We start from the raw sequence: 72089 nt of genomic DNA, 5'->3' as shown, positions 1-72089 counted from the left end.
GAGCTCTGGACATAAGAATGCCAATAAATCACCAGCGGCGAGGAGAAGGGTTGAATCGCTCACTTTAACCAGGCTGTAAAAATCTCCCTCCAATGCCCGGTGCTAAGGAATGTTTCATCCGGGGGCGGCTAATACCTTTATGTCTCTGTGGGCCTCTTCGGGCCAAGGACAAACATCAAGGGTTTTATAACTATCTGATCATTTGGGCTGGAGAAGGAGAGGTGGATTTGCCAGGAGATAACAAAGGTGTTATCTCACCAGGAATGATGGGAAGGGTATTGGGGAGATAGCATCTAATTGAAGAGTCTATTTTCCCACCTTGTCAAATTGTTTTGATGGCTAATTGATTTACATAAACTCAAATTCGTTTATTGAGCAAGAGCTGAGAAGAAAGAACACTGGGCTTAGAGAACGAACACCTGAGTCCAAATCCCTGCTCTGCCTCAGTAAGATCATGTACAAGTCATTTTCCTTCCTGAAGTCTCAGTTTCCCTATCTGTTAAATGGGGATAATAATATTTGTATGATCTAACTCAGGGGACTGTTGGGAAGAGAGTACAAGACAGTGCCAGACAACAAAAAAAGCGATTTAGGGTTTGTCATCAGCTGGATGCTGATGTAGGCGGGAAGGTCACAGAATACACAGCTCCTGCTTGAATGTCGATCAAGCAACTAGCATTTATTAAGTATCTACTAGGTGCCAGGGGCCTGTGCCAAGCGCTAAAAATGGAAAGAAAATGCTAAACAATTCCTGCCTTCTGGGAGTTTATACCCTAATGGGAAGACAACCCAGGCCTAAATAGGTACATGTCAGCAAAAGGTACAAAATAAATCAAATTCATAATCTAGTAGTAGTGGTGGTGGTGGTGGTAGCAGGGGAGGGGGGGTTGAAGGGAGAAGGAGGGGGAGGAGGAAGAAGAGGAGGAGCAGGAGGAAGAGGAAGAGGAGGAGGAGAGGTAGAAGAAGAAGAAGAAGAAGAAGAAGAAGAAGAAGAAGAAGAAATATATAATCACTAATGCTTATATAGTGCTTTAAGGTTTACCAAGTATTTTACAAATATTAATTCATTTCATCCTCACACTGACAGCTCTGGTCCCCCTAAGTGTCTGAGGCAAGATTCAAGCTCAATTCTTCTTGACTCCAAGCTCTGCACCACCCAGCTGCTTCATCAGCATTAGCACTAACTATTGCAATCTGTAAATAGGGTTATTGTTGGTCATCATTGTTGTGGTGGTGGTGGTAGTGGTTACTGTTATTGGGGGGAGACAGTGTGGAGGAGGTCAGTCATCCCTCAGCTCCTGGCTTTTCAAAATGTTCTGACATAGGGGGGTAAAATCCAAAGAACAAAAGGTCCCTTCCAGCTTTAAAAGTATAATCCTATGATACTAGAGTCAATCTGGTAGTAAATTTCCGTGGACTTAGCTAACCTGGTCCTTGAACAGCAGAGGCAGAAGCAGTTGCTGGTCCCACCCTTGAAGTCTTCCCATCTTTGACTGGGAACAACAAAAACTTATGCTTCATGGACATGGACACTGAGAACTTTCAGTCACCTCCTTACCACCATGTAGCACTAGAGGAGTACTCTAGAGATAGCATAACCCAACCCAGAATGCCTCACTTAAAGCAGAACTTGCCTCACTTAAAAGCCATATCTATAGCAGCATCCATCTCTATGGCATTTTGCAGTTTATAAAGCCTTTACTTCATAATACCCCTATGAGGTCTTATGTCCATTTCAGAGATGAGGAAACTGAGGCAAACAGCTGTTAAGTGACTTTCCAAGGATCACACAGCTTGTAGGTGTCTGAGGTGGATTTGAATTCAGGTCTTCCTAACTCCAGTCCCACCCAATATTCACTATACCACACTATGAAATAAAACTGGAAAGGTTGGAGCCATACTAAATAGGGTTATAAAAACCAAGATGAGTACTTTATATTTTTATCCTGGAGTCAATGGGAAGGCACTGAAGATTTCTGAAGGGGGGGAGGGTGATGGGTCATGGTCAGATCCTCATTGTGTGTAACAATGTTGATTCTCTAGAGCAGAGAGGACACTATGGTGTTACCAAGAACCTTGAACTTGAAACCAGAAGCCCTGCACTCTGCTTTTAATGGGGCCTCTAACTTCTTGTCCAGCCTCAGGCTAGTCCTTTCTCTCTATACATCAATTTTCTTTCCTACAATGTAAAGTAATAGATACTGGAGCTGCCTGCAGAGGCAAATCAGATACTGGAGGAGAAGGCATTTTGTAAACTCTAGAATGCTAACAAAACGTTAGGCATCACTACTGTAGTGCAATGGATAGAACACTTGTCCCAGTGTCAAAAAGACCTGAGTTCATATCTTGCTTTGGACAGCCTGTCTACTAGCTGAGTGACCCTGGGCAAGTCACTTAGCCTCCAGCTGCATCAGGTTCCTCATCTACAAATAAGGATAATAATAGCACCTGTCTCTCAGGGGTGTTGTAAGGACCAAAGAAGATAACAATTATAAATTGAAAATGAAAATCTTCCAAGTGCCTTATAAAAACTAGCTACTACTCGTATTATTATCATGACTCCAAGGAGAACATTCCTGAAAAGAATCTATGCTGGAAAACCCTCTCACTCAGTCCAAGGTGACTTGAATAGTCCTACCCAATTATCTCAAAGAGATCTGGGAGAAATGTGGAATATTTTTTGGCTCCTAAGCAAGTGAGGTGTGCTCCCTCAAAAGGAGAATACCTTTCTCAGGGTGCCGAGGGGGAAGAGATGACAAGATTTGCTATCAGACTCTGAATCTGTAATTGATGCCTGCGACCCCATTGAAAATGGATAATGTCAGGGTCTTGCTCCCTGGTCAAGCTTTTAGGAAGCCAGAGGTCAGCAAAAGAAGAAACAGAGGAGAAATTAAGTGTCCCCTCACCTGGCACTAAATCACTTTGGCTATGATGTGAAATCTTGAGTCTTCCCTCATGCCAGGAGAAGACTGAACCCAACCCCTGATGATGTAGGAAGATTGACTAGGGAGGACTTTGGCCAAGCCCAAAAGCAAGGCTCATGCCATCTGCTGGTATCTCTTTGAAACTACAAGAGAAGCCCTACCAGAGAGCAATGACCAACACCAAAGAGGAATAAGGACAGCTGGAGCAGCAGGAATGGGACCCACCTATGAGATCAAGTGACCAAGGACTCTTTATGTATCTTTCATTAACTGTTGCTTATTCAATGGTGTCTTTATTTTCCAAGAATTCTGTTGTGCATCCTCTGTCTTTGGTTTTCAATTTCCAATCTTTTAATAAAACCTCATTCTCAAACTGTAAGCTATGTCAGTCTCACTGTACTTGGGTAAGGTGGAGAGTGAGGTTACCATGCATACATTTTGCCAAGTTTTCTTTTTTGATGAGCCAAGAGAGTGAAGAAATCCCCCAGGATACTTCTTGTCAACAAGGGAACTTCTGACACATGGGTCACACAATAGTGTAATAATAATAATTGCTAAAATATGAAGGTTAGACTGTTGTTGTCCAGTCATGTCTGACTCTTCATGACCCCAATTGGCATTTACTTTGGCAAAGATCCTGGGGTAGTTTTCCATTTCCTTCTCCAGCTCATTTTACAGATGAGGAAACTGAGGCAAACAGAGTGAAGTGACTTGCCCAGGGTCACCCAGCCAGTAAGTATCCAAAGCCAGATTTGAATTCAGGAAGATGAGTCTTCCTGACTCCAGGCCCATCATTCTATCCACTTCACCACATGGGTGCCCTAAGTTTAGACTAAATTATCAATAAGGTACCTCAGGCTCTCAGATGCTAAGATGATGTGATACGGGTGCTCAGGGGATGGAGGAAACAAGGATGGGCATGGCAATATATGAAAAGGTCCAGCCATTATCTTTGGAAGGCCACTCCCACAGTCCCTCCACCTATCTAAATTTTACCAGTCCTTCAAAGCCCAGCCCAGCTTTCATCTAGGAAATCCCACCCCTGACCTCCCTAAGCTATAGCAGTCTCTCCATTCTCCAAGTACCTATAAAATGGGTATAAAATCCCAGAGCCGGAAAGGACTACCAAGGGCATCTGATCCATCTATACCTGAGAAGAAACCCCCTTCACAATATCCCTGACAAGTGGTCATCTAGCCTCTGTTTGAATACTTTTAGTGACAGGCAACTCATCCCCTATTTAGGTAGACTCTGACACCACTGGACAACTCTGATTGTTAGAAAAATCTTTCTGCTGAACTAGAATTTGTCTTCCTGTAGTTTCTTCCAATTGCTCTGGTTCTTCTCTCTAGTGCCACAATCCAACACTTATCATACTAAGACGCTAAATATCATTTAAAACTGGATTCCGTTTTGTGTTGAGGTTGGGGGGTGGTGGCAGGGTGTTTCACTCATTGTTCCCTGACACCATTGCCGGGGCGGTTGTGGAAGGGAATCCAGCTCAGGATATTAAATGTTTAACAACCAGCTCTTGGTCGGGGGGAGAGTATACAGGACATACTTTTAAGCTTACTCTGCATTATTAACATTTTCTACATCACTTTTTAAATTCTTGACAATCAATAAAACAAAGACTAAAGCCCTGTTTCATAGCATTTACCAGTTTCTGGGGTGTAAATGTTCACACTGAAAATTCAACAATCAGCTCTCAAGAGCTGGCTCCAACACACTACTGACTAGACACGGCCTGAGACTTCTTCCTATGCAGAGACTCTAGGATTCTTCGAGGATGAGTCACAAATCCCCTCAGACAGTAAACTCCCCACGGACAGACCCTGAATCTTCTCATTCTCAGCATCCCCTTCGAATATATCTGAATTCACAGGTGGAAGCTCTAAGCCTTTGGAGAATTAATCGCGCATCATGGTGGGAACATCAGGCAGGCCACCTGGGAGAGTATGGCTAAGGCTACAAACATCCCCTGAGTACCTGCTAGGTATGGAGAGGGGGAGATGGGGTGGGGGAGAGGGGGTGGGAGGAGATAGACTGGGACGTAGCCCTACCCCCTACACACATACACACACACACACACACCCTGGAGCCCAGCATAGCAGAAGAGACAAAACACAAAACAATACCAAGTTGTTTATAGGTGGCACCAGTTATTTGTACCATCTGCAGAAGCTTGGCAAGTCACAAGATTATGGGATTTCATTGACTCGAGCTGGAAGGGGTCTTAGAGGTCATATAATCCAGCTGCCTTATTTCACATAGGCATCTACACCCCCACCACCCACCCCAGCAGGAGCAAAACAAAAGGGGGCAAGACAACTGACAATGCATCCTCCAAGCAGAATTGGATTGGACGGCCGACAGGTTTGCAGGGGGTCTGTAATATAGGTCCCGGATCCCCACCATGGAGAAGAAGAGAAGCATTTTTATGTACCCGCAGCATGCCAGGCTCCTTTCTCAGTGCTTTTCAGTATGATCGATCCCATTTGATCCTTATAACACCCCTGGGAGGTAGGTGTACATTTTACAGTTAAACAAACTGAGGCAGAGATGAAGGGACTTGTGCAGGATCACACAGATAATAAATGGCTGAGGCTGGATTTGAACCTAGTGAAAGGCCGGCACACACCCAAATGAGATGGGATCCTGAGGGGTCTGCACCACCCACCCACCCCCATCCTAGTCTTCCCAGAAGCTGCCTAATAGTGCACTAGGGTCCCTGGCTGCCTCCTTGAGTCAGTGCCCCGGGATGTTTCCTTCTACTTCGTTTTGTTCACGCCTTCCTCGATTCTTGTCCCACCCCATGCTTGCCCAGGGCATCAGAACTGCTATGTGTAGCTCTCAAGAAAAATATTCTGAGGGCTGGGAATCATGAGGACATGAGTTCATCTGAAAAACCCTAGGCTGCCCAGTAAAAAAAAAAAATCACAGGGGAACCCCTATGAAGGACAAGATACAGTCCCATTCATGACCTAACAGATCTTCTTCTCTTTCTTCCTCTTCCTCTCCATCCTCTCCCACACCTCCCCCCCCCCCAACAAAAACTAATCTGGACCAATTGAGTCCTCCCTTGCACTGCCAGTGGCAACAAGGGCCTTTAAATCACTCCTCCCTTGGCATGTGCAAATGAATGCATGCTTGAAAGACCACATTGGATGCTGGGTGATTCTAGTGGCCACTTCTCCCCACCAGCATCCCAGCCTGGCTAGGGCATTGACATGGGTCCCTCCTCCCTCTGCCACTTGGTCTTCCCTGAGGGCTCCTTATACCACTAGGGGGTCTCACTTACTTTTTTTCTATGGAAAATTGAGCTTATCCCTCCAGGAGAAGGTGCCCAGGGCTCATTTGCCTTAGGAAAGACCCCCCCCCAAGTATTCCTCCCTTCCCTTAACGCTCCTCATCTCTTTTCCCTTTAGGAGAACACTGCTGTATAATTAGACTAAGGCTTTTAAAATTCACCTTTAAGGGGGGAAAATACTGTTGAATTGATATGACTTCATTGATTTTAATAAAGCCTCAGAAGATGGGAGAACAAAGAGGTGTATTGGTTCCTTAATTAGGAAAGGATTTATTCAATAAGTTATTGGACAAGTTAATTTACGGGACTTAATTTTGCTATTGAAAGGTTTGCTGGGCTTCCCTCCGAAATCGGGCCGGCCCGGTCCGATACTGCAGAGGTGATGACCTTGAGATAACCTGAGGGCTCCATCAGTCAGTAGGTGTCCTCGGGAGCACCCGCCCGGACCCCTCCCCCTGACGCCCCCCTCCCATCAGTGCCAGGCTCCAGCACACAGAGGCAGCTCATCTGTATTCAAATTACCCTCGGTGAAACAGCAGGCCCAGTCCGGGTAATAACTCACCAGCAGGGAGAGGTGGAGGGAGAGGCGCCCAGACCCTTCATGCAGATTGGACATTATCATACATTTCGGAGGTGTCGGACAGGGCTGCTGGAGAGGGCCGTTAATGAAAATATCAATCAAAGACTTCTCCTGACTTAATGGTCAATTTAAATTAATTAATTGGAAAGGGGAAGAGAGAGGGAAAAAAAAAGTTGAGAGGGGCGGGTGCTGATAGGTGCACTTAAAAGGAGTTGGCAGGCGAGGAGGAGGTGCCCAAGAGTATGCTGCATACCTTCCCCCCCCCTCCAGCAGGGGTAACAGGATCATTCCAGAGTGGGGACTTCAGGGAGAGAGAAGGGGCTTCCCTTCCACTGTGCAGAATCAACCAGGCTTCACTATAAGCCCTCATGTCTCTTGGGGCCAGGATTTTTCATGCTAAGAATAATGCATAATCTTAAGGCTTCTGAAGGACTTTCCCCCAAACTGTGTAAGTTAGGGACTATTAATAACCCCATTTTATATGGGAAATAAATAAACATCAGAGAGAAGAGATGACCTATCCAGGAACATTTTCTGTTGTTGAGTCGTTTCAGTCGTATCTGACTCTCCATGACCCCATTTGGGGTTTTCTTGGCAGAGATACTGGAGGGGTTTGCTACTTCTTTCTTGAGCTCATTTTACAGATGAGGAAACTGAGGCAAACAGGGTTCAGTGACTTGCTCAGAGTCACACAGCTAGGAAATGTCTGAGGCCAGATTTGAACTCATGAAGATGAGTCTTCCTGATTCCAAGTCCAGTGCTCTGTCCATTGTGCCACTAGCTAGTAAATGTCAGAGCTATGACTCAAACCCAGGTCTTCTGGCTTCTGTCAGTCAATGAGCATTTATTAAGCACCTGCTATGTACCAGGCACTATGTTAAGTGCTCAGGATGCCAAAAAAAGGGAAAAGACAGCCCCTACCCTCAAGGAGCTCACTATCTAATAATGAGGGAGACAATGTGCAAGCCATTGTGGAGAAACAAGATATAGTCAGGATAAATAGGAAATGATCAACAGAAGGAAGGCACTAGAATTGAGAGGGATTGGCAAAGGCTGCCTGTGGACTACCTGGGACTTGAAGGAAGCCAAGAGGCAGAGATGAGGGGGGAAGGCGTTTCAATGAGATGGAGTGTCGGGTTCATACAATAAACCCAAGGCCAGTGTCACTGAGCCAAAGCCTGAGTGATGGAGACTAAAGGATTAAGAAGGCTGCGAAGGTGAGAGGGGGACTAGGTCATGAAGGGCCTTGAATGCCAAACAGAAGCATCTGTATTTGACCCTGAAAGTGATAGGGAGCCACAGCAGTTACTGAGTAGGGGAGAGGGGGGTGAGAGGCTCTCAGGGGACAGTGATGTGGTCAGACCTGCCCTTTTGGAAAATCACTTGGAGGATGGAGTGGAGTAGAGAGAGACTTGTGGCAGGCAGATCCACCGGCACTATCCTTGGTAAAGAGACAGGTCAGGGCTTTATGCCTCCATCTTAGATGTGAGGAAACTGGAATTCAGAGGGAGGAAGGGACTTTGCCAAAGGTTGTCCAGTGAGTTAGTGTCTGTCAGAAGCAGGATAAAAACCCTGACATCCTAACTCTCAGTGCATGGCTCTTGATACCAGCTCACTTCCTTTGTCTGAGGCTCAGAGAGGTAAAACCACTTTCCCAGTGTCACACAGCTGAGTAAGTTTCAAAGCCAGGAACTGAACCCAGGTCTTCTCTTTTACTAAGCTATGTTATCTTTCTGAAGTCTCAGGTTTTTCTTCCCCCACCCCAAATTAAGGATAATGATTTTTGTACTACTATTCAGGACAGCTAGGTGGTACAGTGGATGGAGCACTGGGCTTGGAAACAGGAAGATTCATCTTCATGAGTTCAAATCCAAGCTCAGACACTTCCTAGCTGTGTGACCCTGGGCAAGTCACTTTAACCCCATTTGCCTCAATTTCCTCATCTGTCAAATGAGCTGGAGAAAGAAATGGCAAACTACTCCAGTATCTTTGCCAAGAAGATCCCAAATGGAATCACAAAGACTCAGACAGGACTGAAACAACTGGACAACAACAAAATTCAGACAGAATCACAGCATGCTACATCTGGTGCTAGCTAGAAGGAATCTCAAAGGCCAGCTAGTCCAATCACTTCTTTTCACAGTTAAGGAAACTTTGGTCCAGGGTGACTTGCCCAACATTACCCAGGGAATAAGCTTTTGGACATGGGGATTGAACCTAGGCCTCTTCTTTCCATTATAGCATGCCACCTCTCAGGAACCTCAGTTTCCTTCTCTGTAAAGTGGGGGCAATAATCTTTATATCATCATCACCTATCTCACAGGGCTGTTACTGTACAGGAAATATTTTGTAAGCTTCACAAGTTCTATGAAAACTGGGGGCTTTTTAGCTGTCACAGTCAAATGATACAGGGTTTAGAGCTCCAATCTCCCAATGCATAGAAGAGAAAATTAAGTCCCAAATGGGGAAATTACTTGTCCAGTCTCCCATAGGTGGGAGATAACCGAGCAAAGACTGACCCAGCTCTCCTGGCTTTGAGTCTTTGTCTGAAAGTACTTTGGAAACACGAACTGCTATCAAAATTATTGTTATTATCATCATTCTTCCCCTGAACACAAAACCAAGAGTGTAAGTAAGCACACTGAATTGGGGCTGCCAGGACAGTTTCAAATCCCAATTTGTGTTGCTTCCTCCTTTTGTGACCTTGGACTAGTCCATTTCCTTCTCTGGGTCTCAGTTTTTCCATCTGCAAAATGAGCAGGTTGAAATAGATGATGTCTTAGAGCCCTTCCAGTTCTGAATCCTGGGATCCTCTGTCCGAGTGTGCTAAGTCCAGTAGGCTATGTTGTCCCAGAGTCACTCTGAAGCATCTTGGGTTACCTTGCTTGATGAAGAATCAATCTTCCACAAAGATCAGTACCTTCCTGATGTGCCCCAGTCCCTGCTCTATGTGACCACAGGACATCCAAGGCAACAAAAATGACAGTTAAACACGTGCACCATTGATACAATGAACAACAGAATAATTATGTCAAGAGAAGTGACTAAAATCTCTAGTTTTCTGCAAAACAGGAAAGTGGTGAGGTAAGATAAAATCCATAATTCTTGGCTCAAATACTTCACAGTGAATGCCACATGCATCGCTAGCAAACCACTTTGCCAGCTTCTTCTCAGATGTAAGCCTGATACTTCCTTTCTTAACTGAAAGCATCACACATCTACTACCAAAAGATGAAAAAACAATGGCCCCATTAATTGAAATTGATTGTATCTTTGTGTATTTTATACAAAGCATTCACAGCTTGTATCATTAAAAATAAAATCAATAAACGCAAAATAGTATAGTGACTGAGAAGTACAAAAGGGTGTGCCAACAACTCCCAGGGATAGAAAGAACAACAAGTTATAGATTTAGTCATTGTTGAAAAGGCTGCCCCAAAGTGCCATAATACTTACGACTGTATTGGGCATTGCAAAGCCTTTGATTCAATTCTGCACTCATAGCTTATTCGTGTACTGCCAATATATGAAATAGAGTGAGAAGGAACATAAGTATAAGACAGCCATGTGGAAAATTGTTTTCTGTTTAAAACATGCCACTAACCCAAAAAATGTCAAAGCCAATTGATGTAAAATGTGGTTTTGTCCAGGGAAATAGTTTGATCTGCACCTTTAAATCCATCATCATCGTCTCTTCTAAACAGAATTAAGCCTGGTTTCCATATTAAAGAAGGAATCAAAACAAAATATCTTATCAACCACTTGGTGTATTCGGATGACACTAAACAATATGACTACCACAAAGCACATTGGACAGTTCCTTCATCTCATGAAACCTATCTCACATGGACATCATTTGGACTTAATAGTTTAATAGTTGATGAGTATAAAATTATTTTTTAAATTTTTTTAAATTTAGAATTTTTATTTTCCCAAATTACATGTAAAAGCAAATTTTGACATCAATTTTTAAAAACTTCTTGTTCCAAAAAATTTTTTAATTAAAAATAAATTCTTGTTCCAAATTCTTCCTCCCTCCCTCCCCACCCTCCCCCCAAGAACTCAATCAATTCAATATAAGTTATATGTGAGTAGTCATGCAAAACATTTCCACATTTGTCAGATTGTGAAAGAAAACAGACAAAAAAAACTTCAGATAAAGGAACTAACAAAAAATTCTACTTTGATCTGTATTCAGATACCATCAGTTCTTTCTCTATAGATGGATTGCATTTTTCATAAGTCATTCAGAGTTGTCTTGGACCATTGCATTGCTGAAAATAGAGTGTAAAATTCTTCTTATTTTTTTTTGCAGGGCAATGAGGGTTAAGTGACTTGCCCAAGGTCACACAGCTAGTAAGTGTCAAGTGTCTGAATCCGGGTTTGAACTCAGGTCCTCCTGAATCCAGGGCCGGTGCTTTATCCACTGTGCCACCTAGCTGCCCCCAAATAGAGTGTAAAATTCTTAACATATAACAAGGAAAGATATACCTTTGAGCCTGAAATGGAACCAATGGACAAATGCAATGCAAATACCTTGGTATCATCCAGGCAAGGCAGATCAAGTATATTTGCTATTAAGGAGAAAGCTGCATCCTGCTCAGCATCCTGGGATCAAAGTTAAATGGGAAGAGTATATTTAAAGCAATTAACAGCTATGCATTAGCAGCCTTAATATATATACTTCCAGAACAATACAATGGACCATAACATATTTGGAAAACAGCCTAACAAAAACCCATAAAGTAAAACATAGAGCCCCTTATGACAGTAATAGAAAAGTTAACCCTTTCTTTCTTTCTTTCTTTTTAAAGATCAACCCTTTCTTGGCAAAAAAAAAAAAGGAAGATCAATTGACATTCTCAGCATATATGATAAACAGATCAAAAAGCTATAGAAATATTTTTGGAACAAAAATACCACTTCACTAGGTAGTTAGGTTGTGCAGTGGAGATAAAGCACTAGGCATGGAGTCAAGAAAACTTGAGTTCAAATTCAGTCTCAGACACTTACTGGCTGTGTAATCCTGGTCAAGTCACTTAATCTATGTCTGCCTCAGTTTATTCAACTGGAAAATAGGGATGATAATAGCACCGACCTCCCAGGGTTATTGTAAGGATCAGATGAGATGATGTTTGTAAAGGGATTACCATAGTGTCTGGTACAAAGTAGGCATTACATAAATACTATTTATTGTCATTGTTGTTGTTAATTGTAAAGGTTGAAAATGTGTATATGCCAGAACTATTAAATGTAACTGAAAGCAGTTTGCCACTAGATGGAGCCCACAAAATGGGTAATAGGGTGGAATCATAAGGATTTCCATGGGTGATATCCACACAAATTCACCCTATGATACGTCTACAAAGAAGTATCAGATAAATGGCTAAATGAAGATTTCTTAGGGCAGGAAAGGGACTTACAATGGCAATTCAAAATCAGGTCATCACCACCAGAAATTGCAGAAGGGAGCCCAGATTTAGTGATCAATAAAGATTTTGGAAGAAAATGGGAAGGAACATAGCACAGCCTCCTTGCTGTCTCCAAACCTGACTTCATTATCTAATCCCACCCAGTTCTTCACTAATATCATTCCAATGAAGATCTATTGAAATAAAGAAATGGGAGGGGGGGGCAGCTAGGTGTCGAAGTGGATAAAGCACTAGCCCTGGATTCAGAAGGAACTGAGTTCAAACTTGGCCTCAGACACTTGACACTTACTAGCTGTGTGATCCTAGGCAAGTCACTTAACCCTCATTGCCCCGAAAAAAGAAAAGAAAAGAAAGCAATGGGGCTTTTACATCGCCCATAACTTACCATTGCAGAAAATGTATAATTTAAATTGATAACCGGACAGTGATTTGGGCCATTGTACTGGCTATTTGCAACAGTGCTTACTAATTAGCCCTAATTTGGAGTAATTCAGTCATAATTTCCCCAACACCGCCCGGACTCACGCCTGACCTGGTTTTTGCCCCTTCTCTGTCCCTGAGGTGTCTCTCCTATATCCAAAGAAAAGTCTCATTACCTGTAAACCAGACCTTAGATTTTTCACCCGAAGACTTGAGCTTGAGAAATAATTTTAGATCAGTGTTTCCATCTCCAAGACCATGATGTTTGGTGCCTTCAATTTATAAATAAGGCTTAAAAATTTTATTAAATAAAAAATATATATAAATAAGGCTTACCATGTTCCTGACACTGTGCCCAGAGCTAGGTTTACAAAGAGCAAACTGGGCCAAACTGCCCGCCAGGAACTTATATTCCATTGCGAGTGTAATATTTTCAGAGAAAAGTAAACATTTGGCTATATATAGTTACATACAAAATAGATGCACAGTGATGGGGGAGGGGGCGGGGAGCCCCAACAACCAAGTGCTTAGCCTGGTACTCAGCTAAGTTGTGAAAGAAACCTAGGGAGAAGAAAGCAGACCCTCACCCTTCCCTTTGGAAGCTCCCAGTCTCGCTGGGGAGACCGACGCATTCCCATGAAACAGTCAGAGACCAGAGGGGACCACAGATGATCTAAGTCTCACTTCTCCAGCCCAGATGGGCAGGGCTGTGTGAGGTCAGAGCAGAGACCAGTCCGGGCAGCTAAAGGAGGAAGCCAGCAGACGGAAGGAAGCCCATCGCTCATTAAGGGAATATGGATTTATTTCCTGAAAAACTTAATCCCTTCAAAGTTGAGTAATTAATAACCTATTTTTTCAAACAAATTCCTCCCTGGGCTTTCAGGATACACATTTCATCACTGTAATTACCCAGAGGTGGGTGGCGATCAGTCAATCAAGAGCAGAGTGGGATCGATCACACCAGAAGAGCCAGTTCTCAAGATGTCAAGAAATAGAAAGCCTCCCTTGGGGGAGGGAGGAGGGGAGGTGGTTGTACCTGGGAAAACAATGGAGAGATTCCAAAATCTCACCATCCAGGCATGATGCTCGTGCTGCTTTACAAAGCCTCGCAGGTCACACACAGTATCACAAGACCATAGGACTTAACGCCAGGAAATCACTTTAGACATTCAAACCTGATAGTTCCCAAACTGTGGCCCATGGACTGGGGTGGGCAAGGAGGGAAGGAGGAAGGGTGATGAGGAGGAGCAGAGAAAGAATTATTGCGAGAACTCCTTGAACCCACACTCAAATCTATAAACAAGCAAACACATAAATCTGCATTACTATTTTTCAATTTTTAATAGGTTATACTACTATAAGTGTACTTAAGAAGATATAGGTTCAAATCCAACCTCTGGCACTTACTAACTGGGTGATTCTGGGCAAGTCCCTTTAAACCCCTCTCAGTTTCAGCTCCCTCATTGGTAAAATGGGTACTTATATCACAAAGGTTGTTGTGAGGACTAAACAAGATAATGGCAAATATCAAAAACATGTAGTTCTAAGTTATTATGGAGATTACAATTTTCAACAAAATATCAATTCATTTCAATGCTTCACTGAATTCATAGTAACTTTTTGTTACTATGAATTTCCTCAAGCCATAGATATTAATAATACAACTACTTTCATCTTGTTATCTGATAATTTTTTATATTTAAAAAAAGGTCTTCCCAATCACTTTCTATTTCAGTCAAACTGGTCTGTTAGCTGTTCATTGTATAGGAATAATAACAACATTTATATAGCATTTACTATGTGCCAGGAACTTTGCATGCTTTATCTCATTTGATCCTCACAACAACCATGAGAGAGCTATTATTATCCCCATTTTACAGATAAAGAGACCGAGGCAAACAGGAGTTAAGTGATTTGTCCAGAGTCTTACGGGTAGTAAATGTCTGAGGCTGGATTTGAACTCAGGTCTTCCTAGCTACAAGCCCAGCTCTCTATCCACTTAATCACCTAGCTGCCTTTTAAATGCAAAAATCTTATGTTCTAGCAGAGGAGACAGGTACATATATAAAAAATATAGAATATTTTATATAGAAATAAAGATTCCATATATGTACATATATGTATATATATATATACACACACACACACACACACACACACACACATTATACATGTACAGAGAGAGACAAGAGAGAGAGAATAAATACAAAGTTAACTATGAGACAGTTTGGAAGGAAGGACATCAGCAATAGTTGTTCAGTCATGTCCAATTCTTCACGACTCTGTGGACTTTTGTCCATGAATTTTTCTTGGCAAAGATACTGGAGTCATTTGTCATTTCCTTCTCCATGGATTAAGGCAAACAGAGGTTGCCCAGGGTCATATAACTAGTTAAGCATCTGAGGCCGGATTTGAACTCAGGTCTTCCTGGCTCCAGGCCCAGAGCTCCATCCACTGAACCACCTAGCTGCCTCCTAAGCAAATAAAGGTTAAGTGACTCACTCAGGGTCACATAATTTACACCCACATAAAATGTTTGTTATTGTTGTTCAGTTTTCACTCATGTACAGCTCTTCATGACTTCGTTTGGAGTTTTCTTGGCAAAGGTACTGGAGTGGTTTTCCAATTCCTTCTCCAGCTCATTTTACAGAAGAGGAAACTGAGGCAAACATGGTTAAGTGACTTTCCCAGGGTCACACAGCTAATAAGTATCTGCAGTCACATTTGAACTCAAGTCTTCCTGATTCCAGGCCCAGAGCTCTATTCACTGAGCCATCTAGCTGCTGATCAGCAGTTGGAGAAATAGGAAAGTTTTCATATAGCATTCAGTAGTCTGCAAGGAATAAGCGGATTCTACAAAGCAGAGGTAAGGCTAGAGTGTATTCCAAGCATGGGAGACAGTGCAAAAGAATGGAGATGGGAGATGTTGTGTCATGAAAAGAGCAGAGAGAAGGCCATCTGGGCTGGATCTGAGTAAATGGAAGAGGAACTAGAGGATGAAAAGATAACTTGGGCCTAGGTTGTGATGAGCTTTAAAAGCTAAACAAAAGATCTATTTTTCTTAGAGGCATAGGAAGCATTTAAAGTTTAATGAGTATGTGAGTAGCATAGTCAGCTCTGCATTTAAGAAAAAGCACAATGGATAGAGTACTAGCCCTGGAATCTGAAAGACCTGAGTTCAAATCCAGCCTCGGACACTTGCTAGCAATGTGACCCTGGGCAAGTCACTTAACCCTGATTGCCTCCCAAAAAAAATCCGTTTGGCAGCAATATGGAGGATGACTAATGAAAAGGCTTAGGGCAGAAAGACCGATTAGGAAGACATTTTCACAATGGATCATGAAACTGAAGAAAGATGGTGGCTGAGGAGTAAAAAGCAGACAGATGGGAGAGAGGTTGTAGAGACAGAAACAATAAGATTTGGCAACTGATTGGCTAAGTGGAGGTGAGAGAGATGGAGGAGCTGAGCCTAACAGGGAAGTTAAGAGTCTGAGGGACTGGAAGAATGGTGGCACCTTTGGAAGAGAGCTAGGTTTCTGGGGAAAGATATGACATTTTGTTTTGGAACCACTGAGTTTGAAATGTCTCCAGGACATCCGTTTTGAAATGTCCAGTGGGCAACTGGTAATGTGAAGCTGAAGATAAGGGGAGACACTGGACTGGATACCTAGATCTGAGAGTCATCTGTGTAGAGATGATAGTTAAACCCAGGAGAGCTGATGAGGTCACCAAGTGAGAGAATGTTGGAAGTGAAGAGAAGAGTCAGCTGTACTAGCTGCCTTCAGGGTTGTGAGGAGTAACCAACATTATTAAAATGTGAGCTATCTGGGGCAGCTAGGTGGCACAGTGGATAAAGCATAGGCCCTGGATTCAGGAGGACCTGAGTTCAAAGCTGGTCTCAGACACTTGACACTTGTTAGCTGTGTGACCCTGGGCAAGTCACTTAACCCTCATTGCCCCGCAAAAACAAAACAAAAATGAATGAATGAATAAAATGTCAGCTATCATTATTGATCCAACAAACATTTAATTTCTTATTCTGTTGTAAGACTTTGTGGTTGGTTGGCAGTGAAACGCAGATAGATGAGAAACAGATTCTCTCAAAGAGTTTATAATGGGAAGAGAAAGGAGCACAAATAATTATAATATAAGGGAAAGTGAGGTGACTGCAAAGGAGAGATCCAGGCAGAGTGCTTTGAGATCTGTATGGATCCTAAAGAGATCAAAGAAAGAAGAATACGGCCCTTATGTACAAAAATACGCATAGCAGCTCTTTCTGTAATGGCAGAAAACTGGAAAGTAGGAGGGGGGATTCCATCAATTGGGAGATGGCTGAACAAATTATTGCATATGGATATAAGGAAATACTAGTGTGCCATAAGGAATGAAGAAAAGGTTGATTTCAGAGAAACTTGGGAAGACGTGTATGAACTGATGCAGAGTGAATTGAGCAGAACCAAGGGAGCAATTTATACAATAATAACATTACAAAGAGAGAGAAGTTTAAAAGATTTAAGAGTGCCAATAAATGCAGTGACCATCCTTGACTCCAAAGGTCTGATGATAAAGCATGATACTCATCTCCTGCCAGAGATGTGATGGATTCAAAATGAAGAATGAGACATTTTTCAACATTGATAATATGTGGGTTTGTTTTCTCAATTATGTTTATCTGTTATGAGGTTTTCATTTTTCTTTTTAAGTTGTGGGGGAAGAGAAAAATAAATGCTTGTTAACTGAAAAATAAAATATCTGAAGCTGAAGAAAAAAGCCTCTCTAATGATAGGGGAAGTATTGCCTCCTAACAAACCCCATTCCACCAACAAGTAGAATCCTAAATAAAACAGAGATTAAAAATGAATGCCTATCCTAGCTACTTCTAAATGATGTTGTAGGTTTAAAATGGATATAAAAATTGTTTGAAAATTTTAAACTGATCTCTAAATGTGTGGTGCTGTTAGTATAAAAAAGATACACTTAGGACCGCTATCATAAACCTCTAGGAATCAGTTGCCCCTCCCATGAATGACTTGAACCATTGAACTTTATTAGACTCATCTTGGATTCTGGACCTCTTCTGTTCTGTGGACTGACCTCGGATTTCAGACTCACATCCTTGTGTTCCTCTCCCTTGGATAATCTCTCATCCTGCTCTCATATTAATGGGCTTTCAGAGTTGGAAAAACTTCAAAGTTCAGTGGGACAACTCCTTCATTTTAGAGATGAGGAAACCAGGGACAAGGCAGGAGAAGGAACCTGCCTGTGGTCACAAGTGAATAACAAGGCTGGGATTAGAGCCTCCATATTCCAAGTGTGCTCCCCTCTAAAGTAGACTATAGCCAGGAAACAGTTCTGAGAAGTAAGCTATTATTGAACCAGGAAACAACAAAACTGGATTGCCCAACCCTTTAATTTTACAAAGGGGGAGACCGAGGCCCATTAAGGGGAAGGAACTTGCCCAGGGTCAAATAAGTAGTGTGGGGCACAGAGCCAAAGTTCAAAAGGCCTCGTGCTTCCCAAATCCTCACTCATTCTGTTACACCCAAATATGGCAGTTAATTTCTTCTGTAGCGTCCAGTTGTAGCTGCATCTCTCTCCCAAGGAGATGCCTCTGCAGAGATGGAGCTAGGAATCCCCATCGATCACCACTCCTGAGCCCAAAAGGGTCCTCTCTCCCTTTCCTCTTCTGGGGAGAGCCCTTGGATTTTCTCATACAGACATGAACAATTTAAGCCCTAATTGGAAGTGGAGTTGTCCTTCTCTGTCTCCAATAATGTGTTCAAGCTAAAAATAGTCTCATTTCAGCAAACTCTAAGCCCACCTTCAATTAACCTATTCATTCTGAATGACCCCCTCCAGTGTAAACCAAAGCTGAGTCAGAATCAGGAAATCCTGGGAGCATAGATTTAAACTAGCAGGAAGGGACCTTAGAGGTCATCTGGTCCATTCCCTTCATTTTACAGATAAGAAAAGAGAAGCCTAGAGAACATGAGTGACTTGTTCAATGTCACACAGGTAAAAGCAGAGGGACAGCTAGGTGGAGCAGTGGATAGAGCACCGGCAAAGCCAGAATTTAAGCCCAGATGCCCTGGCTAATTCTTCTTCCTCCTCCTCCTCCTCCTCCTCCTCTTCTTTTTTTTTCTTCTTCTCCTTCTCCTCTTTCGTCATTGTTATCATTGTCATCATCATTTATGTAGCACTTTAATGTTTTCAAAATGCTTTACAAATAATATCTCATTTTATCCTCACTTATCTTTACTCTTGGAACTTAGGTGCTATTATTGCCCTCATTTTACAGACAAGGAAACTGAGGCAGAAAGAAATTAAGTGACTTACCCTGGGTCATAGAGACATAGCAGTAAATGCTCATTGTGCAAAATTAATGGATGAGGGGGCAACTAGGTGGCTCAGTGGATAAAGCACAGGCCCTGGATTCGAGAGGACCTGAGTTCAAATCTGGCTTCAGACATTTGACACTTACTAGCTGTGGGACCCTGGGCAAGTCACTTAACCCTCATTGCCCCGCAACCCCCCCCCAAAAAAACCAAAACAAAACAAATAAAATGAATGGATGAGCTGGCTAATTTTGTAATAATGAGGCTCAGACACATAACAAACATATAAAAATATTTATCTTCCTCCTAATACCATGAGCTGTCTGAGGTATCAATCAGTTCCAGGCTATCTAGTACACAGTGGATGGAGCAGCAGGCCTGAAGTCAGGAAGACCCATCTTCCTGAATTCAGACCTGGTCTCAGATACTTCCTAGCTGTGTGACCCTGATCAAGTCACTTAACCTTGTTTGCCCCAGTTTCCTCATCCATAAAATGGACTAGAGAAAGAAATGGCAAACCACTCCAATCTCCTTGCCAAGAAAACTCCAAATGGGGTCATGAAGAGTCGGACACAGCTGAAAAGTGGTTCAACAACAAAAAGGAATACTGAATTAATTATTGATGCCAGTTTAGAAGTAGGTGTCTGGTAGAATACTCCAGGCATCTGTCCTTGGCCCTGGACTATTCAGCATCTTTAGCAATGCCTTGTGTAAGGAAAAAGATGGCAGGCTTATCAAATTTAGTGCCAGAGCACAGCCTCCTTCTCTGCATCCCCTCTGGGGATGCTGTATAAGAATCCAAGAATCCCACCCCCTTGGAGTTTTAAGGCAAAGTCATGACTAAGAAAGGGTAGCCGGCTCTTTGCCCCGGGGTGCTAAATTTAGAAGGCCTCAGCAAGAGTGGCGGTTCTTTGGAAGCTTGGGACTTCATTAGCCTGGGATAAGTGGTTAAAAAGAAGACTAGTGGGTGGTCGAATACCCCTTAGCTCCGCCCCGCATGGCAACCTTCCCCAGATGAGCTTCACACCAAGGCTCAGCAGAGGGCAAGCTTCCCAATGTTTGCCCCTGGCAAGGTCTGTGATATTTGTGCTGGGCAGAAAAGGTGCCCATTACAGCTCTGCTGGGAGGGATCTCAGGGACCATCCAGGCCAACCCATATCTGAACAACCTAACCTCCCTCTACAATTTCCAGCAAGGCATCTAGCAAGGAGACCTCTAGTGACAGGGAACTCATTACTTCCCAAAGTGGCTCATCCCATAGTTGAGTACCTCTCATTGTCAGGATGTCATTCTTCTCCATCTGTCTAAATCTGTCCCTCTGGAATTATCCCCCATTGGCCCAAGTCCTGTCCTTGTGGGGCAAGTAATGTCTTGGGCAGTGAGCTGCAAAGTGTTTAGAGATATTCTGGCTGCACCTCCATGCTGAAATCCCCAGACAGCAAGCTAATGTCCTCTGGTCCAAGCACCAGCTCTACCACTGTGATGCTGGGTGACCTTCTTCCAGAAAGTGGAGGTGGGATTAGACAATCTTAATGGTCTCTTCCTGCCCTCTCTTTCTGCCCTAGGTGCCCATCCCTATGCAATACTTCACTCCTACTGTGCTCTGAATGGCGATCCCTCCAGCAACCTACTCCCAGGCCTTCCCACCACACTGAGTGTCCCTAGCCCAAAGCTGATTTATTCTCATCTAAATTCCAAGACCTACCTTCAGGCAACTTTCCCCTGAAAGTGACTCAACATCCTTCTCCCGTGCTGATGTCTTTACGTGTCTTCTATGACTTCGATAAACTTGCATCTTCTAAAAGGGAGGGGAAAAGAGAAGCACTGTTTGGCTTCACCCTAAAGAGTCCAAATGGTGGGACTTCAGACATGTAAATGGTGACAGGAATATTTAGGTGTGGAAGAGGGGAGGAACACCACTCAGAGCATGCCATCTTTTAAAATTTTTTTATTTTCACTTACTCATCACCACTTTATTTAAAAGCATGTCCAGGGGCAGCTAGATGGCGCAGTGGATAGAGCACTGGCCCTGAATTCAGGAGTACCTGAGTTCAAATCCGACCTCAGACACTTAACACTTACTAGCTGTGTGACCCTGGGCAAGTCACTTAACCCCAATTGCCCCGAAAAAAAAAAACCACCATAAAAGCATGTCCATTAAAAGTGAAGGGGGGGGCAGCTAGGTGGCGCAGTGGATAGAGCACCGGCCCTGGAGTCAGGAGTACCTGAGTTCAAATCCGGCCTCAGACACTTGACACTTACTAGCTGTGTGACCCTGGGCAAGTCACTTAACCCCCATTGCCCCCCCCAAAAAAAGGTGAAGGGGGCAGCTAGGTGATGCAGTGGATAAAGCACCAGCCCTGGATTCAGGAGGATCTGAGCTCAAATTTGGCCTCAGACCCTTGACACTTACTAGCTGTGTGACCCTGGACAAGTCACTTAACCCTCATTGCCCCACACACACAAAAAAAAATGAAGGGGGAAAACATGGTGAGGAGAGGAAAGGCAGCACCAATTGTCTTTTAAGTTTGAGGGGTTATATGTATGTAGACCTAATATTGATACCAAAAAAAAAAAAAACCATTGGTGATATAATCAAAGAAGTGCTGGGGCTGGGAAGTGAGACTTGGTTTCCCACTAATTCACAAGACCTAAACAAGTCCCTTTGGGCCTCAGTTTCCTTAGTTGCAAAATGTATCAGTTGACCCGATAATCTCTGACCTTCTATGATAGTCTCTCATCTTCAAAAGACCCGCTTAACTCCCAGCCTACATGTCCTACGTCCTAAGGGTCTTTCTAACTCTAATATCCCCTATTTTCTGTTTTAAAGTCCTTCCCAGTGCTGGCCTTCTATACACTGTATTCTCAGGACCCTTCCAGTTCTGACATTCTATATTCTAAAGTCTTTTCCAGCTTTTACCTTCTACGTTCTGTGTTCGAAGATTCCCTCCAGTTCTGAAATTCCATGTTCTATGATCTGTGATAAAATAATGGGATTTAGCAGATACTCAAAGGCCTACCTGGAGATTAATCTAAACTGATTGAATTAAGTGAGAGTGATTGACTGCTCATTAGCCTACTTCGAGTTAACTAGATTGTAAGCACACCTGGCTAGCCCTTAAGAAGTTATTGTTCTCAGAAGCTAAGGACTTTAAACTTAACTCGAGACCACCTTCAAGTCCAGTGAACCAATGGTTTTAGATGACACTAACCAATCCAGCTTGAAGCAGTGTGTAAGGACCACCCATGCTCTGGACTATAAAAAGCTTCCACACACTCAGTTTGAGAGAGTTCATGGTTGAAGCAGACTCGTGGCTGAGGACTTAAGGAAGAACCCAACCAGGCTGGAACTCTAGGTTAGATAGGCCTTTTCTTAACTTTCTGAACTCCATGTGAATACCTGGTATGCTTTAATAAATGTTTAATGCCCAAAGACTGGTGCTAAAGCTTCTAATTTAAGGCGACCACACATTTAGATTTTAAATATCACAGACCTAAAGCCCTTTCTGGCTCTCATTTGGTACACCCTGTGTGCTAAAGGCCCTTCCATCTTTGGCCTTCTATGACATTCTGTGGTTCTAATACTGCACGGCTCTGTGACACCAGGTGCCAGAAAGGAAGGTGTTTGGTGTCCCAGAGGTTACCTCATGTCCATAAAAGTGTGTCAGCTCCATAAACATGCTGGGGAGAAGGATAGGCCTGTCTGTAAAAAATATTCTTCTGTGTAAAACACACACACACACACACACACACACACACACACACACACACACCATCAAATTATGCCCTAAAGGGACAAAGCAAGACCATTCAAAGGAGTTTCCTTGTTTTTTTCCCCATGTTCCATTTTGAAAACAGAAAGCTTGGCCCCTAGCACTCCGTGGCTACCTGACAATATCAGCACACATTTCTATGCAAGGTTCACACGTCATTTCGCTAAAAAAATATCCTTTACCATAAACAGGTAGAGTGGCCCACCTGAAGTCAGACAGCTAGTGAGTGTTAAGGCCTATCTTTGGATGTCACAACATCTTTCCATTGCTGGAGGTGTCTGGGTCCTGAGGGGATCAATCGGAGTCTTGAATCCTCAATCAACTGTGACTGTTGGCTGATACTCATTCTTTCGATCAATTATTCAACAATCATTTATCAGATGCTTCTCCTGCTGGGTCCTGGGCCCTGTCCTCCATTCTGGACATATAGAGATGATAAACAACAAAGCCTCTGCCCTCAGAGGGCTTCCAGTCTAGCTGGGGAGGGGAGGGGGACATGCCACATACACAAACAGGATGCAAAGTAGAAAGAGCTAATGGCAAAGGAGACACACGGACAAAGCACTCTATTAGGGAAGTACACAGGGGGCAGCTAGGTGGTGCAGTGGATAAAGCACCGGCCCTGGATTCAGGAGGATCTGAGTTCAAATCCAGCCTCAGACACTTGACACTTACTAGCTGTGTGACCCTGGGCAAGTCACTTAACCCCCATTGCCCTGAGCAGGGGCAGCTAGGTGGCGCAGTGGATAGAGCACCGGCCCTGGATTCAAAAGGACCTGAGTTCAAATCCGGCCTTACACACTTGACACTCACTAGCTTGTGACCCTGGGCAAGTCACTTAACCCCAGTTGCCTCACCAAAAAAAAATTAAAAGCTGAGCACTGGTATTAGTATTTGATACTGGAGATAATAGGGAGACAAGATTCGCATCATTCGAACTTGTGGAAAGTTAACCAAATCGTTCCAATGCCCCTTCATTCTAGAAGGTTTCTCTGTTCCCCTCAAGACAAAGTAATCTTTTCCCTGGGAAAATTCCCCCTCCATCCTTCATAGGATCATAAGGTCCAGGACCCTGAGACATCATCTAGTCTAATTCCCTCATTCTATGCATAAGAAAATTGAGGCTCAGAGAAAATAGTGATTTGTTCAAAGTCCCACTGGTATCTCTAACTTGAACCTGGATCCACTGACTTCAGATCCTGTGCTCTTCTTTCCACAGTACCACACTTTTCCCCAGACTCAAATATGAACCCTATGAAGAAAGGATCATGTCTCATCTGGACCTGTCTCTTCCACAGTGCTAAGAACAAGGCTTTATCTGCTAAGTGGATGCTTAATTATTATTTGTGGAATTGGCTCTAAGGCATTGGATGTGCAGCTTAAATTGAGTATTTCAAATAGCAGACGCTTTGAGAGCTGAGGGGACGAAGGAGTCCAGCGAGCTGAGGCCAGGGGGCCTGTGGGTAAGCAGTGCTATAGAAAGATGGCTCCCACTCCCCCACCCCCATCAAACCCTCCCACAGCAGCTCAGCCTGGGAAAGGGGGAATCTGGAAGGCTGGTGAAATGAGACATGGGCTTAGTCACAAGACCCACACTTGAGGCCCAGCTTCCCAACTCACTAGCTGTGAGACCTGGAGTAACTCCCATGTCCTTTCTGTGCCCAAGTTTCCTCATGTGTAAAATGAGCAGGTTGGACTGGGTGGTTTCTACTGCCCCTCCTGGCTTTGTCATTCATTCTGTGATTTCTGTGACCGGCAGCCAGGAGACCAGAGACTTCCCAACAGAAGTGTTCCCTGGGATGGGAAGCTGATGGGGCACACCAGAGAGAGGACTGATGCCAGTCGGAAAGCAGCTTCCAGCAGAATGCCCCAGAAATCAGTGCTTGTCCCTGGGCTCTTGCACTTTTTGATCAATGCCTTGGACGTTTGGAGTTTATCAAATTTACAGATGACATGAAGGTGAGAGATTTGGAGGTAACCTGATGGCGGAGTCAGAATGCAAAGAGATCTCCACAGACAAACACTGAGTTGAATCTAATGAGGTGATAGTTAATGATTCCTGCACTGTTAATTCAATTCGACAAATATTTATCAGGTGCCTACTATGTGTACCTGGCCTGGAGTCAGAAAGACCTGAGTTTAAATCTGGCCTCAAACACTTACTAACTGTGTGATCCTGGGCAAGTCACTTCATCCTGTTTGCTTCAGTTTCCTCATTTGTAAAATGAGCTAAAGAAGGAAATGGTAAATCACTCCAGTGTCTTTGCCAAGAAAACCTCAAATGGGGACATGAAGTAGAACACAACTGAAACTGAACAACCATGTGCAAAGCCCTATGCAAGGCACAAGGTTTGAAAAATCAGCTTCAAAAATATGAACTAGAAGGGGGCAGCTAGGTGGTGCAGTGGATAAAACACCAGCCCTGGATTCAGGAGGACCTGAGTTCAAATCCGGCCTCAGACACTTGACAATTACTAGCTGTGTGACCCTGGGCAAGTCACTTAACCCTCATTGTCCCACCAAAAAAAAAAAAATATGGACTAAAAGAGACAAGGAAGGATAACAGATGTTGCCGCACAAGATATGGAAGGGTGGGGATTGGAAGCAGTTTTGGTGGGCCGCAGGTGTGCTAGGAATTAGCAGTGCAATATGGCAGCCAAGTCATAAGGATAAGAATTTGCAAACCTTAAAATGACAATTCCTGATAAGGAAACTCTCTAAACAATTGGAGACCAGCACCTGCTTGGTAACTCACAGCCTTAGCAGGTTGCCTGGAGGCACTGAGAATCACAACCAATGTATGTCAGAGGGAAGACTTGAACCCAGATTGTCTTGACTCTGCGGCCAGCTCTCTATCCACTGGTCTATTTGAGTTATGTCCATCACTATTCTAACTCAAAAATCTAGTGCAGAGAAACAACAGGTGCAAGCTTTTCAGTTTTGATAAGCATATCAGATATATGATACATACGATAAGATAGAGGACCAGCCTTGGAATCAGAATGAGCTCAGTTCAAGTCCCAATTCTGAAACATACTAGCTGTGTGACCAGTGTCAAGTCATTAACCTCTCAATGTCCCGGTGAGCCAAGACTATAAATTATAGATGATTTGTCTACCAGTCTTGGTAGAGGGAGCTTCCACACTGGGATGTCTCTACAACTAATGAAATAGTGGGCTTGGACAAAAAGAATACAAGTTTATTTAGTGGACCTATGATTTCATCAGTATGTGAGCCCTCCCTGGCAGTGATAGGAATCGGGACTTCTCTATGTCTTAATAGATAATCACAGGTTCATGGAGAATGGATCTGTGGCCATTTTAGATCTAGAAAAGACCTCAGAGGTCATCTAGTCCAACCTCCTTATTTTACAAAGGGAAACTGAGAGCCAGGGCAGAATAAATGACTTGTCCAAGGTCAGAGGCAGGATTTGAACCCAGGTCCTTTAACTGCAGAGCCAGTGAGTGTTCTTTCTGCCGCCCTTGGTCTTTAAAAATTACTGTAAGTTGCCTATGGCTAACTGGGTGATGGGCTTCTCCAAACTTAGCTTAACTAATCCTTAGATGATAGACAGATAATTTCCTGTCTCTTGGGTTATCCTTAAGGCCAGCATGTACATACCACTGGTCTAGTCTCCAAGAGCCCAGGCCCATCTCCTAACCAATGCTGATGAAGAAATGCACTACCAGAGGGGCAGCTAGATGGCGCAGTGGATAGAGCACTGGCCCTGGATTCAGGAGGACCTGAGTTCAAATCTGACCTCAGACACTTAACACTTACTAGCTGTGTGACCCTGGGCAAGTCACTTAACCCCAATTGCCCCACCAAAAAAAAAAAATGCACTACCAGAAGCCTGTGTCCAGAACAAGGGAAGTGACCTTGTCAATATCAGTCCCTGGCCCCCATCAGACCAGACCACAGCTGGAGTGTTGGAGTCCAATGTGAGGAAAGGATGAACATATTTTAAGCAGGATGTCATCAGGGGAGAATATCCAAAGGAGTGTGACCAACTCATGCCATACAAGGGCCAATTGAAAGAGCTGAAGATGTTTAGCCTGAAAAAAGACTTTGGGAGAGGAGGAGTTGGGGGGAAGGGCAGAATCACTATCCTTAAATCACTGAGGAACTGTGATATGGGAAAAGGGTTTAGACTTATTCTGCTTGGCCCTAGAAGGCAAAACTAGGATTAATGGGAGGAAGTTACAGAAAAACAAATTCTACCTCTAAAAACAGAAGAATTTCGCAAGTATTAGAGTTGTCTCAAAGTAAAATGGACTGCTTTGGGGGTAGTGAGCTCCCCATCACTAGGAGTTTATAAGAGGACATTGAATGCCTGCTTGATGGAGGTGTTATAGAAGGGATTCTTGTTTAGGTACAGATTAGATCAGATGACCTCCAAGGCCCTTTGAGTTCTAGTGTTTGGGGGTTTTGTTTTTTTTGTTGTTTTTTTTTTTTTGGCAGGGCAATGAGGGTTAAGTGACTTGCCCAGGGTCACACAGCTAGTTAAGTGTCAAGTGTCTGAGGCTGGACTTGAACTCAGGTCCTCCTGAGTCCAAGGCCAAGTGCTTTATCCACTTCACCACCTAGCTGGCCCCAGAGTTCTAGCGTTTTAAGGTGTAAAAAGTATGCCAATATCATGCCCTGCTGGCCACAAAAGCATATCCAATTGAATGGCAAGAATGTTCTTTTGAGGTCTCCTTTTCCCCCTTCTCCAGATGTTAAAAGGCTTCCTGAGGCATGAGGTAATTGCACTCCCTTGGCAGGGTGGGTCATCTAGGGACAATTGCTGGAATGAAAAGGAAATATCTTTCCAGAGATCAAAGGCTATACCCAAGTGTGTCCATTCAGGCCGTCAACGAGGAAAGCAATCTTCTTTTCCCCGAGACTGTGAGAAGAGTCAGTGTCACACACACTGCTCCCTGTGACAAGGCGAGAGGCTTGGAGCTCATCAGGACTGAGACAGAGTTTTGACTTCAGGTTATGTGATTAATTCCATCCTTGGTCCCCAAAGAAGTTTGGTCTGCCAAGCTCTGAGGGACCGACAGAACAACCCGTGTTCATTGGACATAGGACGGCTGGATCAGAGATTGAGATAGCATCAGATCCAACATCTCCTTTGACAGATGAGGAAATTCAGGCTCAGAAAGGATAAGTGATCTACCCAAGGTTCCACAGTAACCAGCAGGATTCAAGACCAGGCTCTCAGACTCCTCCAAATCCCATGTTTGCTTTGGCTTTTCCCACTATATCAAGAAGCTTTCATCTGATTCCTTTAATCACTTCCATTGATAGAGCATTTTAGAGTTTCCAAAGCACATTTTGGAAAGACATCTCGTGAGCCAGGAAATGCAGGTGTTGTGATCTTCCTTTCACAGAGGAGGAAATAGAGGCCTGGAAAGGTGAAATGACTTGGACGCAGGCCTGATGCTAGTACATGTCAGAGCAAAGACGTAAACCGAGGCCTCCAGCACTCTTTCCACCATCAGAGGTTGAGGGGATAGTACGCTGGGGAAATCCTTTCATTTCTCTTAGCCTCCCTCTCATCAAGTCAAGTTAACTAGCATTTATAAAGCACCTACTATGTGCCCGGCACCGAGCTAATCTCTGGGGATACAAAGAGAGACAAAAAGCTGCTGAGATAGTGACTTGACTAGGCAGGTTGTAAAAGGACTGACTTGTCGTAGTAAGGGCCTAGTTGAGATCATGCAAATAATGTGTAGAGGATCCAGTGATTTTCTCCATCTTGGTTCAGCAGCATGTGAGGAGGAGAAAGGATAGTGCATAGTTTCTAAGGTTTGGCAAGGTCCTTGATGGGATCAAGGGGAATGGGACTCAAGACAAGAGCACAGTGTAGAGTTGAACTGTTTTTCCAAGGGGTCAAGATGGGAAAGGGAGAAGGATAAAATGAGGACAGGGATGGTGGGCTTGGAAAAAACTAAGAGGCAGAGGGATTAGAGGTCATGGTAAGGACAAATAATTGGGTTTAGAGTTCAAGACAAGGGGAGAAATGGAAGACAATTGATTATAACAAACAAAGGAATTTCAAACTTCATGAACGTACATGTGGCAGTCAGTGCTGGAAAGGACTACCAGGGAAGCTGTGTCATCAGAAGGCAGCTAGGCTTCACTGCCAAATTCTGGAGTTACAAAGACAAACATAAAAAAACATACCTTGAACTTAAGGAATTTGCATTTCACTGGGTGGTGAAATGCAAATACTACAACATGCGTATCAATATGCGTGCATTGACTTTTTATGTCCCAATAACTAAATACAAATAACTTAAGGAAGGAGAGAAAATCTACCAACAACTGGGGCAGGGGGAGCAGAAGAGGCATTCAGAGGTGGTGGCAGCTAAAATCGAGCCTCGAAGGACAACTGGGATTCAGAGATGCAGAGGTGAGGAGGAAGCGCATTAATGGCATTGCACTAACAGATGTGAAGTTCAAGAAATATCCAGAAGGCCAGTTGGACTGAAAGAGAGAAAGGAAGGAATGTAAGACAAGACTGGGAGAGAACATTGGAGTCAGACAGTAGAGAGCTTGAAATGCCAAACTGAAGAGTTCACTTTTTATCTCAGAGACAACAGGGAGCAATGGAAGATTCATGAGCAGGTGAGCATTGGAGTCACACCTAAGCTTTAGGAAGATGATTTTTGGCAGCTCAGGACCATCCAGGTGGAACAGGAAGCAGCAGCAGCCCACTGGTGATGCAGGCAGGATTAGGGCTGGATCTATACGTCTGGGAGTCCTCTGCATGGCATTCCCAGGTAGGCTTGTGGGAAAGGAGTATTCTTCCACATTTCTTCTTCTCCGATCTTCTTGGCTATTTGTTTCTGTTCTTAGCACATATTGGATTTAAAAATTATCCCAGTGCTAGTTCATCTCAATAACCCACAATTTTGAGCACTGAGAGGACAATGTCAATTTGAGTTTGGTGTAAGAAAAATCTTAACAACTTTCCAATTATATGGTGGGCTGCCTCGAAAAAGGGTGAGTTCCCCTTCCCTGGCTCTCTCCAAGCAGAGGATGAATGACTACCCTTCCTGATGCTATAGAAGGGTTTCCTATATAGATTGACCTTGATGCCCTCCGAGGTGCCTTCTGACTCTGAGTATTTGTAGTTCTTGGTTGGAAAGGAAAGAGGATGGAGGTGATGTAGCAAGGTAAAAAAGGGAAGGAGTTGAACTTGGTCAGTCAGAGGACCTAGATTCACATCCCAGTTCTGCCTACTTACCTGCGTGACCTTGGGTAAGTCATTTGGCCTCTCTGGGTCTCAGTTTCCTCTCTGTAAAAATGAGACTGTTTAACCAGATGATCTTGGGGGGGGTCCCTTCTAGCTCTAAAGTGATCATCCTCTTACTATATACCCTCCAATACTCCTAACTGAGATTCTCTTTTGCATACAGACCTTCCCCTCCACATCCCCCTCTGGACAGGCTACAAGAAATGGACGCTGACCATGACATTGCTGCCCAGCTAGCCTCCGGAGTAGATCAGAGGTTGACCTTGTAGATCTTGACCCTGAGCTGCCTCTCTGCTCAGGCCTGGCTGACTGTGGCCCAGGAAGATAACATGCCTTCGAGGCTGTTCTCAGACTAATTCCGGCTAATGTCATGCATGACGAGTTAACCTCGATTTGATCCGTCCTTTCGAGATTTATCCATCAATAAAGGCATTATTACCCCTCTGATGATAGTTAGTATCATTTATGGGAATTGTCTATTGATGGACACACTTAAAGGAGGATGTTTATGTGCTGAACAATCACATAGCTTACTTCTCCAATAATCACGGGATCAATTTCGGGGGGAATATCTGATAGAAGGACTTTTTCTAAGATGGCGGCCTCCCTCTAACACATCCACAGCAGCTTATCCTTGCACCAAACTTTTAGGTGCTCTCAATCGCTCTGGGCATGCAGGAGTGCCAGAGGTCATCCAGGACTGGTGTTTGCAGGACAGGCTTCCTGGAGGAAGTGGGGTTTAAGCTATGGGGGAGGAGGGGGTTGTCATTCAGAGTTGGGATGAGTTTTCTTTCATTAGTTTTCCTGCTAGAGAACTAATTTCCCTTGACTAAGATTAAGGCAGGGACTATGTTTTAGTCACCATTGTGTCTACCTCAAAACCAAGCAGAAGACTTTATTTACCCAATACACAGCAGGGGCATAAAAAATACTTGTTAAATTGAATTTGTTTCACTCAAGAACAGTTTAATTTAACACACATTTGTTAGTGAGCCAGACACTGTGTTCAGGGATAGAGGTGTCAAGGTCAAAAGGATTATAGACGGTCTGGCCCCAAGGAGTTTTCAGTCTAACCCACCTATGCTTGATATGTGAAGGACATCCACAGAAGAATGGTTTTCATTCTGTCTTCTTTCAGCTACAAAAGGAATCAAAGAAATGCCGCTCTGCTTGGGGCTACTTAGCTGAGATTTCTAAGGATTTTCAAGTATCCTTCATACTTGTGGCCATGCCTGAGAGGAGAACTTACATAGAGTTTGTGAACTCTCCTCATCAATATAGATCCTGGTTCTATGAAGCAACATTGACCTAGAAAATGGTGGTTAGAAGATCTCTTGAAATTAGGGATTTAAGGACTGGCAAGGACCTTAATCACTTTACTCCCATCCTTCATTTTATATCTAAGGAAATGGAGCCCAACAGTAGTAAAATTACTTTCCCAAGATCACACAGTTAGTAAGTGGCAGAGACAAGATTTTAACCAAGAGCTGCTGAATGAAAATCCAGTATACCATCTATCCATTGTACCAAGAGGCATCTGAACCATGGTCTACTTTGGTGATGAGAGCACAGGATTTGGAGTCTGGAGCTTGTAAACCCAACTCCATTGTATCCTAGCTATGTAATAATCGCGGGCCAGAAATCTGTCGCTCTGTCCCCATGACTGCATGAATTGCAAAGGAACTTAGAGATCATCTAATACAACCCCTTCCTTTTACAGAGCAAAGAACTGAGGGCCATAGAGAGGAAAGAACTTGCCCAAAATCCCACAGAAAGTCAGATTCAAATCCAGCAGCTTCTGCCATGGTGAACTTTGAAGAAATAGGAGCTATGGGGCATCTAGATGGTGCAGTGGATAGAGCACCAGCCCTGGAGTCAGGAGTACCTGAGTTCAAATCCAGCCTCAGACACTTAACACTTACTGGCTGTGTGAACCTGGGCAAGTCACTTAACCCCAATTGCCTCACAAAAACAAAACAAAAGAAAAGAAAAAACAAAACAAAACAAAGAAATGGGAGCTTGAGACAGTGGTCCCGCTGACCTGCCTTATACCTCCCTGTTGTTTTCTCTCCTCCTTGAAAGCATGGCATATGTATGTGTAGGAGAAGTAGCATGATATAGTGGGGAAAGTACTGGATGGTCTGGCTTCTAATCTAAGCTTTGATACTGATTAAACATATGCCCCTGACCAAATCACTTTACCTCTTGGGGAGACAAATATTCACATCACCCACCTTGTCTTAAGGAAAATTCTTTGTAAACCTTTAAATATCATAGAAATAGGAACTGCTGTCGTCATCGTCGTTGTCATGAAAGGCAGTGTGGCATCATAGAGCTGACATTCAGAGTCAGGAGTATCTGGATTCAATTCCTACCTCTGACACTGTCCACATAATTCCAGGCAAATCACTTCTCAGTGCTCTAGATAACTCTCTATGACTATGTTTCACCTGCACTGGTAGAGGGAATTTCCTCACCTAGGAGTTTCTTATAACCAATGAAATCCCAGGGTTCAGTCCTATTCTTATTATTATCCTATCTCTGTATCCTCGTGGCCTTGAACACTGTCAAACTTTGATGTTTATGGGAAGATGGGAACAAGGAAGGGATAAAAGAAGGAAGGGAAGAAGGTATCCCTCCATGACAAACCTCTACCCAACACTCCTGAATGAACAGAAAGAAAAGGATGGTGGTGGGAGTACGCTTTCACAACCCTACTCTGGGTGGAGACAGAGCAGGGATTAACCATCTGCATCTTACATGGGACCGAAAGAAAGGAAGTAGCTTGACCAAGGTCCCAGTCAGGAGCATCCTGACTCTTACCCTGGATTTGAAGTCAGAGAACCTGGGCTTGAATCTCAGCTCTTATTATTAGCTTTGGAACAAGAATGTCAGCCACTGGAAGGCAGGTACTGGCTTTTTCGTTCTGTCTTTGTGTTTTTGGTGCCTAGCACAGTGGCTTGCCCATAGATGGTGCTTAATAAATGCTTGTTGAATGAAGCAATCAACCCACACACAGATCTTGGGCAAGACCATTCCTCTCTTGAAGCCTCAGTTTCCTCCTCTATAAGATGAGAGGGTGTGGCTAGATGACTTCTAAGGTCATTTTGAGCTCTAAATCCTAGGACCCCATGACCTGACTAGGTTTGTGGCCCCAAAAAAGTCACATGACTACTCCCAATCTCAGTTTCCACCCCTATAAAATGGGAATAATCTTCACTGTGAAGAAAACGCTTTGTCAGCTTTAAAGTGCTCTGGAAATTAAGCCACTATCATTAATGCCATTGTTGCTGTTGGTTCTTTCTTGGGAGCCTCTTGTAGGCCCTGGCAATTAACTCCCTGGGGCACTTTGTCTGGGAGCTTATTCCAGCAATGCTCAGTTAAGTCATTCACTGTCCCCAAGGCAAATGGTTTCCTTAGAGCCTCATGCTCTAGCCTTTCCAGGGTCTATTCAAAGTCAAGTGCTATCATCTAACAGCCCTGTCAGGACTCTGTAAGGGTTGCAATGTTTAAGCCCCATTTTTTAAGCTAGTAATTGCTCACTGGATCTGGTTTGGGCTGGAAGGATCCTAGGAGATCTTTTTTCCAATCTCCCCATTTTATAGAAGGAGAAATGGGGGCCCAGAATGGTGACATGACCTGACTAATGTTGCCACATAAGAGGCAGGAATCAGATGAGGGATTTGAATCAAAGCTCTCTGATTCCAGAGTCTTTGACCATTCAGTGATCCTACCACATAGATAGCCAAAGATGCCCTTCTCCCTGATTGTGCTCTCTCCACTCAGCTTTGCAGGGTTCAAGTATTTCATCTCCTTCTCATATTTCTATACAAGAGTTAGCCTGGTGATTTCGAGGTCTATGGGTTCTATAAAGTGTCCCTGATCTCCCTGGAAATTGCTCTCAGTAGATATTCTTGGGAAATCTGAAGGCCTAAATCGGGGTGCATTAAACAAATTATTTAAGTGCCTACTATGTGCAAAGCATCATGCCCTTTCCTAGCGAAGAGAAAAATTCAGTTGAGGCAAAAGAGTGTGAAGGTACTTTGTAGCTGGAGATCCAGCTCCTAGACACAGTGCATGGAGCACAGGACTTGGAATCAGGAAGACCTGAGTTCAAATCCTGCCTCAGACTCTTGTAACTGTGTGGCTCTGGGCAAGTTACTTAACCTTTATATACATTAGTTTCTTAAACTGTAAAATGGGGATAATAATATCATCCACTTCCCTGGGTTGCTGTGAGGATAAAATGAGATAACATATGTAAAGTGATTTATGGGGACATGTAGGTGATGCAGTAGATAGAGTACTGGGCCTGGAGTCAGGAAGGTCTGAATTCAAATCCAGCCTCAGATACTTACTAGCTGTGTGACCCTGGGCAAGTCACTTAATCCCTATTTGTCTCAATTTAACATCTGTAAAATGGGGGCCCACTGGAGAAGGAAATGGCAAACCATTCCAGTATCTTTGCCAAGAAAAACCCATGGACTTGATCTCAACTGAACAATAACAAGATGCTTTGCAAACCTTAAGACACCAGAAATTGCTATTACTATTATAGAAATAGGAAAGGTTGTTATCATTGAGATAAAAAAGAGGTGTGTTCATCATCAGTGCCTAAAAGAAAAGCTCTTCTCTCTTGGTTCCTTAATGGTAGGACAGGACAGGGCCTTCTTGTGCCCCATACAGGAAAACATGCCATACCACACTTTTTTTTTTTCAGGAAAATGAAGGTTAAGTGACTTGCCCAGGGTCACACAGCTAGTAAGTATCAAGTGTCTGAGGCCAGATTTGAACTCTGGTCCTCCTGAATCCAGGGCCAGTGATTTATCCACTGTGCCACCTAGCTGCCCCCCATGCCACACTTTTTAAAGATGCCCAGGACAGTCCGTTCTCCCAAAATTTACACACACACACACACACACACACACACACACACACACCCTGACACGTCAAGCTCCATTGTCTCATTGTGGTAGGGAGGTAGCCACTGTGGTGGGAGTCCTCAAAGGTCATGTCAGGGGAGGGCAGGCTCTGCCAGGGCTCCAGGGATAGGTCAAGTAACAGACAGCACATCTGTTGTCCAGAACCAGCCTCACTTAGGGTAAGAAGGCTCTTCACCAATCATTTAGTCAATCAAACAACAAGCATTTATTAAGTGTTTACTATGTGCTAGGCCCTAGAGATGCAAATGCAAAGAATAAAAAGGCTAAGAGTGTATCTTTTAACATGCAAGACACCAGTTCTGTATATCATATATTCAAAATAGTCACAAAGTAAATAAATGGTAACCTCAGGGATGAAGATTCTCAGCCTCAACAACTCCTGAAAACTGTCTCTTGAGGCCTGGAGGGCCTATGGGCTGTGTCAAGGGATATATAACAGTAACAGCTCCCATCCCTACTGGGATTTATGGTTTACAAAGAGTTTTTCTCCAAAATTTCATAAAAACTATCTTTACGTGTAAGTAGAAAAAAATAAAATACTATTAAGATTGAAAAAAAAATTTTTAAAGAATTTTTCTCACATCTGCCTTGTGAGTCACGGAGAAAAAGCATTATTATTTCCATTTTACAGATGTCAAAACTAAGGAAAGAGAGGGGAATTGACCAGGATCCAATAATTAATAAGCATCAGGTTTCAAGCCCAAATTGTCTCCTTCCAAGAACAGTTCCACTGTGCCCACTGCCATGGGGGCCCATGCTATTGAAATCACAGGTCCTGAATGTATTGAGGAAATGAAGACAAAAAACTTTTAATGTATATTCTGCAAGGGAATATAACCCCCAAAGGAATATTTTTAACTGGATAGAGACAGCTAGGTGATGTCCTGGATAGAGTACTGGCCCTGAAGTCAGGAGGACCTAAATTCAAATCTCTCCTCTGACACTTATTAACTGTGTTACCCTGTGCAAGTCACTTGACCCCAATTGCCTTAAACATCCTCAGCCATCTCCAGTCATCCTAATATATACACACACACACACACACACACACACACACACACACTCATACATTATATATATATATATATATATATATCACTACTGGACCCAGATGGCTCTGGAGGAGAAAGTAAGGTTGGTAACCTTGCTCGTACAGACCTCCCTCAAGGTGATGTCATGATCCTCTTCAAGAATGAAGGACAAAAATAAAATAAAATAAAATAAAAATAAAAATGGGGCATCTATGTGGCACAGTGGATAGAGCACCAGCCCTGGATTCAGGAGGACCCGAGTTCAAATCTGACCTCAGACACTTGACACCTGCTAGCTGTATGACCCTGGGCAAGTCACTTAATCCCAATTGCCTCACCAAAAATAAATAAATAAATAAATTGATTAATTAATTAATTAAAAAAAATAAAATAAGAATAAAGGACAAACAACTGGATATGAATGACTTTCTTACTATTGCTTATACCGCCCCATAGCATGTGCCCTATGTTCTTGCCAGACCATTCTCCTTACTATCTCTGACCTCCAAGCCATTCCCCCTGCCCCTTTCAACCAGATACAATTCTATACATTCTGTCAGGAATGGCTCAAGTCCCCCTTCCGCCAGGAAGCCTTCCCTGACCAGTACAAATCGTACTGATCTCTCCTTTCCCCAAATTCCCCTTGCACATGATTTGAGACTTGGTCCCATTATCTAATTCATCATTCCCCGGTCAGAGCTCTGCCTGGGGCTGGAAACACAGATCAGGTTGGTGCCGGGCACGGGACCCTCTGAAGCTGGTCCTGGGGCTGCAGTTAGAAGACAAGGGAATTCTACAGTTCACAGAGCTGGTAGCCTTGGAGATGAAGCTGGCAGCCTCGCTCTCTCCTTGAGCACACCCAGCTGTGACATTCACCTCTGGCTGCTGGAGAAGAGATTGGGACATCCACAGCCACGCTTGGTATTCTGTGACCATGAGAAAGCTTAGTTCTCTCTGAAGCTAAACTAGGGAGCTGAACAGAGCTGTTTCCTTCTATTAATCCATTTTCCTGCAATTTTCCTCCATTGGGGCTGACCAGGATATATGGAGTCAGCAAACAGGCTAAAGGATGATTGGCTTCAGACAGAATTCATAGAAAGAGAATACTGAGGTGTCAGGCCATGGAGTCTCTGAAAGAGACTACCTGTGTGACCTTGGGCAAGTCATTAACCTTTCTGGGCCTCACTTTTCTCATATGCAAAATGAGGGGCATGGGTGGACTCAAAGTCCTTTAAGGTCTCTTCCAGCTCTATGGTCCTTTGACCAGGCAAGAAATCAGGGACCTCGGAGTTCAATTCTGACTCTACCACCTTGGGAAAATCACTTCCCTCTCTTCACCTTAACTTCCTCATCTGCATAATGGAAATAATCCTCCCCACCCCACCCCATGCACCATCCAAAGATATATTCAGGGTAAAATCATTCAAATATAATGTATTCATTGAATACCTATTCTGTGCGGACTCTGAAAGACACTGTAGGAGACCCCCCTAAAAATGAAATTGGACCATAATAAATGTATGCAAACTTTAAGAAATTACACATCCAACAAATATAGGTCTGTACATGGCAGGTGATGAAAACAAGTAGTGTTGCTTAATTCTAACATTATTATCACACAGGAAAATGGAAAAAATTCTTGTTGGTTATAAGGGCTATCTGGTGGAATTCTTGGATCCGGAGCTGGAAAGCACCTTAGAAATAATTTAGTCCAATTTCCTTATTTTGCAAGGAGAGAAACTGAGGCCCAAGGAGATTGAGTGATTTGTCCTGAGTTCATCTTTGCTTCCTGTGCCCTAAGCACAATTCCTGTACACTTACAGGTGCTGCATGACTGCAGAAAGTTCCAATGAGCGTATAATCATAATAATAGACTGCAGACGGTGCTCTTTGCACTCAGTAGGTTCTTTTTTTGTTTGTTTGTTTTTGTTTGTTTGGTATTTTTTTTGCAGGGCAATGAGGGTTAAGTGACTTGCCCAGGGTCACACAGCTAGTAAGTGTTAAGTGTCTGAGGCTGGATTTGAACTCAGGTCCTCCTGAATCCAGGGCTGGTGCTTTACCACTGCGCTATCTAGCTGCCCCCGGCTCAGTAGGTTCTTAATCAGTATTTAATGAAGAACTAGCCCACATTTTTTAAATGTTTTGCAATATAGGGCAAGAACTAAGACTTTTTTTTTCATTTTTGTACTTCTCAGAACCTAGCAGTTACCCCCATAGTTGCTTAATAAATGCTGAATGGAATGCATAGTGTCGTAGAGAAAGGTCACTGGGTTTGGGGGCAAGAGGCTTGGGTTCGAATTTCAGCTCTGCCATTTACTACCCAAGTAACCTTAGACAAGCCCCTTCCCCTCTCTGGACCTCAGTTTCCCTCTATGAAAAATGAGGGGTCTGAATGAAATGAGCTCCAAGGTCCCTAAGAACACCAGAATTGCCCCAGCCACAATTTTGAAAACCAGAGGCGTTGGATGAACTTTGGTGCCCCCAAGTGGCCATCAGGTAAATGGCAGACTTCTTGGCCTCTCAATCTTCTTGCTAGCCCTGTTTGCCTAAGGAAGTTTTCGAGGGGTGGAAAGAGGCCTGAGGTGTCTGGCAAACAGCACAGAGTGTGGCTGCCCCCTTGTGGCAGATTTGGGGCTGCACAAGTCACGCTTTCCTTACCAAGCTTGCAGTCCCAGGGTCTTAATGTATGTACTCTCTGGCTGTATGTAAGCCAGGAGAACCTTTGATGGGGGGTTCGGGGGGGGGGGGGGTGTGAAGTGAGAGAGGAAGACAACTTCTGTTTTGTCCCTCCCCCTCCTCCCTCTCTAGCTCATAAAGTCATAGACTTTTAAAGCCTTAGATCATTCATAGAACGTCAGAGCTGGAAGGGACCACAGACCGTGAAACAGAATGAGGGGTCCAGAGAGACCCCAGAGGTCATCTAGTCCAACTCTTTCATTTTGAACATGGGGAAACTGAGGCCCAAAGAGGCCACACACACACACACACACACACACACACACACACACACACACACACACACACACACACACTCCTTCCTAAAAATCAAGGAACTGATTTCCACCTGCCACTAAAGAACCAGGAGAATGTTTGGGCCAATATGGGTCAACTTCTCATGGGAGGTATTGTCAGTGAGTACCCCAACCCAACAGAATGGGGAACAAGGACAGGAGGTAGCTGATATGATCTTGGAATTGAAGGGTAGAATCACAATTAGAGAGTGAGAGGAAACAGTTTAGGAAAGTCCTGAATTTTTAGAGCCCAGAGCCTTGGGTTTATATCCTAGACCTGCCACTTTCAAAGTTGTGTGACCTTGGCCTACTCTCTGACCTTCAGTTTCTTCACTTTTAAGATGGGGACAGCAATGCTTACAGATGTGAAAGTCCTTTGTCTGAAAAATGATTAGATTTGTTCTGCTCAGCCCTAGGAGACAGAACTAGGATGTGGGGCTAAATGTAGGTTCTGTGAAGAAGGGGGGGGGAGCTTCCAAACAATTAGAACTGTCCCAAAGTGGAATGAGTTAAGGTAGTGAGCTCTCCATAACTTCAAAGAAGCCTTCAAGTGAAGACTGGGTAACCATCTGGCAGAAGCTGGTATTCAAGGGAGAGATAAGAAAGAAACTCTTTTTATTTCCTTTGCAGGGCAGTGAGGGTTAAGTGACTTGTCCAGGGTCACACAGCCAGTAAGTGTCAAGTGCCTGAGGCCAGATTTGAACTCAGGTTCTCCTGAATCCAGGGCTGGTGCTTTTTCCACTGCTCTACCTAGCTGCCCCAGAAAGAAACTCTTGAGGATTAAAAAGTGAGAGCCTCAAAGGCTGTTTCTTCCCCAGGCTGTCTGAATGGAAGCCCAGAGCCCAAGATAAGAAATGTGCTGCTCCCACTGTCCCCTGCCCTGGCCAGATGGTGTCTAGAGCTCTGTGCTCATTTCTGGGCACCCTGTCTTCGGGAAACCTTAGAGTGTGTCCCCAGGAGGACAAAAGAAGAGCATTGTTTTATGCCATTTGAGAATCAGTTGAAGGAAATGGGAATGTTTCCCTTGGAGAAGAGAAGAGTCACAAGGGAATTGATGGTTGCCTTTAAGTAGCTAAAGGACAGTCCCAAGGAAGAAGGGTTAGACTGGGCAGAATCACTGAATCTACCATCGGTAGCCCCAAACCCCAAAAGGTAGCCCCAGGCTGAAGTAGCCAACACATTTGTCCAGCCTTGAAGACCCCCAGGAAGAAGGAGCCGCCACCCCTTGAAAAAGAAAATTCATTCCATTGGAGGTCTACTTCTTAGGAAGATTTTTTCCCCAAGATCAAACCTAAATTTGCCCATTGCTACCAGCCTGGCCCTCCGGGGCCAAACAGTATTAACCTATCCCTTATCTCCGCCACTTGGATCCTGACGAAAGCTTGACTTGAAGTCAGCTGCCATATCTTCCCCATGTCTTATCTTCTCTAGGCTCAACATCTCCAGTTCTTTCTACTGGCTCTTATAGGATGCGAACTTCCAGCCCTTCAGGCTCTTGCCTCTTCTGGACACACTCCAACTGAGACATATTGTAATGAACTGAATGCAACATTCTTTTTTTTTTTTTTTTAGTGAGGCAATTGGGGTTAAGTGACTTGCCCAGGGTCACACAGCTAGTAAAGTGTTAAGTGTCTGAGGCCAGATTTGAACTCAGGCACTCCTGACTCCCGGGCCGGTGCTCCATCCACTGCGCCACCTAGCTGTCCCTGAATGCAACATTCTCTTTGTGGTCTGAAGAGATCAGAAAACAGTAGAACTCCCATCTCCCTATTTCTAGAAGCTATGCCCCTCAAGGGTCGCTGGGCCTCGAAGTGCATATAGATCTGGGCCAAGAGTCAGGAACACTCATCTTCCTGTGTTCAAATCCCGCCTCAGACACTTCCTGGCTGTGTGACCCTGGGCAAGTCACTTCACCCTGTTTGCCTCAATTTCCTCATCTGTAAAATCAGCTGGAGAAGGAAAAAACAAACCACTATGGTGTCTTTGCCACGAAAACCCCAAATAGGGTCACAAAGAGTTGGGCATGACTAAACAACAATAAAAACATGCCCCACATGAAGCAACCCAAGATCACATTAGCTTCTCTGGCTGCCACATCCCACTGCAGACTTATATTAAGCTTGTAGTCCACTAAAACCCCCAGATCATTTTCAGACAAAGTTCTATCTAAACATGCCTCCCCTATCCTGGACTTATGATGATGATTGAGACCAAATGGAAAACTTCACATTTATACCTAACGGATTTCATTTTGTTTGATTCAGCTCAATGCTTCAGGCTAGGCAGATTTTTTTTCCAGCCTAACCCCAGAGGACAGAGCCACAAGCAATGAGAGGAAGCTGCAAAGATGCAGATTTCCACTCTCAGCTATGAAGTTTGGGGTTTTAATCATGGACCAGTCCCTGTCACCTTACATGCACAGCCTCCTAGAGTTTCTCTTCAAAACATCCAGTGCTATGAATTCTGGGAATGCTGTGCCTTGCAGGGCAGAATAACATTAAAAATAACTTTTATTTTGTTTTTATATCAGTTATTTTTTGGGGGAAAAAGACTTCCTTCCTCCCCTACACACAGATGCACATGCAGACACAGGGCTCGCAGAAGTTAAAAGATCTATCATCTCAACAGTAGATTTTGTGATTCTAAGGGAAGGAAAGGGCATGAACTCCTCTCAAAGGGTGGCTGTGTGTGTGTGTGTGTGTGTGTGTGTGTTGCCCAAAGCCCTTTCTAAGGCTAGATATTCTGGCTCTCCCCTTTGAGAATCATAAAACCTGACATTCATATGGTGCCTTATGCTTTCCAAAGGTCATAGGCACCCATGATGTTGGCAAGTTGGCACCTCAGTGACCATCTCATCCAATCCCCACCTTATTTTTCAAATAAGGAAATTGAAACCTAGGGAAATTAAGTTGACTTGCCTAAGGTCACATAGGTTATAAGTGTCAGAGCACTGATCTCCACCCATTTCCTCTGACTCCAGAGGCTGGCTCCTTCCACCCAGTACTATCTCACACATTCCTTCCATCCGCCCTATTGATGGGACAAGGTTTATGATGCCCATTTTATCGATGGGGAAAGAAACGCAGAACTTTGGTCCCTCTCTCAAGGAGCCATTATTAGCTTAGCCACTGAGCCAGCACTCAGATCCATGACTGGGCTCCCAGTACAGGGTCTCTTTCCACTATAACAGATTATCCCTTTTCTCATCGGGTCTGTGCAGGGTACAGAGGAAAGAGACTTGGATTTGAACCTGGAGGGGTGCCACTTTACTGCCTTGTGTCCTTGGGCAAGTCGTTTAACCTTTATGGGTCTCGGTTTCCTCATCTGTAAAATGAAGAGCCTGGAATCAAAGATAAGGTCTCTTAGGCTCTGATTCTCACCTCATTGCTGACATCGTTATAATGCTTTCTGATTCATAGATTCACTCTACATACAGTACCCTCCCAGGCCCTCACACCATGACTCTGTTGGGCATTTAAAGCCTGTCACCATCTGGCTCCATCCTGCCTTTCCAAAGTCACTGCACATTCTCCTTCATCACCTCCTCCTAGAACAGGCTTATCCTCATCCTCTAGCCCACCGCCCTCAGATTCCTCTTCATTTACTATGTAGTGATCTTCTATTTATTTGTCTGCATATAATTCGCTCCCCTCCAACAGAATGTGGGGGGCAGGGATGGATTCCCTTTGTTTTGTTTTGTTTTGTTTTGGTGAGGCAATTGGGGTTAAGTGACTTGCCTAGGGTCACACAGCTAGTAAGTGATAAGTGTCTGAGGCCAGATTTGAACTCAGGTCCTCCTGAATCCAGGGCCGGTGCTCTATCCACTGTGCCACCTAGCTGCCCCGATGGATTCCCTTTTTTTAATCTTCATATCCCAAGCACTTAGCCCAGAGGCAGCTGGTAGCCCAGTAGATGGAGCATTGGGCCTGGAGTCAGGAAGACCTGAGTTCAAATCCGGCCTCAGACTCACACATTAGCTGTGTGACCCCAACTGGGCAAGTCGCTTCACCTCTGTCTGCCCCAGTTTTGTCAACTATAAAATGAGACTCATAGTAAGCCCCTACCTCTCAGGGCTGCTATGAAGATCAAATGAGGTAATATTTGTCAAAAGCTCTTAGCACCTTGCCTGGTACAGAGTAGGCTCTCTTTGAGTGTTTACTCCCTCCCTTGTCCCATAGGCTTCCTGAATAAATGAGGTCACTCCTATCATCCCCACTTTACGTCACGAGCATCTGAAGGACTGCCGGAGCCTCGGTGTCTCCTGACTCCCACTTTAGTGCCCCTCCTCCTGTGCCTCTACAGAGCTCACAGTGCAGGGGAAAGATGAGATGCCAAACCCAGTCTCCACTATGAGCACCATATTTCTAAGTCTCCTGGATGAAACAATCCATCAGTCAATCAAATGTCATTTATTAAGCTCCTCAGTGCCCGGCATGGTGCTAAGCCATGATGAGCAGGATGAGCAGGCAATATGCTGACCAAAATGACTCAGCCCACAAAAGCAGATGTTGACATTTTTAGATGCTAGAATCTCAGGGTGAATGAGGGCTCCAGAGGGCACACAGTCGCATCCTTCCTATAGCCAGCCTCCTGATGAGTAATGAGGAACTCACAACCTTCCCAAGGCCCGTTTCCACACTGGACAGCACTGATAACACTGGCGCTTTTCCTTACACAGAGACAAGATCTGTTGCCAGTGATTTTCCCCATTTGGTCTGGGTTCCTACTTCTGGGCCCCTGCCAAACAAGCTCATCCCTCTTCCACATAATCAGATGACCCAGAAGTTCCCCCTTTATCTAGGTTCCACATCCCCCCATTCCTTCATCCAGGTCTCACAGGACATAGCCACATGTCCTGTTCCCCTCCTGCTCCTTCTCCTTTGGACTTGCTCTGGTTTGTGCTTTTTATGTGGGGTCCCAATCTTTGATGTCAACAAGGTAGAAGCTCCTTCCATGGACACAGACCATCCCCTCTTAGTTGTAGAGTTACTTGGGAGCAATGAGAAGTCAAAGGACCCCCCACCCAACCCCTCCAGGCTCAAACAGCTTCTCTGTGTCAGAGACAAGACTCGAACCCTGGACTTGCTGATTGAGGCTGGCTGGCCCTCTAACCACTACACCTCACTGCAGTTTGTCTGTATCCTTCTTTTTTTTTCCCCAGGGCAATGAGGGTTAAGTGACTTGCCCAGGGTCACACTGCTAATAAGTGTCAAGTGTCTGAGGCCGAATTTGAACTCAGGTCCTCCTGAATCCAAGGCCAGTGTGCTATCCACCATGCCACCTAGCTGCCCCCTGTCTGTATCCTTCTTAAAGTGATGTGCCAAAAAAAAGAAGACAGTAATCTCCATACACCCTTAGAATGCTGAAGGCAGCCATCCCCAGAGCTCCCCGAGTCTTTTCTCCAAGCTAGAGATCGCCAATGCATTCCTCCTACTGATCATTACAACAGCGTCCATAGCCCTGCGTTCCAGGTACGCCCATGTCTCACCACCTGACTCTGCTTACAACAGCTCCGCTTGCCAAATCCGAGCCCTATTTTGCTCCCTGTCCTCATTGTGTTTTCTTCTGAAGCATCCAGAAGGGTAGGGGGAAAAGGCAGAGGAAAAGGGCCCCCTTGGGAGCCCTATCCCCGAGCAGCATGGGGCTGCCTGGCAAAGGGCCAAGCCTAAACGATTGTCATTAACAGAAAATTGCCTCTTTGTGGCTTCCACTTCCTTGACCCCAGCAGGTGCCCTCATTGGGTGGTAGAATCAACCCAAGTGCAGCTGTTCCAGCTGTTCCCCTGACATTGGCAAGGAAGCCCAGTTAAAACTCAGTAAGACCACTGGGCTTGTAAAGAATAAACACTCTCAGAGGGTCCTGGGCTTGTCTCATACCAGAGCAGTTCATGGAAAGCAGAAGAGGGTTTGACTTGTAAATACCATGCAGGGAAATGAGCCACACCGCCCTCTTGCCAGTTCTTCTTACCCACATCTATGATGCCCTGGGGACCAGGCAGGGGGAATGGATGCCCGCCTGGGCTGGGCCTGCTTAGGAGTCACAGGGACCATGGATAACAACTAGGAATTTGAGGAATAAGAAAGGAGCTTAGCATCATTTCACTGAGAACTGGAAGGGGCCTTGCAAATCCTGGAGCCCTAGCCGTACTTGAAGCATGAGTGTAACAACAAAGGCCACCCCCCCTTCAACTTCCCTGACAGTTTGTCCTCCTGCTTCTGCCAGAAGAATCCTAATAATGGGCAGCAGTTACCTGCTAGGGAAATGCATTCCACTGGAGAATGACTGTGATGGTCAGGGAGGTTGCACAATGGTTAGAGCATAGGGCCCAGAAAGACCCGAGTTCAGATCCAGCCTCAGATACCATCTGTGTGACCCTGGGCAAGTCGTTTATACTCTGTTTGCCTCAATTTCCTCATCTATAAAATGGAGAAAATAAGAGCATTTACCTCCCAGGGTTCTTGTGAGGATAAAATAAGATAATATTTGAAAAGCACTTAGCACAATGTGTGGCACATAGTAGGTGCTAGATAAATATTTGCCATTATTATCGGCTATTTTCTTTTACATTCCATGCCTGGAATGCTTTCCCTTCTCACTGGAGTCACTTAGAAAGTCCTGATTTCTTTCAAAGCTCACCTGCTACATAGAAACTTCCCCAATGACCCCAGTTACTGGTGTGCTCCCTCTAAAATTATATTGTATTTATGTTTTTGTTGGCGTTGTTCACATGCATGTTGTTTTCCTCATAAAATGTAAGTTCCTTGGGACAGCTTGGTGGCACAGTGCATAGAGCACCAGCCCTGGATTCAGGAGGACCTGAGTCCAAATCCGACTTCAAGACACTTAACACTTGCTAGCTGTGTGACCCTGGGCAAGTCACTTAACCCCAATTGCCTCACCAAAAATAAATAAATGAATAAATGAATGAATGAATGAATAAATAAAAATAAAATGTAAGCTCCTCAAGGGCAGAGATTGCTTCCTCTTCCTCTTGGTATCCCCAATGCCTAGCATATGATGCTTGGCACATAGTGAGTATTTAATCAATACTTTAAAAAAAAATAAGGTTTTTATTGATATTTTCTCTTTCTTGCATTAGCGTAGTATCCCATATATCCCTCCTCTTCTCACTTCTAGAGAGCCATTCCATATGACAAATAGTATTATTGGGTAGGGGAAGGGGGGACAGGAAGTCAATCCAATTGAGGACTCCCCAATATTGATGTCAGTGTTCCTGCCAACACCTGATCAGGTTAGCCCACTGCAGCTCAGAACTCTCGAGCTCAAGATGTTCCGGCCTCAGCCTCCCTGGTGTCAGGGACCAGGGACAGATGCTGCCATGTCTAGAGATCACCCAGTTCAACTCCTAACCAGGCAGGAGCCTCTTCTTTGACATCTCTATCCAGGGGTCATCCAGCCCATTCCAAAAGATCTCCAGAGAAGCAACCTATTCAATTCTTCAAAATCAACATTGCCTCAGAATTACCAGTATATTTACTTCAATTCTGTGTGCCCAATAAATACACAGCTCTATATTTTAGGAGAAATTTAAGTGTGACATTTATTGGACATGCAAGGGCCTGCTAGGTGATGTAGTGGATAAAGCACCGGCCCTGGATTCAGGAGGACCTGAGTTCAAATCTAGCCTCACACTTGACACTTACTGGCTGTGTGACCCTGGGCAAGTCACTTAACCCCCATTGCCCTTTCAAAAATAAATAAATAAATAAGACATGTGACTCCTAGTTATCAAGAGATCTTGGGGTTCAAAGGTCTGGTTCAGCTGGAGAAACTCAGCCATCTTTATTAATAGAGCTAGTAGAGATTGGGGGAGTCCTGGGTGGACCATGGGTAACCTGGATAACATAGGGTTCCAGAATGGGAAAGAGAATGGAAATCTAGACACTCAAGGAGCTATTATCAGGTCTGTTGGGGAAAATGAAGAAAAATATAAACTGAAAATTATAAACTGGCCAGTCATTCTGGAAAGTAATTTGGAACTCTGCCCCCAAAGCTATTAAATTGTATACACCCTTTGACCCAGAGATACCAACATTAGGTCTATACCCACCAAGAAGAGCAAAGAAAGAGGAAAATGACCCATATGTGCAGAAGTATTTACAGCAGCTATTTTTGTTTTGACAAAGAACTGGAAATTGAAGGGGTGCCCATCAGTCAGGATATAGCTGAACAATTTGTGTCATATGAGTGTAATGAAGTGCTATTGTTCTGTTAGAAATGACAAAGGGAATGATTTCAGAGAAACATGGGAAGACATGGATGAAGTGATGCAGGATGAAGTAAGCAGACCCAGGAGACCAATGTATACAATAATAATAATAATATTATAAAGACCAACAACTTTGAAAGACTTAGGAACTCTGATTGACACATTGACCAACCACAATTTCAGAAGACTCAAGATGAATCATGTTGCCCATCTTCAAGACAGAGCTCTGACAGATTGAGGCATGTTTTTTGAGAGATGGCCAACACAGGATTTGTTTTGCTTGACTATACCTGTTTGCAACAAGCATTTTATTTTTCTTGCTTTCTCATGGGGGGGTGGGGGGGTGAGATGTGGATCTGAAAATAAAATATAATTTAATTTCTTTTTTTAAAAAAAGAGAAAACTTAAGAAAAGACATGATCACTGTCTTCAGATAGCTTAAGAACCATGAGCCAACCAATCAATCTATGAGCATACATCAAGTACTTACTGTACTGTGGTCACTGTACTAAGCATTGGGGAAACAAAAAGAAACTGAAAACAGGGGCAGCTAGGTGGCGCAGTGGATATAGCACTGGCCCTGGAGTCAGGAGTACCTGAGTTCAAATCCAGCCTCAGACACTTAACACTTACTAGCTGTGTGACCCCGGGCAAGTCACTTAACCCTAATTGCCTCACTAAAAAAAAAAAAAGAAAGAAAAAGAAAGAAACTGAAAACAGTCCCTACCCTCAATGAGTTTATACTGTAATGGGAGTGAAGGAATAACATGTACTCCTTAATAAACTCTAGTGGATCCCTATTACTACTAAGATCAAGTGTAATGTCCTCTGTTTGGCATTTAAAGTTCTAAATGTGGCCCCTTCTATATAATAATAATATTAATAATAATAATAATAGCTGTGTTTCTATACAAAAGCACTTATATGTAAAGCACTTTACAACTAATATCTCCTTTTCTTCTCACAACAACCCTGGGAGGTAGGTGCTATTATTATGCCCTTTTCACAGATGAGGAAACTGAGGAAGACAGAAGTTAAGTGACTTGCCCAGAGTCACACAGATAGTAAGTGTCTGGGGTCAGATTTGAACTCAGGTCTTCTTAACCCTTTTCATTAGACCACCTGGCTGACTCTAATATGTAGATAAGTATCGTGGTGTCTAAAATCTAATGTGTGGTCGCCTTGTTTCTACCCCCAATGTGGGAGTAGAAGTAGCTAAGGTTTACTTATAAGCTAAAAACGTCAGCACCAGTTTTTGGCATTAAGCATTTATTAAAGAGTAAAGAGAGCACATGGAGTACAGAAAGTAAAGCAAGAAAAGCCTATCTCTTTTCCTTTCTGCCACCAACCTGAAGTCCAGGAATGAAAAGGGCAAAGCCAGGGAGCCAGCCTCACCTACTTCATGTCCCCCTCCCCTAGAAGGGGAGGTCCTTCAAACTGATTGGTTGAGGGTGGTCTCCTGTTGATGTTGTAGTCCACAGCCTCTGAGAACAACACCCCACTCAGGGCCAGCCAGGTGTGGTCTTGATTTAATCAGCCTTAAGTAGGTTCTCAGTCAATCAGTCTGTCTCACCCAATTCAATCAATTACAAATCAATCTTCAGGTGGGGCCCCTGGGCATCTGCCAAATCCCATTATTTTTTTCTCACATCTCCCCCCCCCTTGTTAAGAAACAATCATTTCCTTAATGAAGCAATAACATTACAGATACTTATGACTAACAATGTAAAGGGAATGAAAAGAGAGAAAAGAAATTGAGCAAGCATTGACAGTAAACTAAAGGGGGCACTCCCCTTTAGTAGGTGGATATTACAAAAAGTGTATGTATGCAATGGGGAAAAGGAAAACAGGAAAATGTCTATTCAAGTCTTCTGAAGTCTTTTCTCAGATGATTCTTGGGATGTCCTCTGGGTGCAGTCGTGGAGTGAAAGTCAGGTATTTGAGATACTGACAATCAGCTGGAAAGTTTCTTACAAAATTGATCTTACCACAACTTTAAATAGCTTTGCCAATAACCACATCAGACAACGAGAGTTCTCCAAAACATGTCTAAGGAAATTCAGAATCTTTTAGAGCTATAATAAAAACAAAATTTTTTAACTTAATATTACTGTAAAGCCCCCTGTGGGGAATAAATTGAGAAGGCAATTGTGATATTAATTAAGAAAAGAATTTTTATCTTTGTTTCATCACATTTTGCATCAGCTGCCTAATTATCCTCATGCCTTTATGAGAAATTAAAGAATTTAATGTAACTGGTAACAGATGTCAAGGCCAAATTCCACATTGTGTTTATCATGACACCTGAGATAAGGGTTGTTCTGCCTAACTCCTGAAGGGCAGAACCAAAACCAATGAGGGATCATAGATTGGAAACCAGAAGGGACTTCAGAAATCATCCAGTCCAATACCTTCGTTGTTTTTAAGCATATGAGGAAACTGAAGGCCAGAATGTTTAAGCAATTATGCCCAAGATCACAAACAGCAGGTCTGGGATTTGAACCTGTGTCCTCTATCTCCAAAGCCACTATTCTTACCTTTGTGTCAGCTTGCCTCTAAGTTGCTTCAGGGAGGCACATTGTGATGCAAAATAAAGAAGAGCTTTCCAATAAAATAAGGGCTGACTCAAGAGTTCAACCACTGGAAGTCTTCACATAGATTAGGAAGGACCACATCAGAAAGGATGCAGGACAGATTTATCCAGCAGGGAGGAGGTGGAGTCAGATGACCTTTGACAAGGTCATTTCCAAATTTAAAATGCAAGGTCTTTATTCATCTCTTGCTGAATACTCAAAATTAAGAACAAGCTGGACATTTTTGGATATGGCTTGACCACTTGTATTTGTTACAATGGTTTTGTTTTTCTATTTTTCCCCCAATGGTGGGATGTAGGAGGGCAAGGGGGGATAGAGTAGCAAAAAGAAAAAAGAAAAAAAAAGACAAGAAAAGGAAGTCAAAAGGTCCACTGAGTAATCTTTTTTTTTAAAAGAAAGAGATCAGAAGGAAGGCCAGAAGAAGCACAGACAAGCAGGACAGCTTTGAAAGTTACAGGTTGAATATATTATATACTTAAACAGAAAAGCAAGCTATACATAATAGAGATTTTCAGTTTGAAGTGTAACCTTCTTATTCTGTTTTAATATATGTGTGCAGGTATATGTATAAAATACACATATATACACACATACATATGGAAATGCCTGTCCTATTTGGTGTTTGTTAAATTCAGACTGGAAAAATATTTTTTAAAAGGAGGAAAAAAATAATGGAAGCTCTTTGAGAGTAGGCACTGTTTTATTCTTTGTATCCACAGTACCTGGTGTAGTTACTGGCATGTTTCTTGATCGATGTAGGAGGCTATGATTTTAGTTTCAGTTTTAGCTGCTAAGGAGCAGTGGGACCCTGTCCAAGTCACCTCACCTTCCTGAAACTTAGTTTCCTCATCTAGCCAATGGACATACAAAACAACTCCTGCCCTGACTCCATCACAAGGCTATTGTCAGGGTCAAATGAGAGAATTTCCATGTTCAGAAACTGCAATGCTGGTGATTACTCAATCCATGGGACAAGGTTGATGATGATGCCTGAAATGAATTGTGTATGTGATGGGGCATCCTGATGCCAAACGACAAGGGGGAAACATGTGTTTTCTTTCCCCTACATGAGGAAACTCAGATTTCACAAACTTGGGAAAGTCATACATAATGGAGAGGGAGCAAAAAAAAAAAAAAAATTCAATTGGAGTCACTCTGAAATCTGATAACTGAAGGTTTCCCTCCCCTTGGCAAGTGCTCAAGGCTGCTTTCACAGAAGGCTGGCTTTGGAACAATTTCCCCAATGTGCTAGACACAAACGCTCTTTTCTTCCCCACCAGGCATTCATGGGCCCCAGGGCCACCTGTCTTGCTTTCTTGAGCGGCTCTCCAATATGCTTGACTTCATCTCGGTGTCTTAGCTCAGACCCAGAACAACCCAGATCTGGTTCCAAGTTCATGCCCTTCCCCCACCTTGGAGAATGAGCTTGGAGTCCTTCCTATGGCCCTCCTGGGAAACCAGCTGCCTGTGCCCTATGTATGGAACCCTAGACTCTGGGATCTGTGAAAGACGTCAGAGGAGACCCAGTCTGACCCAGGAGTGAAGCAGGAATCTCCTCTACTCCTCTGGAAGCAGGTACCATCCAGGGCCCAGGGGAAGATGCCCAATGACAGGGAGCTCACTGTTACCTAAGCCAGCCCATTTCCCTTTTGGACTTCTCTAATCATGAAGAAGTTTGTGTTATCTGTCTCCTGACCTCGGGGGCCAAGTAGAACAAGTCTTAATTCCTCTGCTACATGACAACCCTTTAGAGAGTTGAAGGCCACCATCTTGTCTCCACTAATTCTTATCTTCTTCTGTCTAAACTCCATTTCCTTCCATTGAGCCTCATTTGGTCCAGCCTCTGGTCTTCCTCCTTCCCATCTTTGGGTGCCCTTGTTACCAAAATAGTTCCTGTTCTGTCAGGGCTGCTTATTCATGTTCACCATCAGAAATAATAATGATTGGTGGTGGTGATGATGATAATAAAGAAGATAACATTTCTATAGTACTGTAGGGTTTACAAAATGTAATGATAAAGGTAACAATAATAATAATAAACAGCTAGCTTTATAAAGCACTATAAGGTTTCCCAGATTTTACATCTGTTCTCCCATTTGATCCTCACAACAACCCTGGGAAGTAGGTGCTTTATTATGCCCATTTTACAAATAGGGAAACTGAGGTTGAGAGAGATTAAGAACCAGCCTGGAGTCCCATAACTAATATGCATCAGAGGAAGGATTTTAGCTCACATCTTCCTGAATCCTGGTTCAGGATTCTACCCTCTATGCCAAACTTCTTTTCATCCTGATGTATTAGGATTTGAAGACATCACCCTGTGTGTGATGTCATTGGTCTTTAAAAATAAAAGATGAACAACATTAGGGTTTCAGGTATCTCCGTGACCCTCATCACCCTAACCCAAACAAGAGAGCAAATCAATTTGATTTATCTGCTGCCATGTCCTGTGGGTCCCTAATACTTTCTGCACAGGTAGAGATGATAGGTCCCAAAATAACAGGAGATCAGAAGACTGATGTCTCAGTCTATTCTGAGTAGGAATTTCCTCTATAGTATCCCTTACAGCATGATGGGGAATCCATTACCACCCAAGGCATCCCATTCCACCTTGGGGCACCTTTAATCTCTTCCTTGACCTTAGTAGACACTTAAGAAATATTTGTTGAGTAGTTGGAGTTATTCCTTAAATCAGACCTAAATCTGCTTCCTTCTACCTTACACCCATTGTTCCTTGTTCTGCCCTCTGACATTAAGCTAAACAGGTCTCATCCTTCTCCCACGTGATAGTCCTTTAAATACTTAAAGATCATACCCCACCCCAAATCTTCTCTTTTCCAATCAATTCTTATATGGCATGGTATCTGGGCCTCCCTCCATCTTGGTCAACCCTCCTCTAGAAAAGTTCTAGATTGTCAGAGCCTTGCTTCAAATGTGGTACGTAGAACCCTATATCATATGCCATCTTGGTCTAAGAGTCTACATTGAAAGATGAGGGCCCAAAGAAGTTTCCCATTTTCCCAAATTATATAACTCCTTTAGAAAGCATCATCTGTTCCTGTGAAGAACAAAAACAATGGGTAGATGTCTAGTGTAGAGAATGAGCAAAGCATTGGTCCTGTTGACCTCTGTCTTGATCATACTAGATCTTGAAGATTATGTCCCATTATGGACTGTCAAAAAAACCAGAATGGGGGCAGCTAGGTGGTGCAGTGGATAAAACACAGCCCTGGATTCAGGAGGACCTGAGTTCAAATCCAGATTCAGACACTTGACACTTACTAGCTGTGTGACCCCGGGCAAGTCACTTAACCCTCATTGCCCCACACACACAAAAAAAAATTAGAATAGGCTGCCTCTGGAGGTGGGAAATTCCTTGTCACCCAGAAGTATTCAAGCAGATACCAAATGTTCACTCACTTGAATTGTAAAGAAGATTCCTGCTTCCGGTCTATACGTTGGATTAGATGAGGTGCCTTCCAGCTCTGAGATTTGGGGAGGTTTACAGTGTTCTAATATACAGGGTGTCCCCAAAGTCTGGGTGCAGCCTTAACCTTTATATAACTTTAAAAGAAAAACTTTTGCTGGAAGTCTGTACTTCCCAGCAGGAAGAACTTTAACATGAGCAAAGTTGAGTTTACTGCTGAGAAGTACAAGGATATCTCTGTCAATGGTGATATCAGATCCATGGGTCCTTGTACTCAGGCTAAGGATGAAATCTTCAAGCAGATGGAAATTTCAGTAAATCTGGACATACCCAAGTCCTTATTGACTCACCCGTGAAGCCTCCAAAAAGGTCCTTTCCCCTCCAGCCTCTCCCTGCTCTGATATGCTGACAAATTAATCTATCTAATGACTTGCATTTAGTGTCTCTCCCTTGCTCAGTTTCCCCATTTGCAAAATGGCGGCAGTAATACTCTCACTGCCTTCCTTGAAGGACTATTGTGAGGACAAAGCTTTGTGAATCTTAAGGGGCTTTTTAGAAATTAGAGTTATTATCAGTGCCTTCTGTTTTGGTTTGGGGTTTTTTGGTGGGGCAATGGGGGTTAAGTGACTTTCCCAGGGTCACACAGCTAGTAAGTGTCAAGTGTCTGAGGCCGGATTTGAACTCAAGTCCTTCTGAATCCAGTGCTGGTGCTTTATCCACTTTGCCACCTAGCTGCCCCAGTGCCCTCTGTTTTAAAATGTAGGAAATGTGTCCTATCCACATGAAAGATTCAGGGATCATTACACTTAGAAAAAAGATTTGGTGCCCAAATAATTCTAGTTCCCTTTTCTATGGTACCATGAGGTTTATAAAACACATTCCTCCCAATAATTCTACAAATTAGTTTAGAGAAAGATTATTATTCCCATTTTACAGAGGAGGAAACTGAGTCTCAGAGAGGCAAAATGATGCTGGAGGGTGGATCAAGGGTTAGAATCCAGGTGCTCTGACTCCAGTTCCATGGCTTTTTTGCACAATACTGCTTTTCTCCTCAGCTCTGGAGAGCTAGGCATCTCTTGGGGAAGAGAGGATGCTTGGGTCAGACCTTCAGTTTCTCTAAAAGAGCAAAAGTTGGCACTCCCGTTCCAAAATGCATTCCAATGTTTTTCCATCTAGCCCTAGTCCATTGGCCTCTGGGAAGGGTGAGGATTTCCGCTCCACAGCTGTTAACAGCTGCTGCAAAGCTAATAAAAGAATTGACTTTATCAGGGATGTTGAACAAAACTGTCTTTCTGTCCTCAGCCTGTGAGCCAAGAAAGCCCAGGGGGAAATGCCAGGCTAAGTGCCTTCACCCTCCTTGCCCTCTCTCCAGTCCTGCCCCATCCTTCAGGGCTCAACCTAGTCCCATCTCTTCTAAGAATCCTTCCCTTGGGGGCAGCTAGATGGAGCAGTGGTTAAAGCACCGGCCCTGGATTCAGGAGTACCTGAGTTCAAATCCGGCCTCAGACACTTAACACTTACTAGCTGTGTGACCCTGGGCAAGTCACTTAACCCCCATTGCCCCGCCAAAAAAAAAAAAAAAAAAAAAAAAGAATCCTTCCCTTGCTATATCAGCCCACGCTGAGAGTCTGGACTACAGATGGGCTTCAAATTGTTGTTCTCTATTAGCTTCATGAAGTTATTTTTTGTTCTCCAGTTAAACTGGATTCCCCGAGAGCAGGACCCGGTTCTATCCTTCTCCCCTGTCTCCCCTAGACAACTACTTTTGTCTGGGAGCAATCCCAGAACACTTCCTGGCAGAAGTATCACTTTAGCTGGGCCTTGGAAGACTCTGGGAATTCCTGTAAGGGGAGATGCCGGGGAAGACATTCCAGGTATAAGGGAAGGTGCAAGCAGAGGAACAGAGACTGAAATGCTTGACAAATGGCAAGCTGTATAGGAGAGAGAAGGCTGGAAAAGGAGGCCAGGGCCAGGTAATGGAGAGCCCTAAATGCCCAGATGAACAAACTGGACCTAATTACTAAGCAGTGGGGAGCCACTGGAGGTTTAGAACGGGGATGTGACACAGTCAGAGCTGTGTTTTAGGAACATTACCATGGGGATGAATTGGAGGAGGAAAACCCTGGTTTCGGCAGGAAAAGGACTGGATGGGACGGCAGAGGGTCTGCTTTGTTACTTTCTACCCCCATGGCCTTGGGGTGCTCACTTCCCCTTTCAAATGATGAGGTTGGGCTAAGTAGTCCCGCAGGTTCCTTTCAGGTCAAAACCCAATGATCCGATGGTTTGGGGGCAAGTCTTGGAGATTCAGCTTCCTGCTCCAATGAGAATGATAATCCCTGCACTCCCCCAGCAACTCCGTAAGTGTTAATGGGCATTTATAATTACACACACACACACACACACACACACACACACACACACACACACACACACACACACACACACAGACAAGAGTGTACCATAACCTTTTACCCAGAAATCCCCCTCCTAGCTGCATATTGCAGGGAGGTCCAAGACAGGAAGAAAAGTCCCATCTGGACCAACAGATCCATCATAGTGCTTTTTTTTTTTTTCTAGTAGCAAAGAATTAGAAACAATGAATGTAAGAGGGATGTTACTGTGCTGCTGTAAGAAACCACCAATCAGTATGAAGAATTCCAAGAAACTTGGGAAGATTCATAAGAACTGATGCAGGGTGAAACAAACAACCCAGATGAAAGATAGCGTGCACAGAGGTAGGGGCGACCTGGTGAAACCCCTTCATTGTACTGAGGAGGTCAACTAGCATTTATTAAGCACCTAGTATATTCCAGGCACTGCCCTAAAGTGGTAAGGATACAAAAAGACACTCAACCAATCCCTGATTTCAAGGAGCTCAGAGTCTAATTAGGAAGACAACATGCAACCAACTATGTACAAACAAGATATAGACAGGATAGATTATAGAAAGTCTTAGAGGAAAGGCACAAGGATTAAGGAGGACTGGGGAAAAGCTTGTGTGACTTGGCCAGAGTAATTCAGGTAGTTTAGGGGATTAAAATCAGTCAATAAGCACTGATTAAGCACCTACTGTGTACCAGGCATTATGTGCTCAGTGCTGGGGATACAACGAAAGGTTTAAAAAAATGTCAGTCCCTGCCTTCAAGTAGCTCACAGTCTTATGGGGAGAGACAACATGCAAATCATTCCATACAATGAGATATGAAAAGAGTAATGCAGAGATATTCAGAAGAGGGGTGGCTAGCATTTAGAAGGATGGAGAATGGATTTTACCTGGGACTTGGAGAAAGCCAAAGAAGGCAGGAGGTGGAGATGAGAAGAAAGTGAATTCCCAGCTTGGAGGACAGACAGTGAAAGGGCACATAGGCCCGAGATGGAGTATTGTGCTTAAGGAAGAGCAAGGAGGCCAAGTGTCCCTGGATCTAGGGTAGGGGGATTAACATGAGATACTGTGGAGGTAGGAGGCAGCCAGGTTATATATGGTTTCGATTGCCAAAATGAGGGCTTTGTATTTGAGTCTGGGGTGCTACAACAATGTAAATAGAAAGAATTTTTAAAAAAAGAACCTAGTGGTGGCGCAGTAAATAAAGAACCAGCCCTGGATTCAGGAGGACCTGAGTTCAAATTCAGTCTCAAACACTTAACACTTACTAGCTGTGTGACCCTGGGCAAGTCACTTAACCCCTATTGCCTCACCAAAAAAAAAAAAAAGAACTTGAAAGCCTTGTAGTTACAATGACCCAGAAGGGTGGCCCTGGAAAAGAACTGAGGAAATGCACCTCAATCCCATCATGTTGGTCAGCTCTAAAGACTCATAGGGTTTGTTTTTTCCTCTTTCTGCCGTTTGTTATAAGGAATGTTTCCCTGGGTTGGGCTAGTGGGATTATATTTAGAAATGAAAATGATGGCCAACCAAAAGGTGTCCTTTCAAAGATAAATTGTTTTGTCTTTCTGTGAAAGGCCCTCTGTCCTCTATAGAAATGAAAAGTGACGTTATTCCAGTTTCTCATTGTGAGCAAAGTGCCTCGGTGCTGTCTAAACATGAGCTCCTCTCCTTACCCGAGCCAGCCTGGCCCTGAGCCAATGAGAACAGCCCTCCTCCAGGAGGCCCCCTCCAGCTCTCCACCCACTGGGATTCTTCTAGTGGGGATGGGTTCTGTGGGTATACCCTAGGAATGGGCTTGATGCTGGTTTGTTTTTAAGCAAGGGAGAGGCTCTCTGGACCAGTGGCATGGTAGGAAGCACACTGGTTTGGGTTTGTTTGTTTGTTTTAATCTTGACCAGTTTTGCTGTGTTTGAATTGGGCAAGTCCCAAGTCACTTAATCTGGGCTTCAGCCTCCCCACCTGTAAAATGGGACTTAGAAGATCTCTGAGGTCCTTAACATTTTCAAGCCTAGGTAATTTGGTTAGAAAACTTAGGAGTTGGGGGTAGCTAGGTGGTGCAGTGTATAAAGCACCGGTCCTGGATTCAGGAGGACCCAAGTTCAAATCCAGCCGCAGACACTTGACACTTACTAGTTGTGTGACCCTGGGCAAGTCACTTAACCCTCACTGCCTTGAAAAGGGAAAAAAAAGAAAGCTTAGGAGTCACTCAGTCTGGGCCAGGGGAGTTTTCTTTCAACCCACATAGTTAATGACCTTCCTATGTTGTTTTATTTCTCAATCTGTCTACTCTCTTGTCCCTTATGAATAAACCCTCAGGAACAGGCTCATGTGGCCAAGAGGGCGTGGTGGCAGGGTGGAGAATTATAATAATAACTGACATTCATATTGTACTTTTAGGTTCACAAAGTCCTTTGCCTATATTATCTCATTTTAACCTCACAACAACCCTGTGAGGTAGGTCCTTTGGTCTCTGTTTTACAGATGAGGAAATCGAGGCTTCCAAAGTAAGTTTAAGAGAGAGGATTTGAAACTAGGTCTTCCTGACTTTAAATGAAATATGGTATCCACTATAACCTTAATCCCTCATCCCACTCTGCCAGAATTCTTGTGCCCTGTTGGAAGGCATAGGGCAGAACTCGAGCCAGACAAATGCAGTGAGCAGCAGAGGGCCACGCAGATGTCTTGGATCTCGGGGATGTCAGGCCTGACCAGATAAACTGAGCGTGCATGATGCCTATTTCCTGCCTACATTAGAGAGGGTTGGCGACTTGAAAATACAACAGGTTTCATAGAAAGAGTTCTAACCCACAGGATTAAGAGAATGAACTGCTCTGGCCAGATGCTTAAAAAACAGCTGTCCCATTGTGAAAACTGACAGGGTCATATGAGTGCTGGATTCGGGAACAAGTGGTTTGTTGTTTTTGTGGGGGGAGGGGTTAAATGTTTTGTTTTGTTTTTTAATTTTACAGCCCTAAGCCCCCTCTCATCACTTTTTTTTAATGGGGCAATGAGGGTTAAGTGACTTGCCCAGGGTCACATAGCTAGTAAGTGTCAAGTGTCTGAGGCTGGATTTGAACTCGGGTCCTCCTGAATCTAGGGCCAGTTCTTTATCCACTGTGCCACCTAGCTGCCCCTCTCATCACTTTTCAATAACTCTTTCCCTATCCCCCCATTGTCATTCCCCTTGGATGGTATTTGAAGTTTGGAAAGTGGCCTTGGTATGGATTGAAAGAAAGCTAATATTTGTATTGAGTGAGTTCATGAAATAATAACAACAGTATCATAAGGGAGCTACTAGAGATGTGATTATCCCCATTTTGTGGATGAGGAAACTGAGGCTCAGAAAAATTATGGGACTTCTCAATGGTCACATAGCCAGTCTACATCACAGAGCAGCTAGGTGGAACCATAGTGCATACAGCATCTGGAATCGGGATGATTCATCTTCCTGTGTTCAAATCTGGTCTCAGACACTTCCTAGATTGAAAGCTCTTCCTTTCAGAAAAACCTGGAAAGATTAACATGAACTGATGCAAAGTGAAGTGAACAGAACCAGGAGAACATCGTACATTGCAACAGCAATATTGTATGATGATCAACTGTAAATGACCAGCTATTCTCAAAAATACAATGATCCAAGACAGTTCTGAGGAACTTATGATGAAAAATGCTTTTGAATGCAGAGCAAAGGAAACTTTTTTACTTTCTTTACTTTGCTTTTTTTAATCTGTTTTCTTTTGTTTTGTTTTGTTTTGTTTTTTGTTTTTGGTGAGGCAGTTGGGGTTAAGTGACTTGCCCAGGGTCACACAGCTAGTAAGTGTCAAATGCCTGAGGCCAAATTTGAACTCAGGTATTCCTGAATCCAGAGCCGGTGCTCTATCCACAGCGCCACCTAGCTGCCCCTAATCTGTTTTCTTTCACACACATGACTAATATGAAAATGTTTTACATGTCTGCACATGTATAACCTATATCAAATTGCTTTCCTTGTCAATAATGGGGGAGGGCAGGGAGGGAGAGGGAGAACTTGCAATCCAAAATTTTTAAAAGTGAATATTAAAAATTGTTTTTACATGTGATTGGAAAAAATTTTTAAAGAATGAGAATGGGGTCAATGAGAGCTCAGCAAGTGTAAATGAGAGAGCAAGTGAGACAGATAGGTGGCATAGTGCCTAGAATACCTAACTTTAAGTCAGGAAGAATTGAGTTCAAATCCTGCCCCACACACTTATTTGATATATAGCTCTGAGGAAGTCACTTCACCACTCAACCTGTTTCCTTATTTATAAAATGGAAATAATGATAGTACCTACCTTATAGGTTATTACAAAAATCAAATATGATGATATTTGCAAAGTGCTTTTCAAAAGCCTTAAAAGGCTATCTATGCAAATGTTGCCCAGATTTGTAGAAACCTAGATACAAATATATTTGGAGATAGAAATTACAAGATCTGGCAACTGAGTGGATATCTAGGGAGAATGAGAGTGAGGAGTCAAGGATGATGCTGAGGTTGCCAACCTGGGTTCACAAGGAAAATGCCCTTGGCAGAAATAGGAACATTCAGAAGAATGAGGCATTTGGTGGGAAAGAAAATGAGTTCTGTTTTGGACATCTTGTGTTTGAGATGCCCATGAGACATCCAGTTGGAAATGTCCAATTAGCAGTTGCTGGTGTGTGATTGGAACTCAAGAGAGAGAAACTAGAACTGGCTGGGAATCATCTGTACAGAGATGATCATTGAACCCATGAAAATGGATGAAGTCATCAAGTGAGCAAAGTATAAAGAGAAAAAAGATGAATAGATATTCATCTTGGGGGGATAGAATCTTGGGGGCACCCACAGTAAGTGAGTGTGATGCAGATGAAGATCAAGCAAAGATTAAGAAGGAGTAATCCCACAGAGAGAAGAAAAACAAGGAGAGATTAGCATCATAAAAACCCAGAGAGGAGAGAGTTTCCAGGAGGAGAAGATATTCAACAGTGCCAAATACTACAGAGAAGTCAAGAATGATGAGGAAAGAGAGACAAGCCATTGGACCATCCAGCTAAGGCTGACCAAATGGAATAAGGGCAGGAAGGATAGGGAATTGGATTAGATGAAAGCTCCCTTTCAACTTTACCATTTGAAGGGATACCATAAAAGGATTAGGGAAATGACACGGAGATGACTATCCTAGAGAAGATGGTGTTGGGGCCATGAATACTACCCTCAAAGATTTGAAGGGCTTCCCAGAGGGCAAAGCCATGAACAATGGGAAGAAGTTGAGGAGAAGTGGGTTTTCTGCCCAATATGAGCTCTCTAAGAGCTGTCTCAAAGTGTATCAGGCTGCCTTTAGTGGTGGTGAGCTTTCTGTAACTATAAGCCTTCACATTTGTAGGGAACTCTGCAAGGTGACCTTTGTTTTAAGCAGGTCATGAGCTAGATACCTTGGCAGTGCCAAGAGTCCATGGTTTTATGGCCTTCTTAGGGAGAATTCTAATATTCTCTATACTGAACCCTGGCCTGGGCTAAGCCAGATTCTTTTCTGTTCTCCAGTTTTGGCTTCCCTGGTAGGGAGTTCCGAAGATGCAAGGATAGTCAGGTGTGTCCCAAAGGTCAGACTCAACCAGATAGTTCTGTGGAAACCACTTCCAAGAATAGGGAAGACAGAGTCGCACTGTGACCTGACCTCCTCAAAGCTCAAAGCAGTGTTCATTCACTGCTGGACACCACCATTTAAGAAGAACCTCGGGGGCAGCTAGGTGGCGCAGTAGATAAAGCACTGGCCTTGGATTCAGGAGTACCTGAGTTCAAATCCAGCCTCAGACACTTGATACTTAACTAGCTGTGTGACCCTGGGCAAGTCACTTAACCCTCATTGCCCTGAAAAAAAAAAAAGAAGAAGAAGAAACTCGATGAATTGGAGAGTGTCTAGAGGAGAGAAAACAGGATGGTGAAGGGTATGAGAGGATAATGAAGTGGAGGATGCTATGGGAAGAGGAATGGGAAATGGGACAAGGGAGAGAGTACATCAAGTTAAAATCCAAAAATCTACCATTTACTCCAGAAGCTGCATCGCCTTGGGGGAGTCACTTTCCCCCTCAGGGCCTCCGTTTCCTGCTTTACAAAATGAAGGCTTGAAATAAATTGCCACTAAGGTCACATCTGACTCTCTAAGTCAGTCAGTAAATAAACATTTATTAAGTACCCACTAGTACGCCTCATCTCTCACTTTGGCAGTTAGGTGGTACACTGGATGGAGCACCTGGACTGAAGTCTGGGAGACCTGAGTTCAAATCCGGCCTCAGACACTTCCTAGCTGTGTGACCCTGGGCAAGTCACTTCACTCTGCTTGCCTCAGTTTCCTCATCTGTCAAATGAGCTGGAGAAGGAAATGGCAAGCCAGTCTAATATCTTTACCAAGAAAACATAAAATGGGGTCATGGAGAGTCAGACGCAACTGAAATGACTGAACAACAAGAAGTGCCTACTATGTTCCGGGCACTGTGCTAAGCACTGAGGATACACAGAAAAGTAAGACAGTCCTGCTCTCAAAGAACTCAATCTAGGGGCAGCTAGGTGGCACAGTGGATAAAGCCCGGCCCTGCATTCAGGAGGATCTAAATTCAAATGCGGCCTCAGACACTTGACACTTACTAGCTATGTAACCCCGGACTAGTCACTTAACTCTCACTGCCCCGCAAAAAAAAAAAAAAAAAAGCAAAACAAACGAAAAAACACAAAGAACTCAGTCTAATGCAGGAGACAATGCACAGAAAATTTAAAAAAAAATAAGAAATATACAGGATTAATTGGAGATAACAACAGAAAAAGAAGCATTTCCATTATGGGGCTTTGGGAAGGGGTTCTTGTAGAAGTTGGGATTTTAGTTGAGACTTGAAGGAAGCCAGGAAAAAGATGTGGAAGGAGAATATTCTAGCTATAGGGCACAGCCAGTGAAAAGACTGAGTTGGGAGATCTTGTGCAAGAAACAAAGCTAGAATCCCTTTGTCCTACCAAACTATTAAAAAAAAAAAACCCGCAGTAGCTCCCCATTGCCTACTAAACCAAGTTCTTAGCCTAGTATTCAAAGCCTTCCACAACTTGCCACCGGCCTATCTTTCTAGCCCACGTGTCTCTTGGATGCTAGTGAAGGAGAGACGCCTGCTGAGCCTGCCCTTGATCTCTAGTCAGGGAAGCGTCAAAGAGTATTCCTGCATCCAGAGGAGGGGACTGGATGTTTTCCATCCCTCCTCCCTATCAACTGGCTCCTTTCCTGATGCTTACAAACATGCCTCAAATCTCCCAACCTTTCACCTAACCCAGCCATCCCCTCAATCCATCACCCTCTAACCCGCTTCCATTTCCTTGCCAAATTCTTAGAAAGAGTTGTCTTTTCTCTACAGAACTTCCCGGCCTCCCACCTCCCAGTCCTCCTCGACTTCTTGCAATCTGGCTTCTGACCCCACCACCCTACTGAAATTCCTCCCTCCGGGGTCACCCAATGGATTTTGTAACTGCTAACTCCATCCTCCTTGACCCCTCTGCAGTTTTTGGCACAGTCCCTCTTAAATACTCTCCGCTTTCCTTGACACTCATCCTGACTCTCCTTCTCCCTGCCAGACAGCTCCTTCCCTCCAAGCTCAGCCCTTTTCCCTTCTACTTCTGCCTTCTCTCCTGCAGTGACCTCATGGAGCTCCCAAGGGTCCCGTTATCATCTCTGCACAGATGACTCCCAAATCTACATAGCCATCCCAAATCTTTCTATAGCTACTTCCAAGACATCTCACCCAGATGTTCTATCAGCATCTCAAAATCAACACATTCAAAACCCAGCTGAGTATTTCCCACCCGACTGCCCCACTCCTTCCTAAAACAGTTCCTGCTCCAAAATTCTTTTCTTCGATTGTGAAAATTACCCCCCCCAATCACCCAGTTACCTATATTTGTAACTTCAGAGTCACCCTTGACTCTTCCCTGAGTTCACACCTAACATCCAATTTTCCAGTCCTGTTTTTTTGATTCAAGATCTACCATATGGCTTACATTGGTCTATTCCTTAACATTCTAATAGGCACCAATCCTGACCAAATTATTATAATATCCTCCTGGGAGCAGCTAGGTGGTGCAATGGATAAAGCAATCCAACCTCAGACACTTGACACTTACTAGCTGTGAGACCCTGGGCAAGTCACTTAACCCTCATTGCCCTGCCCCCCCCCCCAAATCCTCCTAAATAGCCTCCCAGACACCCATCTTGCCCATCAGAGGAATTCAATTCAATTTAACACATCCATTGAATTGAAGAGGAAGAAATACAAGTTAATAATAATTAATAAAAAATAAAAGCACATTTATATAAAACTTACTATGTGCCAAGAACTGTTAAGCATTTTACAAATGTGATCCTCACAACAATCATGGGAGGTTGGTGCTAATATTATTCTTTTTATGGGGCAGCTAGGTGGTATAGTGGATAAAGCACTGGCCTTGGATTCAGGAGGACCTGAGTTCATATCCGACCTCAGATACTTAACACTTACTAGCTGTGTGACCCAGGGCAAGTCACTTAACCCTCATTGCCCTGCCCCCCCAAAACCATATATATATATATATATATATATATATATATATATATATACACACACACACATGTGTGTATGTATATGTATGGTTTTTATATATTATATATTTGTATATTACATATTTACATGTTATATATTATGTAATGTATATTACATGTTTGTATGTTTTATATATATATATATAATTCTTATTTTACAGATGGGAAAACTGAGGAAAATAAGTTAAGTGGTTTTCCTAAGCTAGTAACTGAGTCTGCATTTGAACTCAGGTTTTCCTGACTCCAGAGCCAGCACTTTATTCAATGTGTCACCTAGCTGTCTCTAGCTGGGCAAACAGCCCAACAGCTGTCACTGCCACCATCCTGAAGGGTCAGGTCCCTAGATACTGAGCAGTGCAGTGTCATAGAAAGATCACAGGATTTATACCAGTGTGCTGAATCCACATTCCGTCCTAGGACAGAAGTCACTGTCATATATATACATATATACATACATATGTGTAATTTAAGATTCTAAATGTGGATTCAGTTTTGGGGGAAACTGACTAAAATCACTGATAAAACGAGTTTAGGTTTTTAAGGGTTTATTGAAAAATAGAAAGAAAAAGATTGAGAACAGAATTCCAACAGCCTGGCATTCTTATCTTTCCTCAAATTTCCTGTGAAGTCATCTGCCCACCACCACCATCAAGTCAGGAACCCCAAAAAGAAGAGCGAGCTCTCCGCTCAGGCTCTCTTTCCTCCTTCCTGTCTCCTCCCAGAAAATAGGAGACTCCTCAAGTTGATTGGCTGGTAGCCTTGATAGACAGCACCCATGAGCAAATGTCATTTCCTGATGCCAAGGAAAAGCCACGTGGCCTTGCCCTCTGAGGCATTTTCCTCATGGCGGAGCTTTCCCACAGCAAGTCTCCAATAGGTGGCATCATTCCAATCATTACACATACATACATACATACATACGAAAGTGATGAGTACAGAAAAAGGTCCCACAGGTCCTCCTGACCTTTGTTTGTAAAACAGAATTGCAGAAGAATAAGTATAATGTTAGCACCTCTTACAAAGAAAGGTTTGCAGGAATTCAAAGTCGTTTCATCAATTCACCTTTATGTGGCAGGCACCGTGGTGTGCCCCAGGGACACAAGAGAGGCAAAACTCAATCCTGCTTCCAAGAACATTCATGAAGGAGGCAGCTATAAACTATGTACAAACAAGATCTGTACAGAATGAGCTGGAGAGCATCTCAAAGGGAAGACATAGGATCAGGCCTAACAAGGTGGGACTTCAACTGAGACTTGGAGGAAACCAAGGAAGCCAGGGGTCAGAAATGAGAAGGAAGAAGTTTCAGGCACGGGGGAAGAGCAAGTGAAAATGTTCTGCATTGGGAGATGGAGTATCTTATGCAGGGAACAGCCAGGAAGCCGGTGTCACTGAAACAAATAGGAGGTGGAAAGGAATAAGATATAAGAAGAATGGGGAAAAAAAAGAAAAAAAGGGGGGGAGAAGACTGGAAAGGTGGGAGGAGATTAGGCTGTAAAGGGCTTCGAAAGCCCAGCAGAGAATCTTATATTTGATCCTGGAGGGGACGGGAGTCACTGGAGTCGACAGAAATGGTCAGAGCTGCATTTTAAATGGAGGATCACTTTGACAGTCAAGTAGAGGATGAATTGGAATGGGGAGGGCTCTGAGGCAAGCCGACCCACCCAGCAGGCCATGGCAATAGCTCAGGCATAAAGAGATGAAGGCCAGCGCCAAGATGGTGGCAATGTCAGAGGAGAGGAGGGGAGTGCATAGAAGAGTTGTTACAAAGGTAGAAATAACAGAATTTGGCCATCGATTGTGTATGGGGGGTGGGACAGTGAGGCATCAAGGATGACACAGGTTTCAAGCTGGGGTGATGGGGAGGATGGCAGTGCCCTCAACAATCATAGGCACATTAGGAAAGGGGGGTGGTGTTGTTGTTGGGTCATTTGGGGGGTTGTTTTGTTGTTGTTGGTTTTTTTTTTTGATGGGGGAAAGATAATGGGTTTGGATTTAGACCAGTCAAATTTAAGATGAAATCAATCCAATGCAAGAAAGGGGTTGAGGCACCTGAGTTATCGTTAAAGGATGGGGAGGATTTCAATAGGGAGCGGTTAGGGATGAGGAGGCAGGGCTGGGGAGAAAGCAGATTTTTCCAATCAAAGGAAATAATGTGAGAGAAACAGACAGTGATTTTTGAAAAGTCCCAGTAGATGAGGTTGGATTTCTGGAGTGGGCACCTCAGGACTTGGGTTGAACAGGAAGAAGTTGGTTAATATAGAAGATGTCACACACCTCACACCTTCACACGTTCACCACTTCCCTGGCATTTCTTTCTTTTTTTCTTTTTTCTTTTTTCTTTTTTCTTTTTTTTTTTGGTGAGGCAATTGGGGTTAAGTGACTTGCCCAGGGTCACACAGCTATTAAGTGTCTGAGGCCGGATTTGAACTCAGGTTCTCCTGACTCCAGGGCCGGTGCTCTATCCACTGTGCCATCCACTGTGCCAACTAGCTGCCCCCTGGCATTTTTAATAGAAATCCTCTGAGTAAGACTCCTTGCTCCAGAAGCCAGTAAGGAGGGACAATAATGGTTCCTATTGCCCTTCAAGGTTTACAAAGAAAGTGTTTTCCTCCCAACAACTCTGTAAGGGAAGCAATAAAAATATTATGACCCCATTTTACTTCAGAGGAAACTGATGCTCACAGAGGTCAAGCAACTTATTCGAGGTCACACAGCTGGTAAGCTTTGGAGCTGATCTCAGACCACCCAGATCTCCCTCTAATTCCAGTCCCTACCTCCCTGACTTCAGGGACTTCAGAGACCATCTAGTCCAATCTCATCTCCCACTTTAGGGATGAGAAAATTGAAGCCCAGAGAGCAGTAGAGATTTGCCCAAGGTCACACAGCAAGTTAGCAGCAGGGCTAACAGGGACCAGGGCCTTGGAGCGGGTGCTTGGATCATCCCCCAGGGCTGAGCAGCTCCTCAAACCCTGACCTGAACTCTCCCTCCCTCATGGCATTGGGCCTGGGATTCTGTGCCCCCCTGCCCCCTTCCTCAGAAACAAATCGCGTTTCCCACGCCTCTGGGAGAGAGCTGGCTGCCTTCATCCATGCTCAAGCTGCTCAAACCTTGCCTTGGCTGCATCCGGTTTGGACTGAACCAAAATATCTTTTTTGCCTTAAGCGTTTCTCCTGTCAGTTTATCGATTTAATCCCTGCTCAAAATTCCCCCGTGGATTTCAGGGGAAATCTAATCCTTGTGTTTCAGATTCATTCTCGGTGAACTCATCAAACTTGTCCTCTTTTCGCAAATCGCTCGATGGCCGAAAAGACGTCCAAGGCCTCTTTAATGTCTCCAAGACTTTTTCCCCCTTTCCCAGCTCATTCTTAGAAGCAGGAAGTCACGCTTTGTCAAACCCAAACACTCAAACCCCAAAGGTCTGGCTCCCAACCATGGAATTCGCCTGGATTCTAAACCTTTGGAAACAGTCTCTCCGGCTCCCAAAGTGCGGTGACTGTTTCTGTTTCTGAGATTAAAGTCGGACTTGGAGAAGGAACTCCCAGCAAACCTCCAGGCACAGCTGGGCCCGAGTGACCTTCAGACCTCAGGCCCGTCTCCTTGGAAAATGGAAGTCATTCAGCAGAAGGAGAGCCACACAGACAGCACAAAGAAACAACTTCTTCACACTTAGTAGCTGTGAGATTTTTAGGCAGCCATTCCCCTCCCTGAGCCTCAGTTTCCTAATTTGTAAGATGAGAATAACCTTTACAATAAGGTCCTTCAGGACAAACGTGATTAACGGATCCCCCACCACCACCACCTCTCCACTAGTTCCCAGGTTCCTGGTACCATCTGGATCAGAATCTCTTCAAATCCACACTTCTAAGCCCCCATTCCAAGAAACCTCTCTGCCAGATCAGACCCAATAGTACACCAATTTAAAGCAAAAAAGGCATGTAATTAAAACAGAATAGCAGAGCAAACAGAAAATTGAATCAGGAAACAAGTCTTCTTATCCCTTCCTGACAAATAGCTACAAGCTGCTTTGCTCAGTCACTTGCCTCTCAATTCTCACACTTAAAATCTAGACAGTTTTTGGTGGTCTCTCCCAGTGACTTCACCCACCCTCAACGCTCCCATTCTCTTTTAAACTGGGCAGGCCGGAAGCACGCCTCCTGAATCAGGGTCCGAGCTAAGGACAACAGATTATGGCACTAGCACACTGAGAGCCCTCTGAGGAAGGGTGCACATGAATGGATTTTCCTAAAGAATAATGCTCTCTCTTGTCTCCAAGCAACGTAGGAACACGAAGTCCACAGAGACATCCCTACCTTGTAGTGTTCTCGTGATGAGGATACATCGTAAACTTCAACACTATAGAAATAGGAAGTGGAAATTCACTGATCCTTGAACATTGTGACTGCCTAGGCAATGAGGAGCTGCTGAAGGTGTCCAAGTGGGGAAGGTACTCGGTACAAATAATTCATCCTGCCAACACCCTAGTTCAACCATTCCATCCAGAGGCAGTGGGGAGTGAGAGAAAGAACACTAAACTGGGAGCCAGAGAACAGACTTCCAGCCCCAGTTCCACCTAGACTCCAAGAGAAAGCTTGGGCAAATTATTTCTAATCTCTGTGCCTCATTTTCCCCATTGGTCCAAATGATAATTTCTAATCTCTGTGCCTCAGTTTCCCCATTGGTCCAAAGAGACAGTTGGACCAAATGCTAATCTAAGTCCCTTCTCAACTCTAAAATGAGTGTTTGGTGAATTGAAATTAGATTCTGTGGTTCTGTGACTCTACATGATTGCCTCTGGGGAGGGAATATGGTGTGTCCTTTAGGTTCTGCAACTGATGATTCACCAGGTGGTTTTAGCAAAGTCACTTCGATTCAGTTAAAAAGAAAACATGATGTATCCCAGATGCTTAATGGAAATGCAAAGATGAAGAACAGTCCAGCCTATGGCCTAAGAAGTATAAGCTGGGATATGAGGAGGACAGAGGAGGGACCAAGGGGAAAAAAAAGTGTGCCATCAAGGCATGGCTGAATAAACTGTAGTATGTGAATGAAATTGAATATTATTATACTTCAAGAAACTATGAATATGAGGAATTCCGAGAAACATGATCTGATACAACATACAATGATCCCAGTAATCTCAAAGAAAATAATGCTTTGGTGGCTTAGTGGTCCTACTAAAGGCAATATCTAGTGTTGGTTCTAGAAGACAGAGGACGAGACTGGCCTACCTCCTCTCAGTAGAGAGAGGTAAAGGATTATGGGTAATGAGGGACTGTTCTCTGGGGGAGGGGAGACTTTAAGGAATATCTGTGATATAAATTATAATCGGCATTGATAAAAATATGTTTTTTGTTGGTTTGGGGTTTTTTCCTCAAGTGCTCTAGGACATTTTGTTTTGTTTTGGTTTTTTGCAGGGCAATGGGGGTTAGGTGACTTGCCCACGGTTACACAGCTAGCAAGTGTCAAGTGTGAGGCTGGATTTGAACTCAGGTACTCCTGAATCCAGGGCTGGTGCTTTATCCACTGTGCTATCTAGCCGCCTGCTCTAGGACATTTTGAAGAAGGAGTGATCTTTTTCAGTTGGGGTACTCCTGGAAAGTTTCATGGAGGTTCTATTACATGAGCTGTGCCTTATTCAAAGGAAGACAGGGACCACAAGTGGTCAAGATGAGGAGGAAATTAATTCCAGGGATGGCATGTCCCAAGAGCTGTGGGGGATGGGAAGGCAAGGTCAGTTATTAGTTAATTTTTTAACTAATTAACGAATTAGTTAATTTTTTAACTAATTGTCCCAGTTTGGGTGGAATATAGAGTTTATGGAGCTTCTGATGACACAAGTCTGCCTCTATCACTTTCCTGCTCAAGAATTTTCTTCGACTCCCCATTGCTCCCAGGATAAAATAAATTCCTCAGTTTGATGGTCAGTCAATCAGCTAATAAGCATTTATTAAAGCCTCCAGCCCGCCTCCCCAGAACAACTTCCCATTGCTCCCTCTTGCTCACTCTACATCCCAGGCAAACTGGCCTAGTTTCCCATACTCTGCATTCCACCAGCTGCTTGTTGATTGATTGGGTGGGTGAGTGAGTGGGTGACTGCTTGCCTCTGTTCCTTTGCACAAGCCATCCCCCATGACTGGAATGTATTCCCTCCTTATCTCCACCTCTTGGAATCCAAAGCTTTCTTCAAAGCTCAGTTCAGGTGGAACCTTCTCTGTCAGGCTTTTCCTGATCCCTCTGTTTGCTAATGCCCCCTCCCTTCTCATACTACCTTGTATTTACTTATCTGTATACATGTCGGCCCCTGCAATAGAATATAAACTCTGAAAGACAGAAACTGGCTCTTGGTTGTATCTTTGCACCCCCAGAACCTAACACAGCAGCTTGCACATAATAAATGTTTGTTGAACTCAATTGAATTGGACTGGATTGGACTGAACTGAATTGAGTCAAATTGAATCGAATTGAATGTGAGCAGGAGAATGGCCTGGTCAGACTTGGCCATTAGGATAATTACCCTGATAGCAGGCGAAGGAGGGATTTTATAATCAACTTGAGCATGGTAGATGAATTCTTTGTCAAAATAGAAGTACAGATGTACAAAGTACAAATGTACTTTCTGGAATGCAGGCCTCATTTAGAGAGATTATTTGGGTTGGGTTCAATCCACTTTCCTGATATTCAGGAATGAATAAACACATGGACCTCAATTATGGAATCAGAGAAGTGATTTACCAGTCACCAAACACGGAACATGGAAAAGAAAAACCACAAGGGATTTTAAAGGCCATTTCATCCAACCCCTTCATTTGACAGTGGAGAAAACTGAAGCCAAGATGGGAAGGAACTTGGATTTTTCTATAGAGAAAATATCATATTTGTTGAGAAAAATTAAATTAATAGGAAGTAAAATGACTCGGGGTAAAAGCAGGAAGGGAGTTGACATGGAAGGGAATCTTCATGCCACATCCCAGTACTTGCTGCCTAGGGATTGGGTACTGAGCTCCGCCTGAGGGTAAGACTAGCCTGAATCTCATAGAGAGAGAGAAAATACCTCGAAGGTCATTGAATCCAATCTCCAAATCTTATAGAGAAGGAAATGGGAACCAGAAAGAGGAAATAATTTGGTCAAATAAGAGTCAGAGCCAGGATTTGAACCTGGTCTTCTGGCTCCAAATCCCTTGCTCTCTCTTTCCACTGACCGATGATCTGTGGAACCTGAAAGTATAACTCAGAGCTGTTATTTGATAGACCTTGCCCAGGCTTTAAAGCAGCATAAAAACCGATCGAGCTCTCCTCCAAAACACAGGGAGAATTCAAACAGCACATAGAGGCTCCTGACTGACTGCCTTACCCATTGGGGAAAAGGGAGAAGAGGCAAAAGCCAAGCTCCAACTAAGGAGGATGTGAAAGAGCCCTGGGCCACCGTCACAAAGCAATTGTACCATTCTCTGGGGATCCACCGGGCCCCATAGCCCTCTAGTCCACAGACCACGTGGGGAATACTAGCAAAATGAGCCAGTTGGACACATGGATACGAGTTCCGTTCTCCAGGATTGATCTCATCTAAATACTCTATAAAAATTGTATCTCCCCAGATAGGGTCCTTCTCCAAGCCATTTAACCTCCCTGGGTCTCTGTTTCCTCATGGATAAAATAAAGGGCTAAATGTCCTCTGAAGTTCCTTACAGCTCTAAATGTACCAAACTGTGATCTGGAGACCACAGCCACCATCACCCCTCCATGCTCAGCAATGGTGGCTTAGCCTAAAGAGAATCCTCTCTCTCTCCTCTCATTCTCGTGTGTGTGTGTGTGTGTGTGTGTGTGTGTGTGTGTGTACACA

The sequence above is a fragment of the Dromiciops gliroides genome, chromosome 6 (assembly GCF_019393635.1).
Source record: "Dromiciops gliroides isolate mDroGli1 chromosome 6, mDroGli1.pri, whole genome shotgun sequence".
NCBI lineage: Eukaryota > Metazoa > Chordata > Mammalia > Microbiotheria > Microbiotheriidae > Dromiciops > Dromiciops gliroides.
This window is presented reverse-complemented; position numbering follows the sequence as displayed.